The sequence below is a fragment of the Heteronotia binoei genome, chromosome 8 (genome assembly GCF_032191835.1).
Source record: "Heteronotia binoei isolate CCM8104 ecotype False Entrance Well chromosome 8, APGP_CSIRO_Hbin_v1, whole genome shotgun sequence".
Taxonomy (NCBI): Eukaryota; Metazoa; Chordata; class Lepidosauria; order Squamata; family Gekkonidae; genus Heteronotia; species Heteronotia binoei.
Genome location: NC_083230.1, coordinates 72,862,843 through 72,934,931, shown reverse-complemented (window position 1 = coordinate 72,934,931; position 72,089 = coordinate 72,862,843).

The following is a 72,089-nucleotide window of genomic DNA, read 5'->3' as shown; positions in this document are numbered from 1 at the left end:
CAGGGTACAAAAGGAAAAGAAGTGGAATGTTTGTCGGGAGGAAAATTTTGGAGTTAACATAATAATAGGATCTCATCCATGGGGATGAGTGAGGCTTGATGTTTATGGGAAATGTAATGCACTGCTATATGGAACCACCAATTCAAGTCTACTAGTAGCTGAAAGTGAAAAAGAAACAACTGAGCAGTGTAAAGGTGTCCTAATGTGGAAGCAAGCTAAGGGGGGGGGGGATAAATCAGGAACTTAGTATTTAGGATTCATACAGATCCATAGATAGCATGTCCTCATGTGTACAATAGGATCTTCCGAGGTATGTCACATTTCAGTTGTTGAATATAGTATTTTTAAAAATGAGAACCAATTAAATGGCAACATGAGCAAGAGGGGACCAAAACTTCAATTAGGTAGGAATACAGGGACATTTATCTATAGTTAAGGAGACATAAATATAAGTCTGCTTATATTGCTTGACAGTTGATAGGAACATAAATGAGACAATGTCAAAAATTAGCCTTATGTCCAATTAATTAAAGAGTGGGTGGAAGTGCAAAATATGACATGCATGTGGGCAGTGAAGAAGAAATGCCATTAACAAGCTTGAAATTTAGAGTTTCCTGTTCTGCTGAAGCTATTTTTGAAAATAAAATGTTGCAGGATGTGACAATGAAGGCCAGCCTTCATGTGATCATTGTACCTGATGGTAATGTGGGGTATTATTTCTCTACTCTTCAGGCTGGCCTTATTCCAGTGCTTCCAGGCATATATCCTCACAACAACTCTTGGAAGTTGTTAAGAGATAAATGATCCCAACAATGCTGTGGATTAGCTCTGCCAGGAAAATAAAAGTCTTTTGTGTATGGCCAGGAAGTCCATATCCAGAAGCCTGAGTGAAAGTACAGTTCTCCAGTAATGATTATCCATGTCTCACTGTGAGAATTCAGATTTAGTTTGAAGATGTAAACATGATACAAAATATGTCTAGCGAGAATTTTCTTCATAAAAAGAGGCTAGTAGTCAGGGCTCACTTTGTAGCAGGAGCTCCTTTGCATGTTAGGCCACACCCTTCTGATGTAGCCAATCCTCCAAGAGCTTCCAGGGCTTTTCTTACAGGGTCTACTGTAAGCTCTTGGAGGACTGGCTACATCAGGGGTATGTGGCCTAATATATATATATATATATATATATATATATATATATATATATATATATATATATATATATCAGATTTATATCCCACCCTCCCCCAACAGGCTCAGGGCGGCTAACAACAGTTTAAAAACAGTGATTTACAAACATATTAAAATTAAATACATAAAACTTTGCATAATATGCAAAGGAACTCCTACTACAAAGTGAGCCCTGCTAGTATTTGTACATCTTTCAATTGCAGCAAGGCTACATTCCCATCTATTACCTGCAGATGGAATTTTGCAATATTTTCAGTGCAATATTCCTTGAGATAATGTTATGTACTGACTAAAATGTGCCCGTGGAATGCTTTTCAGACATCATTCACAAGGCTCCTATATTTAGGTGTGTTCCACGTACTGCATCACCCTCACCATGACCCTCACCTTTTGTGGGGATCTAGATATTGTGACTAGTCTTCTGAATGCACTGTCTTTTGCTCTGTAAGTTTTGGAACTGGAGTTAATTCAGGAGTCAGCTCCACGATTTCTATATAGTGATCACCATGGCAAGCTCAGATTGCCTACATACCCTAAAACATATTTTAACGATGTTAATCTCTGGTGGGAAAATTCATATTTACATTTAAAAGGAAGGGTTGGGTTGAGAAAGTTACTTCTTTTATTTTTTTTTAAACCAAAGAATGTATGGATGGTGTTGAACTCCCCCCCTCAGCCAATTTAACATCTAATGTTTGATTGGAAGTTTGGGAGACCAGTTTTTCTTGACCACATATCTATACCTCAGAATATGTATATGGACAGGATACGAACATAAGAACATAAGAGAAGCCATGTTGGATCAGGCCAATGACCCATCCAGTCCAACACTCTGTGTCACACAGTGGCCAAAAAGTTGTTATATATATATACACACACACACACTGTGGCTAATAGCCACTGATGGACCTGTGGCAGTGAATTCCACATGTTAATCACCCTTTGGGTGAAGAAGTACTTCCTTCTATCTGTTTTAACCTGACTGCTCAGCAATTTCATTGAATGCCCACGAGTTCTTGTATTGTGAGAAAGGGAGAAAACTACTTCTTTCTCTACTTTCTCCATCCCATGGAGTTGGCAAACTTTGGTCTCTGGTGGTTCAAAAATAAGAGCAAGTTTTGAAAAACAAGGTACAGTGAAAAATGTTAGGATAGGCAGATGGGGAAAAAAGGATGACAGACCGAAGGTTCAAGATGTCCCCTTCCACTGATAAAAAGATTAAATAAACTTAGATTTCTCTATTCATTTGCAAAACCAAGCTATTCAATTCTAAATGTAACTGCAAAAGTGTGAAAAGTTATTTACAGGTCTGCAACCATCTCTGATTCCATCAATTTGTTTCTTGGTCTTTGTTGTCATTGCTCGTTTCTCATGGATCTCCTGGGACAGTTTCCTGCTTCAGGAGAGAGAGAATGTCAATAGCTTGTTCATCCTCCAGGATGCTTCCTGGTGACAACAGTAATGCTTCCACATTCTGATCGTCTTCTGTTTACTTTATCTTCCTGGCTTACAATAACGGACACTTTTTTAATTTTAAAAAACACACCCCATAAAGGCATGAAAATCATCTGAAGAAAGTTGAAATGTAACAATGATCTAGTAAGGCTTCTATATAACAAGCTGCATTGGGGTATGATTGAAAAAATAAACAAATTCATTAGCCTTTCTCTTGGAATTCAAAAATCTGTCATTACTATGCAGGAATATTTTAGATGCTGAACAATTTCTAGATACTGGCACTGAGATGGAAGGCAAGTTTATTCAATGAATAATTTTGAGACACCCATCTAAAATTGCATTTATTATATCTGAGTCTAAATAGGTTTCCATTTTAGGAAGGGGTTTGTATTTTTACAACATTTTGGCTGTCATTGTTTGCATCAAGGCATGCTGTGAATTCGTAATATTATTTACCAAGTCAGAGACAAAAGTTATATAAACCTAGGATAATTCTAGGTTGTCCAGAATGGATCCTAAAATAATATGAAGTGGCTAGCTATCTATGGAGATATGCTAATTACTTTGCTTAGTTTACAGATGGTTGTCATTCCACCAATGTTATTATACAGTTACATTAGTTTTGAGACTGAAGGTAGATATGCTACCTCCAGAGACATCTTAATTTGACCCCCCAGCTGGAATACTCCTGCATGAAGTACACTGGTTGCAATGCTAAGAACACTTTCCTGGGATTAAGTCCCATTGAATAAAACTGAATAGGTTGCATTGAACACTTACTTATGAGTAAACCCTCATAGTATCTTGCTTCTTGTGAGTTGGGTTATGTGGACTGATTTGCAGAGTCTTCCACATGACAATGATTCCTTGTGGTTTTCCCACTGCTGCTACGATTGCCTATTCAGCACAGTGTCAACAGGGCTTCCAGATACCAGGTTTTCCTGCACTTCCCCTGGCCCATACCTCTGCAGTTGCAACCCTCCCATACAACTGAGGGCTGTTAACAAATGTCAGCAATGACATAGCATTGTAACATAATTATGTGTCTCTGAATTCCCTGCTTGCTTTTTATAAAAAGTGTTTAGCCTCTTTTTTTGTGGGGATAGAAGGGAAAAGACATGGCTTGGCAACAAAAAGACCTCAAGACATAGTCTTAAAAAAAATGAAAGCTGAGAATTCAGAAGACATAATAGATACAGATCAGAAGTGGTTGGAGAAAACATGAAAGCATGGGGAAACCACAGAAAGACAAGGAAGGGGAAATGATGCTGCGTGAAGCTCACAAGTAATCTGCAGCAGAGACCCCAAGTCAGAACAAAAAGTCTGTATAGAAGTCATCTTGAGGAAAACAGATACATGTGGCAATTGCTGCCTTGAAGGCAGGGATAAAGTCCCTTCTTGGTCTATGAATCTATATGACAAATAGCATTTAGAACTGATTTACCTGTTGAGAAAAAGGCTATAGTATAAACCTTATGGCACTCTACTATTTCAGCAGGTCTGTGAAATATTGCAATCTGAATGCTTTTTGTTATCAGGGACAAAGATTTTCTGCATTACAGCAACTTTATTGGATATTGGGTTCTCAAAATATCAAGAGGAAAACACAGTATGAATAAAAACAAACCCTTAACTATTTTTATTTTTTAATTACCCATCTCAAATAAAACAAAACTCAGTGCCATGCTAGATAGATAGTGAACACACCAGATAGACAGACAGATCGATAGATACCATGAATCCTTTTCTGTTTGTCACCAGAGAGATGAAAGGAATAAAATGCTTTAACTGAAACTTCAGCAGATAACGTTTAGATTTACACTTACAAGAAAGCAATAAACAATGCTTCTGTCTGTGAGCAAATGATTAAAAAAGCTTCCTCTCCCTAATAGGATGAGACTTGGGCTTTATTTGCACTGTAACATCTGCTAATAGAACCACAAGCATTATTTTGTCTGTAATAGATGTTTTGCTTTTTACAAAGTGGCTGTAGAATGGCCTGATTAGATGAATGATGGCAAGCTAGCTGCCAAAAGACTGGCCTCCATAGTAACCTCTGGATTCATCTGCTTTAGCAGACAGGAGTTCTAGTGATGAATCCTACCTTAATTTATTTATTGAGAATGTGACTGTTCCAAGGTCATCCACTCTACCTGTTGGTACACCCAGGCCTACTCCCCTACTATCCCTTGCTGTTGCAAAGTATTGTGGGGATAAGCCTTAAAAGACATGTATGTTCAATATATTATATTTTAGGCTAGAAAGGATCATCTAAAGGAGTATCTGAGCTGACTCAGCCTATAGAAACTTTTAGGGTTTTGAAAACAGGGAGTGGGTGCCACCACAAAATGGCAGTCATGGGGTGTTGGGGCCAATCAAAAAATGCTGGGAGGTAACAAGCTGAGGAACCCCTTATGATGAAGGCAGCTGCTTCTAAAGTGGTGCTTCCTGTAGACACAAAAGTGATGCCTCTGGGGCTTGTTGGAGTCACTTCCTGCTCCAGTGAAGTGCGGGAAAGTCAAGACTGGTTCTTTGGTTTACAGGAAAGATGTTTTGATGAAGAAGCCAATGGATGCCCAGAAATCCATTAGTAGATGCCATGGTGCTAGGTGGGGGATCATTGTGCTAAAACTTTAAGGAACATTGAGTGCTGAGAACTGGAGCAGCTGGACATCTCAATACGTTTATCTACTTAATACACTTATACCCCACCTACCTTTCTCCCCAAACCAGACCCAAAGGGGTTCATATCATTCTCCTCTCTATTTTATCCTCACAACAAACCTGTGCCATAGGTTAGGCTGAGCATGTAACTTGGCTCAAGGTCATCCATTGAGCTTCCATGGCATCAGTGTGGATTCAACCCTTGATCTTCCCTCCTTGAGAACTCCTTTAGCTGCTTGGTTTGCCAAGGACTTGGGGTCTATTAAGAGGCTGGGGAGATGGCTAGAGTACCGTTGGTGGAAAACTCATGCTGGATCATATAAAAAGACTATAGAGCCCATTGTAAGGACTATGAGGTGATTGTAATGGTAGGAAATAAGCCCATTCCTGCTTCTATTGCACCAGCAAAATCTCACCAATGAAATTATTTAGGGAGGTTTAGGGTCTAACTGTGAATGCTACTTGCTTGTCCTGGTTATTTAAACCATACTGGTAGAAAGTGATACCTCCTTTGGGGAACGTTATCAATATGTCCCTCCTTCAAGTGGAGTTTCCTTCAAAGAAACTGAATTTACACCTCTTCTTAAGATACTATATTTAGATAAGAAGGTAGTGGACAATTATTGACCTGTGTCCAATCTCCCCTTTTGAGACTTTCACCAAGGATGGTCCTTTTGGCAACAGTCTGGCCAAGGTTTTTTTTTTTTTGTAGAAAAAAGGAACTCCTTTGCATATTAGGCCACATCCTCTGATGTCACCATTGTTTCACACAGGGTTTTTTTTGTAGAAAAAGTCCAGTAGGAACTCATGTGCTGATTAGGTCACACCCCCTGACAACAGCTAGCTGGAATTGCATTCCTTTGTGTTCCTGCTCCAAAAAAGCCCTGAGTCTGGCTCTGGGTATTCTCTGTAGTTGGTCTGCTCCTCTGCAAAGGCCTACCAGAGTTTGTGCAGTGGGTACATTCACTTGTTGCATTCAGGAAGGCATGTAAGTTTTCTGTTCCAGAGAACATCTGGTGAAAGAGAAAATGTTTTAGCTGTGTTAACTCTGTGTACTAGCTTTTAGCTATGTGTTTTATTTCTGTTTTGGTTTTACATGTTGGACACTTGCGATGTCTGCGTCTGGCAGCTTCTTCTGTTTTGTTAGCCACCTTGAGTGTGCAGAGATAAGGTGGAGTATTAACATTTTGAATAACTGAAAAATAAATATTTTAAATAATGGTATTTCCTATTTAAAATACCTTTTTGTGATTAGAATGTTGGTTCTGATGGTGTTTAATAACACCATTGAAGAGTTAGCAAAATCACATACAAATGCTTTTAGTGAACACAGGGGATTGTGGCAGGAGATTCAGGTGTACTACTTGCATCATGCATAATTCACAATGTTAGTGACTCACCCCACCCAATTCTTCCAACAACCAGTGCCATCTACACGTCCATCCTGTGCAGTGTGACACCCTTCTTCAGTGGGCTCTGAAGACTGTAACTCTGCTTATAATGACACTGTTAGTGATATTTTTTTATCTGCTTCACAATACTTATAGTCTCAGAATACTTTCAGAACACCCTCAGAATGTGGGAAGCTGAAAATCTAAATAAGGGGAATGAGTAGGAAGTCTGTAAACATGATGCCCTGGAAAACTGTTTATAGTTTTTGATTTTGAATGTTGAACATTGGCTTCTTTCTCTGTGTACAGAAACCTAATTTGTAGTCAAGAATAGCAATGCTTCCTTCAAGAAGGCTTATCACTGAAAGTCAAGGAAAATCTGTCAGCTGTTTGTTTGAGGTTTCAACACAAAAAAAGGAGAGAGGCCATTATTATTGTGAACATCCACTGACAATATGAAATGGTTTCTTTTAACGCTTTTGTTTTAAAAAGAAAGAAAAAGTTTACCCAATCTGTGAAAAGTTGTATCATGGGGAAAGAAATTTCTGGTTCTTCTGAATTTTACTGATATCCATAGCACCAGCCTATCTTTCTGCAAGTTCTTTCTTTCCCTCTCTTGCAAGTATATTGAAGAAAAGGTCATGCCCCCCTTTGTGTTTGTTCTGGGGCTGGCACATTATAAGCTGTACTGTTTAATAATAGATAATAAAAAATGAATGAAGCTTCAAAGTGTGTATTACAACCACAGGAAAATGCAAGATATTAGATACATTTCATATATCTACTTTATCTGAATTTCTGTTATGATCATGTACATTATACCTCAAGTATTCTTTGAACATGAGCATAAGTAGCTTGATTCTAGCTGCAGCCACACAAATATCAAATTGAATAGCTGTTGTCAGTTGTCATCCTAAAACTGAAATTCTGTGCACATTTACTAGGACATGAGGGAACATTAAATGCAGAGAACTGGAGCAGCTGAACATCTCAATGCATGATAGAACATATGCTTGGCATACAAAAGGTCCTAGCATGGTAAAATTCCATTGATAATTGATTGTTTTAGGGTCCTCCGTAACACTGGTCTCCATAACACTGGAGGACCAAGGTTTGTTAGCTCTGTTATTCTTTCCCTTCCCCCTTCCTGCTTTATTGCTTGCAAAATAGAAGTAGAGAGAAACGAAACTAACTTGAGAAGAAGTAATCAGCACCTTCCCATACATTCCTAATAGGGAGCGCGATAGCAAGGACAGCAAGGACAGAGTCCTGATAACGCTATGAGAATGTAGACATTTATGATAGTTTATGTGTGAGAGCGATCCCTCGCCCCACCCTTTGGAATCCTTTTGAAGTAAGCCTTAAAAGTATTGTATCAATGTATTTGCAGCATCACTCTCAAGAATCTGTTACACTGAAAGTATCGGTTTATCAATAAACGTAGTTTTGTAACAACTTCGACTTGTCATTGAAACCACATGCTTGACAATATCCTCTAATACTATTTATTGTTCTACTGATATTTGGGATTATTTTGGAGGTTGGGTGGAATAAACATCACATGACTTGGCAGGTGAGAATTAGTGGTGGGGGAAAGTCTCATCTCATAGGGGAGGAAATCTGCAAACTGCAAAAAGAGGAAAACCTGAATATAGTATTAAAAATAGATCCAGGTGAGAAGCTGTGTTGGTCTGAAGCAATAGAACAAAGTTAGAATCCAGAGGCAGTATTAAGACCAACTCTAACTTTATCCTATAGTATTAAAAAGCACAAGTATTTATTAAAAAAGAGGCATTTATTAGCTAAAACATCCAAAGAAGCTGTGCTTGATGCATTTTGGAGTACAGGCACTCTTTTCTTCAGAGACAAAATATTGGTTTGGATCCAGAAACTGCATGAACAAAAGGGAAATGTATTCAGCACAATTCTACTTGTGCAAGCAGTAGCATAAGGACTGCACTTCAACACAATCATTAGTGCAAAACAATGGAATAATCAACAGATAGCTTGGGTGATTTTTTTTTTTTGAAATTGTAGCAGAAGAAATATCTTGTGCATGATGAAAACTGAGCATTAAGCAGATAGTGAAAAATAATTTTATTTATGCATGCACAATGATGTGCACACAGAAAGCCTTCTGTGGGATTCAATCCAATATGAAGAGCAAGATGTAACCATCCCTCTTTTTTGTTGGTAGCCTCTTATATTTGTTAAGAAAAGCTTTATTCGGGTTTGATAGACAACAGGGAATCTTGCATTTTCAATTTTAATGGTGGTAACCTTGAGGATAGATTACTATAATGTTTTCAATGACAGGCTGCCCTTGAAGACTATTCAAAACTTTAGGTAACACATGATACTGCAACTTGAATGCTTCAACTGTTGGACCATTGACAGTGCAATCTTAAACAGATTTATACCCTGCTAAAGCCATTGAGGCCAATGAGTTTGAGACTATGGTTCATATTACACTCTATGAACAATAAGCAGGCACATGAGTTATTGTTTTGGCTTTATAACTTCATTGTTTCTTTGATTTTTAAAGTTTGATTCTGATTGAATATCTGTATTATATAACATCATATTTGATAGATTTTGTTAAATTCCTTGCATCTCTCCTCCTCTCCCCTATTTAAAAGTAGAATAAACTGGGACCTTCTACAAGCCAAATTCCCTTTTTTAGCCACTAGGGATTCCTTGTAGTGTAGCTCTCCATCCCTCCATTTGTGCGTTCTCTATTTCCTATAGCTCCTCAGATAATTGTACTCTGTTGGTTATCATTCCTCTAAGCATGGTATGTCTGTAATTCTACCCACACTTATGTGGAAGCAAGTCCAGTGGATCTCAGTGGGAAAGCATTGAGTTGTAGTGATAAGTACAGGGCTTTATTTGAGCAGAATGCATAAAAACACAGTTCTGGCTGGCTTGGTGTCAGGGGGTGTAGCCTAAAAGGCAGTGAGTTCCTTCCAGGCCCGTAGCCAGGATTCTAAAGTAGGGGAGCATGTCAAAAAGGAGGCACTTAGCGGCTTCCCTTCCCTGACTGACACCGCTGTGACTCAGGGCACCCAACTCAGGGAGCGTGACTTTCCCTCCTGCCATTGCCACTACTTGAGGGGCCACAGGAAAAAGCTGAGAGGCTGGGGGATGCCCCCTTCCTCCCCCTCCATGATCTAAATTGCACTAGAGGGGTACCCAGGAGCAGCTACTGCCCTCCCACACCATTTAAAGGGCCCGCCGAACAGCGAGCCCTTGAAGTGGCATGTAAGGGTCAGCAGCTGCTCCTGGTTACCACTCTCTTGCAATTTAAGTCATGAGGGAGGGAGGGGGTAGCTCCCAACCTTTCAGCTTTCACTCCCATGGTGGTGGCAAAGGGAGGGAGGGAAGGTCAGGGGCACTTGACTTGGAGCACCCTACAGGAAGTCAGGGGGCAGAGCCTGGTTTCTTCTGGGTTTTCTCTATGAAAAAAGCCCTGTGTGAAACAATGATGATGTCGGGGGTTTAGCCTAATATGCAAATGAGTTCCTGCTGGGCTTTTTCTACAAAAAAAGCCCTGGGTAAGTACATAATGGATGGGTTATGTGAACCAAAAATTCGGTGCAAACAGTACTGATATCACAATTCCTCATACACCAGCTAGAGCCCACCATAGCCTCAGCAAATCATTATACAATTGAGAATTATTATTATTACATGAATATATGGCCCAAAACACTTTTAGAGTGAAAATTTACATAAAGTATCTTCAGCTCTCCAAGTCAGATATGACAATGCAGAAATGATTGTGCCCAATGTTTTTGCTAATGCACAGATCCTATGATTTATTTTTCTAAAGCAATTTTCAAAGCAAAAAGAAAAGCAACCAACTGTTAAATCCTACCTATTTTAAAGTGTCCTTCTACCTTTCAGAGCTCAATTGTTGTTCTCTGTTGAAGGGCTTGGTGGCTGTGATTATGGAAATAAATCTGTAGTACATTTTAACCCAGTGGCCCATTGCAGGCTGCTCTAGGTTCTTAGCTCTGAAGAATAACGACAGTCATTTTATGAGAATGAGAGATTATAAATCATTCGCTATGCCAGTTCAATGTTTTCCCGCAGCAGTCTTCTCTCATACAGTTTCCAGAACATCTGGTCCAGTAGGATCCATAAGTTTTGTGATGCCTTCTATATGAATTCTTTTTGGCTTTTGCTTGGGGGCTCTGAATCTTTATGTTTATCAAGAAAAATAAACATGCTGGAAATCTGCTTGCAGCTCTTCCAGAACATCATCTAGCTGAACCCTATATTTGGAAAATTAACTGCAGCCCTTCACTTCAGGCTTCCACAGTGGCCTGCAATACTAAATGAGTTTTTCTTGCCAGATTTGGAGTTACTTTCAGGATAACTATGATACATGAGGGCTTCTCTGAACTCAGATGTGACAATTTATCTGACACTTCATCTTAACACCTTCCTAGTTTGATCGGTATTAATCAGAGGCTATTCTTATCTTCATTAAAAACAAACTTAGTTCAACTTGCCTTAATTCAAAGAAGAAGAGAGTCAAACATGCTGGAAACACATTAGACAAGAAAAGTCCAACCCAAGTTACAATAGCAAAGCTCAGACGGCTTTCTTTTCATCCAGACCTTAAAATGGTATTGGAGAATATGACTGACAGGGCAAGCCTAAGAATTCTTTCCTGAGAATAAACCCATTGAATAAACCTGAATAGGACTCTGAGGAGTTTAGGATTGCTCACATCAGGTGAGACTCTGAGATAGATGGTCCCTTGTAGAACAAAAGAACAACACTTTCTTTAAGCGCACGGGGTGCAGCATTACCAAAGCTTGTGCATCCATCTCGAGCCCCAGTTCTGTATAGCCCTATGCTGAGAGAAGCTGTTGCTCCCTGGCAGGGCAGATGCTCTCTATGTAGAAAGTGTTCTCCAAACTGGACCCAGAGAAGGGGAAATTAGCTTTAAAATTATTCCAGAAAGGGATAACATGAGACCTTTGCAGCCTCTGTACACCAGATGGATCTTGGTAGTGGTACCCCAGAATAAGTTACAAAGAAAGAGAGTGAGAGTGATGTAAGCCAAAATGCCCTCAAAAATGAGGTTGGGAAATTGACAGGTGGGCACTTGACTTTAAAAGGGATAAGAGTCTATGTATACAGGCTCCATGTCCAGAAACTATTGCTCAAATATGCCAGGGACACTAATTAAGTAAAAGCAATTTGAATTTATTCTAGAAAATATAGATCACACACACAAGATAAAAGACTCATAAAATCATGCATACAGTCCTAAGAAAATCAGAGAGACATAGAGAAACACATGGGTAGACGAACAGGGTGATAATTACCCATCGTAGTCTTCAAGGAAGGCTCCAATGGCGACGAGCGAGGATGAGGGAGAGGGGACCCGAAACTTGGCCTTATAATCGGGGATGGATCTAGACAGCAGAATTGGGATACTGCTAGAAGCACACCTGTGGGTAGCTAAGCCACAGGTTATAAGGACTACCTTGAGCCCTCAGGGGGTGGGAGGTACGAGGGAGGAGGGAAGTGGTCAGCTGGTGCATGACCTCAGAAAAAGGGGAGGCTCCGCAGTGACCATAAGGGCTGGACTTGTGCGGTAGCCAATGGTTGGCCTGGAGGGGACACCCAATTGGCTGCCTGCTCCTGGCCAATGAGGTCTTGGCACTAGTTACCTGATTGGACCTCTAGATAACAATAGGCCAAGTTGGGGTGCTCCAGGGTAGCTGTCAAGGGAAAGAAAAGGTGAAACTACTGGGGTGGAGGTACATGGGAGTGGTTGAATTTAGATGCAATGGTGACAATAGATGGCCAAATTGCTGCCTAATGTAACACCCGGTCTACACAAAGACACTTGGCTCAGGGTGGAGATGGTCTTTCTTCTCCTCAATCTTCCATTGGCACCAGTCTTTGTCTAGAGTTCCGTTGAACAAAGACTGTGGCGGTTGGACAGTTGTCCACGCCCGGGATAAGCTTGATTGCTGTAAAGGTGATATCTGGTGAGTACGTGAGCCATTCGCTTCGCTGGAATGGAGTCTGGCATGGTCGGAAGATAGCTGCGTGTAGTGTTAGCCTCCCACGGTGGGTTCCATGGTCAGTGCTGAAAACCACTTGCCTGGATAGCTCCTGGCAGCGTAACTTCTCCCGTTTCACGGCCAAGATGGACGTCACACAGAGCGATGCAGAAACCATCTGTTCTCCTGGTTAGCACTCTTTCACCAATGTTCGAGTGCTAAGTAGCAGTGTGGCTGCTAGTAGTGTACAAGTCCCTTCCATGCCTAGATAGGCAAACCCACACTCTCTGGCCAGACGTGTGTGAGTTACTTCTCCAGGCGCTCTGGCAACCAGGCTGATGACTACGATGTTCTATAAGGGGTTTTTCCTCACAGTGATTGGAAACACAAACAAATAGCTTTATTGCATGCAGAATTAAATAAAAAGAATAAAAATGTAAAGTATGTACTCTAAACACCTGAGAACTAGTTCTCCAAGTAGCTATAAACATGCATATACACACCAACAAGAGGGTATTCTTATAAAAGGTAGGACGGAGGAAATTGAGAAATTTTAGGGAAAAGACATGTGGTCTGAAATCCTGGGCTTGAAGTCTGGAGAGGTCCAGGGGCAAACACAACTTAAGTCTAAGGAGGAAAAAATGAGCCTGCAACACAGTTGCAGAGATGTAGGAAAACCTGGCACTTAGACTCTAAAAGGGGGTCTCTTAAAACGAAATAAAAGGGGGATCCCACTAACCATGGAGGTTTCAGCTGAAGGAGGGGGCAGGATCTTTACAAAGTTTCCAAAACAACATGTTGATTTTTGTAAAATGACAGTAAGGCAAAACTATACATTTAATATATAAAAAGAAATAACAAATATAAATAAAAGAAAAGTGAGGGGAGGTAAAAGCATGGAATGTAATAACATTGTATAATAATAATGCAAATGTAACAATAAATGACCTAGGTTTAGTCCATGCCATGTCCAGTTAAAAAATTTCTGATAGCAGGGCTGAGAAAGGCTCTGTCAAAGTTTGATGAGCCATTGGTAACCTGATCTGTGTAAGCTAGTGATCTGAATGCAAGAGAGATTAGTAGAACAACCTGAAGCACAGTTATGCCTTTCTAAGCCTTTTGACTTCAGTGGATTTAGAAAGGTATACCTTAATTTCCAATTGTATTGACAATGCCATAGAGGTCTGCAACTGCACTTTTATTTCTACAGGATTTGAGGTAACACAACCTGCTCTTGACTCTATTAAAGTCCTGGGGAGGGCTTTGATTCACTGTTAGGCACTGATAAAGTGGGGCAGTTTCTACACTTTGCAGAATAATACCACTGATTATGCATCGAATGAAAATGACAGTGTCCCTGTTCAGAGGCGCATTTCTGTTTCCTTTAGCAGCATGACAGCCACCGAAAAATGGCATTGTAGAGGTAGGCTTCATTCTGGGAAGCTGGTTGTATACATTGGCATGCACTTGGCAATGGGGACAGTCCTTCCATTTTTATCACATCAGTGAATCTCCTCATTTAAACAGTAATTTACAGGTATATTACACACATCTTATGATCAACTTTAGTAGGTATGGAAGTAGGTATGGTGAAGCAAAACTGACTCTAAAACAGGGTTGTTGAACATATGGCCTAGGGGCCAGAACTGGTCTGTCCAGGGCTCTTACTTGGCCGATGAACAACTGGTGTGAGGGAAGGAAGGCAGGAGATTGCTTGGGGGGGGGGCGCGGAATGGGCAAGCGGGTACATTCAGTGAGGAGTGCATGGATGAAGCGTTTAAGAAATAGAAAGGTAATTGCTAGGGGGCAGGACTAAGAGGCTGAAGTAGAATAGTGTGGAGGGAATGGCAGCAAAGGTGGAGATGGAGTAAGATGAGATGTGGTGGTTTTTCCCCTCCTGTCTCCACCAATTGCAGCTCAGCGAGGATCGGCAAAGTCAATACATGGAGGGGTGGAGCTGAGTGACTGGCTGGCTCTGCCACTGTCGCACTAAATGACAACTGCGAGGGAGGTTGGAGAGAGAGAACACACAGAGTGGTGGTTTGCTAATGAAGGGATGAAGCCAGCAGAGGAGAGAGGAGGAGGACCTCACATTGGTTGGGATGCAACTGGTCTGTATTGTGCATGTTGCTCTGAGGGTAAAGACATCCTGACCTTGGAAGCAAATGGAGAAGCAAAAGCAAAAAAGGGCACCACTGTAGCCGCTGCATGTCTGAACAGCTGTGGAACTAGGAGGCAGAATGAGTGTCAGGGAGGGAGGAGAAAGGTGACCTTCCTTCTCTCTCACACTTGTGTGATGCAAAGCACTTCCCCTCCAACCTCCTCTCAAAGGTTAATGTAGACAGTAATGGGCCTGAACTGTCTTGCAAGTGTTGTTAATTGGTTTTTTTGTCTGCAGGTTTCTAATCATCTTTAAGGCCAAAGATGGAAGCCTGGTAATTAGTTTTCCAGGGGAACATGTGATCTGTGATGGGAAGGGGGGGGGGGGAGTTGGGACTGGTGAGGTAATCTTGAGTAGAGGTATCAAATGGGTGGCCCACTGGCCTGATCTGGCCCTCAAAGGGCTCCTATCAGGCAAACAAGCAACTGGCTGTCATCTGCTTCCTTATTCCTGCTGCTTCTTTTGGTGGCCATTTTTGTATTTCTCCCATGTGATGCAGACAAGCAAAGCAGCTTCTTGTTCTCTGTCATGCCCTGGGGTGCAGGCAGGAAGTGAGACTCTGTCCTGGGCAGTGTATGAGCTGAAGAGCAGAGTAGGAACCGATAGCAAACAATGTCCAGACACACCAACTGTAAGCCAAGTTGTTCGTAGCCAGGAGTTCAGGAGCTGAGAGATCAGGTTTCAAAGCCAGCCAGGGGTGGATGCACATCATACAATTCGACGCGTGATTAAATGGCTTGCCACTGCTGTTTCCAATTAGCAAGCGGCCCGCTTCTGTCAAAACTCGAGGCTGAGCAAGCGTCTCGTTTTCATACGTGCTTCCTGATGTCACGGGGTCAAATTCTGCCAAAGCCTCTCGCGCAGATGGGTCATCCGTGGAGGTGAGTCGGGGGGGGGGGCTTTGTACTTGTAGCCGTTCTACTGCAGGGAATGAGGAAACAGCTGCCACATGCCAGTTTCCTCCGAGGACTCTGCCGCTGTGCTGTCAGCTGCTGGTTCTGCTGCAATCGGCAGTTTCTCTTCATCATTGCGCATGACACTCTTTTCCCCTCCCATGGGAGGGGAAGGGAGGAGGAGCCTCAGCCAATTATGGAGGAGCTTGGCTCTGTAGCTCTGCTGTGTTATTGATAGAGCCTGGCACAGCTAGAGCTCTCTCAATCAATCAAAGCTCAGGTTGTGCCAGGCTGTCTCAATCATAGCAGAGCTACAGAGTCAAGTGCCTCCATAGCCTGAGGTGCCTCCTCCCTCCCCATCCCTTGAGGAAGAGAAAGGAAAAGAGGAAATTAGCAGGAGGCTCCTTTGCTTGGCTGCATGGCTTGGGAGAAATCCAAAAAGCACCTTTAAATAAAGTTTTATTCGAGGTAAGAGATTTGTGTGTGTATGTTGTTAAGTTTGTTTTGCCAAGGTGTAACTGGGTTCTCACCTCCTTTTGCACTGTATTCATGTCCTCCTGATCCAGTCTTTCTATTCTGCAGTTATTTTTCTGGGGAAGCTTATAGTTTTCTAGATAAAGACCTCCTTGGAATACCAGAGCCAAGAGGCAGGGGCAAGATTTATCCACCAACCTCTCTGAATATCCTCCATGTCCCTGATAGCGGTCAGTCACCAGAGGGTGACTTCCAGGTACACAGTGTTAAATAGTGGCCCCTAGGGCGAGCCTCTAACTCCCCCTCCAGTTTCTGTATTCATGTGCGCGCAAAGTGTGTGCGCCCAGATGACATCACAATGAGGTCACAGCCATGCCCCTGGACTCTTCCAAAGCCTCTTGAGCCCCGGGAGGCTTCAGAAAGGGGGGTGGTGGCTTGCTCCGAGCCAGTCAGCTCGGCTCGGACTCTTCTGAAGCCTCCCGAGCCTCGGGGGGGGGGGGGGGTTGGAAGAGTCAGGGGAAGGGCTGGTAAACAACAACAAGAATAGAAATTAAGGATTGTTCCACCAAGTGCAAGTGTTAGGTAGTTGTGAGTGTTAGGTAGTTGGAGTGAGGTTTGTTGTTTTCCTTTCTATATGGTTTCAGAGTAATGTATTGATAATAATTTCTCTTTATTAATATTTCCTAAATAAACCTTGTAATCTTTTTTAAACACAGCAGTCTGGTTCATGTGTGCACTTGCCCTTGCAACTCATGTGGTTTAGTCCTGGGATTTCCTGACAGCTTGTTTTAAGCCCATGAAGAAAAAGGCATTGTGGGAGGACAAAAGAATCCCTTGGAGGTTTCAGAAACAGCCTCTCCATCTAGCCTTCTCCTCAGTCCTGCTGCTACTATGGGAAATGCAAGAGGGATAAGAACTGGGGGTGGGGGTGGATGGAGATCCCCACTTCTTCTGAACCAGGAACCTGTCATCTGAGTCACTTGGGGCTGGTCACTCAGCTTGGTCCACCTCACAGGGCTGATGGTGGTGGGGATGGGGCACTGGAGGGGGAAGTCCAGTGTGCCTCCCCCAAATCTTCAGAGGTAGGATGGAGAAAGAGAGGAAGCAAAAGAACAAGAGAGGGATTGTAGCCATGCTCAGCTGCTGAGGCTGAGCATTTTTTTTGGGGGGGGGGGATGTTGTGGGAAAACTATCCTGTTTACTTGCTATACATACAAAAAGTAATTAATTTGTATGGAAATGTAAGATACCCCCCTTTTGTGGTATCCCTTGGAAAGAACTTAGTCTTGCATTTAGTATCCCTTGGAAAGAACTTAGTCTCAGCCGCCCTGAGCCTGCCTCTGGCAGGGGAGGGCGGGATACAAAAATAAAATTTACTTTACTTTACTTTACTTGCATTTGATTAAACATATTTGTTGGGGCTTTTGTGGGTTCCCCAGTAAATCAGTTGCTTTCACTACTAGAAATAGATTACTTTTGTTTGTATTTTGAATAAAAAATATGTGTTTAAATTGTGTTTGCCTGCATTATTTATAAAGTTTATATCTCTGGTACCTGACATTACATTTTATAGCACATATGGCCTGGATGACGAAGTGACATTTATGTCAGATTCAGCCCTGGTTACAAAAGATGTTACTAAACAAGCAGGGTATTAAAACAAGTGAGAGAACCAGCTTGCAAAAGGGAAGGACCTTTTGGGGGTAAAGTATAATATAAAGCACAGGAACATGAGAAAGAGACAAAAAGTGTATTCAGGAGTAATGCATCATTTCTGACCATTTTGATGGGTACCTTTTTGATCATTTTTCTCCTAAGAAACTGAGCCAATAACTGCTGGCAACACAAATGCAGAGGCATAGCGTCCATTAGATTTGGTTGTTACACTCTGTGAAACTCAATTCTCCAAGAATCTATATTTTCAAAAATAAGATAAACTGTCTTAGTCTTCACCAGGACAAGTCTATAGTGACTCCCATTGTGAAATTGTCTTTAAAATAACACACACATACGCATCTTAATTCTTAATGATGAAGCAAGGTGTTATTTCCTTTAATTAACTTGAGGCAAAGTGGTAAATTATACTTCAGGTCTGATGCTTGAAATACAAATGTTTACCTGCTCAAAACTCTGTTTTCTATGCTGCCTCCTAGGCATTGAAGCCATTAATTAATCAGTCAACCTTTGTATGTAATGATTAACGGGCTTTAGAAACAATATCCATTATTCCATCTCTAGAAACACAAACTTGACTGAGTATTTTGCCATGATCCCATTTAAAGAAATCGTTGAGCAATTTGTAACACTCTGCTAGTGGGCTTTTGGACACAGATTGTAGGTGCTAAAAAGTTTTAGCTATTGAATTATTTTTGGATTGATGACATGTTTCTTTAGCTCAGAAAGCATGTTGCTTCTTTTAACATTCTAGTTCAAAGTAGCAAAGAAAGATGTATGAAATAGAATGTATAGCAGTCAGGGCATCCCATGAGTACTAAATTGTCATGTTAAAATATATCTGTGAGAGAAAATGGCTACTGTTATCTATTTAGTAACAGTTAAAAATAAATGAGTGCTTTGTGAAAGGCCAGTTAGGCTACAGTTTGCACTTGCTTTGAAGCGATTCAGGAACTGCAAGTCTTCTTCACCATAAGACAATCATGAGAGGTTAAAGTTCATCATAACTGGTTCCACTGTACAATGAACTGAGCCAGAGGGGATGGCTTAGTGAGTCAAGCTCCAGCTTTGTAATAACTTGGCTCCTTGGAAACAAAGGTTGAAATCCCAGCAGGAACAGATCAGTGTTGGGAGGTAGATGAACGGAGGGGGTTTTTTTTGTGCACATTACTGTGTGTGGGTCATTTTGACAGCATGAGATCTTAAAAGAGAGAGATGTATTTGACTCTGTCTGAACATTAGAAGACTCCAGAACAACTTTCTGAAGAGCGGGAGATTGGGCTTTGAAACCTAGACCAAAGTTTTCCATTCTGCTGATGTTGTGAGGCTGGCTGTGAATAGCTCGTCTGACTGGCAGCTCCCTTTCAACTTGAAGGTGTTGATGCACTTCAGTATATCTGCTCATACTTTAAACCTGAATTTCTTTGGACAGCTTCAGGGAAAAAAAAACTTTTTAATAACAGTGCAGATTATCATTACTATTAAATACTTGGGGCTGCCAACTCTGGCCTGGAAGATTCCTGGAGATGTGTAGGCTGAGCCTGGGGAGGGCAGAGTTTGGAGGGGGGGGAAAGAGATGTGATTCCATAGATTCCACCTTCCAAAGCTGCCATTACCTCCAGGAAGAACCAATCTCTGTCATCTGAAGGTAAATTGTAATTCTGGGAAAACTCCAGGTCCTATATTTTTCATGTTATTTTTCATGTTTAGTTCCAGAAAAATTAAATTTTTGTCAGACGAAGAATCACCATTGAAACACGCTGACTTTACCAGAAGTGTGCCACAAATTTTATTTTCTGGAAAAGAAACTCTGGTACCTTGTGTATATTTTGTGTATAAATCGTTGTTCCTGTATGAGTGGACTTTGGATTGAGTTTATTGTACTTAATGTTGTCTAAATGAATTTTTGTATGTTTATTTAGTCATTTCATGCATGTTCATAAAGAAATATCAGTAAAGTGTTTAATTCTGTGATATAAAGAGTTACATAATATGATATTGGATATTTAGTGATACTTTTGAGCAATGGTAATTAGTGATACAACTTTAACGCTACAAACACAATTTTCTTTTAGTCTTCTACCTCAGGGTTGACAGCCCTAAATACTATGGTGTCCAATATATAAACCCATATGTCTTTTAATGCAGTCTGGTGCACAAAGGCAGAAATTCTGAAGTGTACACAAGTTGTCATATTTATCTATTTATAAATTTGATTTTTAGACTGCCCTCCCCTGTGTGCAGGGCTCAAGGCAGTGGACAACAATTCTAATAAATACATTTGTAAATAAATTAAAACAGGTAAAACAATACACAAAGCAAACAGTTTCAGATGGAACTTCATAATAAACTAATTTATATCCCTCCCCATGGGGGCGGGAAGCAAAGGAAGAGCCAGGCTAAATAAAACACCATTGCTGTCCTCAGCTATAGGTCTGGTGGAACATCTCTGATCACCAAAGATTTGTCTGGTTGAATTAATTTCAACTGACAAGCTTTTAGAAAATATATACACAAAACTTTGGATAGGCAGGCAGTGCCTACTTAGCACTAGGAACACTAGGCAGAGATAGAATAGCCCTAAACTCAGGCTTCTTTAAATAATAAAAATAACAAATTGACACTCACTCTTTGTCACTCACATTGAGAACTCCTGACTTGTGACAGATCCATATTCCCTCACACTCACACACTAGCATGCAGGATTCACACCTTTTGAGTGCTCTTCTAGCCCCTCAATCCTGAGGATGAGCTAAATTTGTAGTCTGATTCTTGAGATTCCTTTCTAGCCACCAGAATTCAGTCCTTCCTTCAGAGTGTTTGAGTGTTCTCAGTTTAGCTAGGAGTCTGCATCATGTTCTGACAGATCTCCAGAGAGTTTCTCCTCACACAGGGTGCCTGGTTTTGACCCCCTTCTGACTAATAACTCTCTCTCTGACAGAAGCTTCTTATTCAGTTCTGTCCACTCAAGGAACTCAGCTCCTTCCAGTTGCTTCACAACAACTGATCAACTGATCAATTTCAGTACTCAGTCTTCACCTCACTGTTCAGTACTCAAGCGCCAACTGAACTCAATCTAAAACCCGAGGTGTTTTACTTCCCTCCAAGCGTCTCTCAATTTGCTACATTTCCGTTACCATGGCTATGTCCCAGCCAATCATTGCAAGACTGTTCCCAGCTTCCAGGCTAACTTGCCTGAGTCTGTCACAGCCAGAACTCCCTTAGGAGTTCAATTGTGCTTGTCACATCCTTTCTCCTGGCTCCACCCCCAAAGTCCCCTGGCTCCAGCCCAAAGTCCCCAGATATTTCTTGAGTCAGACCTGGGAACCCTATTTCATGTGCTGAAACCTGAGCAGGACTGGGTCCTTGTGACATTTTTAAATTGCTTATTTTAGGCTTTACAAGGGCAGCAGCCCCATAGTAGGCATGAGGATGCTGTCACATTTAGTTTGCATTTTAGGAGCACCAGAAAGACAAGCATCTGGGCTGTGCTTCCACATTATACCACATGGGTCAAATAGCAAATGGTTTCGCTGTTTAAAACACATCTTCGAGAACCCAGGGCCAATATGAGATCTAATTTGCTTACACGCACATTTCTGTAAGCCCTTACAAAAGGCAATGAGATATGCTGGTAAGCATTGCCTTCTATACCCTTGAAGAGTACCCATTGGTCTTTTAATGCAAATCCCTTCAATGTATGATCAGTTTTAAGGATCACAGCTCTTAGGCAAGGCCGTGACTCAGTAAAAGTGCCACTTGGTGTGCAGAAGGTCTCAGGTTCAGCTTCTGGTATCTCTGGTTAAAGGATTTCAAGTAACAGGGCAATGGAAAGACTTCTTCTGTTTCAGAAATCTTAAAGAGCTGCTGCTAGTGAGATTGCAGAATACTGAGCAAGATAGAAGAAGAAGAAGAAGAAGAAGAAGAAGAAGAAGAAGAAGAAGAAGAAGAAGAAGAAGATGATATTGGATTTCTATCCCGCCCTCCACTCCGAAGAGTCTCAGAGCAGCTCACAATCTCCTTTACCTTCCTCCACCACAACAGACACCCTGGGAGGTGGGTGGGGCTGGAGAGGGCTCTCACAGCAGCTGCCCTTTCAAGGATAACCTCTGCCAGAGCTTTGGCGGACCCAAGGCCATGCTAGCAGGTGCAAGTGGAGGAGTGGGGAATCAAACCCGGTTCTCCCAGATAAGAGTCCGCACACTTAACCATTACACCAAACTGGCTCTCCGGGCCAGTGATATGAGGCAACTTTATGTGGTTCATATCCCATAGCAGCCATCACTTATGGTATCAAGTAGGACTTTTGAGCAGGAATGCACAGGAATGCAGTTCCAGCTGGCTTGGCATCAGGGGGTGTAGCTTAATATGCAAATGAGTTCTTGCTGGGCTTCGTCTACCAAAAAAGAGCCCTAATTGGATCTATACAAAATGGCTTCTCCTTAAATGCAGGTTTAAGTGACATCTTAAGCTTTCAGAAAGAAACTTGCACATTTCGTATCAGTATATGAAACTATACAGCCAGAATCCAGGCCCAGGAAAGCACAGTGGGCAGCAGGGCTTTAGATGTGCTACATTTGACACTGAAGTTTAGTTTAGTAATATTCAGGGGTCATTTGTAGAAAAATAGGTGGTGGAGCTCATCCAGGGATTGTTATTCAGCTGCTCATACTATTCAATGGACAAGGAGGCAAAACTCTCAGAAAGGTTCAGGAGCGGTGCTCCTGTGAGCTCCCACTGAATCCGAAGCCTGGTAATATTTAAAATTATAAAGCACTGCAAAAGCTAAACTCATAGCACATAATAACATAGCTGTGAAGCTCAAGCAATAATGTTACATAAACAAGCAAAATGCTGATTTTAGTCACAGAACTCAGATAAATCTAACTCCCCCACCCCAAGCTGTAAAGAAGGTAAGAACAAGTATTGCTTTTTGCATTGCAGGTCTCAGTGGCAATTGATTGTATGTACTTGTTTCCAATTATTTCAACAGCTACAGTGAAGAGTGCTGTCACATTGTTTACATATTTGTCCAGACCAGACAGCAAATAATAGATCTTATCAAAATCAATTAACTTAGTGAACCTTGGAGACAAACCAAGAAGAAATACCTTTCTAGGGGCCTTATATACAGACCAATGTAAGATCTAATGAATTATATACTTAACTGTCTATGAGCTGCATACACACAGGTATGAGTCTACTGAAATTCTGTGGGGCAGAAAAAGGTGTAGTGTAGCATGGAAAAATGGCTGGTAAAAGCTTTTCTGAAAGAGTGAAACATATCTCTTTGAACAAACCTTTAAAAGCAATTGTTTGACTTTATAAAGCAATCCAATTGTACAGCACAATTATTTCCATATCCTGCTTAAAATCTCTGCCATAGATTCTGTCTTCAGACAATACTGAACTTGAGGGACCAGTTTGATGATAATTTGGGGAGTTACCACATTAACTCAAAGAAGGTTCAAGATGGCAAATATTCACTTGGAAGCAGCAAGTGGAAATATATGCTCATCGAAAGAAGCATTATTTGTTTGACATTAAAGTTATGAGGATCCATTTATGTGCTTTTTCTGTTTTTGCTCAATGCCACCATGGTTGTGTTGTAAGTTAACAATTAGGTGTTCTTGTAGGTTTTCAAAAGTTATCTTGTTAATATAGAAATTATGAAGAAAGAATGCCAGAATAATTCCTGCTTGACAGAGTGATCCTGGGGTGGGGGAGCACTTTGGGAGCAAAGTTACCCCCACATTTGCATAGGTTAATCGGCATAAGTATATAACTCTGCTGACCCATTTATCTTATACCAGCTGGGGGGATGTATGGAAGGAGTGCAGGCAACTGAAACCACCAACTGCAGAATTGGAATTTGTTTTTAGACTGTTATATTGTTTTTAGATTGTATATTGTTTTATTATATGTATCTGATTTTAACCTTGTATCATTGACTGTTGTTACCTATCCAGAGCACATTTGGGAAAGGGAGGGCTATAAATTGAAAGTAATAAATAATTTTTCATTTCATTTCATTTCATTTTATTCGATTTATATCCCGCCCTACCCCACCGAAGCGGGCTCAGGGCGGCTCACAACACAGAGGGTTCTAACAATAAAATTCTAATTTTAAATACAATAACAGTTTACATCATTAAAACATTAAAAAACATTAAAATCAGTACTAATCAAAATAATAAGTCTCAGTTAATGTCAGTGTAACCAGCACTTACGTCAGTGTTGGCTTGTTGAGGTGTCCCATCACTCGTGGGCACTGGTGCTGGGGCATAGCTGTCTATCAGTACAGCTGAGGTGTAGGCTCCTGTGCCAGTGTGGTTATAAGCGGTGCTGGGGGTGCAGCCTGAGTTAATTGGCTCCCTGAGCCCTTTCAGCCTAGGAATGTCCCCAATGAGAGGCAGAAAGTTATGCCAACAAAAAACATGGCGTAGTCCTTAGATGCCCATGGATTGCAAAAATAAAGTCTTTTCCCACTGCTGAATTTCTGCCCGTTAGCCTTGGAGGAGCTCAGGATGCTGACTACAGCCTTGACCAATTCCTTCCCTCCCTGGGGTGGCCAAGCTCCCTCCCAACACCCAAACATGCCCCTCCTACAAAAAGAATTCTGCCAGGACATCACAGAACTCAGTACTCAGCACGCGGCATGGGGTTTTGTCTCAGAGCTCCCTGTCATGCAGACTTAGAGTGAAGGGCAAGGTGCTTTGGTAGTGGGAGATGCACAGCAAGGGCAGTTGCACTACAGAATGAGCACTTTGCACTCACACCAAGGGGTCCTTTTGTAGTAAAATAGGTGGTGGAGCTCATTAGCATAACTCATTAGTATATGCTGCCCCCACTAGCCAAAAACAACCTGACACAAGAAAGGAGAGCCCCAGGCGAGTGAAGCCTGCTTGGCCTGACTAGAGATTCAGTCAGTCCAAGCAGGTCTCGCTTGCCTGGGGCTTTCCTGGACTGCCCCTCCCCCAATCAAAAGGCCAGCAAGCCACTCAAAATCACATAAGAAGTGGAGAAAGGATGGCATGGGCTTTTCCAGGGGTTAATGATGGCTGCTGGGGGTGTGGCAAAGCTCTCGGTGGCTGGCTGGCTGGCTGCCCACTCTCCTGATTCAGGGATTGTTATGCAGCTGCACCTACTATTCAATGGACAAGGTAGGTGGGGAAGAGGAGGGGGAACCCTCAGAAAGGTTAGGGGGAGCCACTGCAGTGGGTGGGCTTGAAGTTTCCAGGAGGGCTTGCTCATGGAACATGCTGGCATGCAGGGAAACAATGATGGTGACCACATGCCTGTCATCGGTAGGGGTGTCTGTCAGGGGGGAGGGTGGGAGAGGAGAATGGTGCACTCCTGAGCTGCATGGGTCTCTGTCAGGGGGTGGGGTGGGAGAGGAGAATGGGGCTCTCCCAAGCTGCCCTCCCTTGCCTGTCATGTGCAATGGCATCTGCCCCAGGACTGGCTGCTCCTGTCAACACAAAGTGCCACTCCCCTCATGCTGCTGCCACCTCAACAGTATGCCACAAAGCCATGCTGCAATGGAATTGCCACAGAAATGGCCTCACAAGCAGCCAGCTACACTTCTCCGCCCTCTGCTGCAGTGTAGGTTGGCCCTTAGGGTGCCAACTAACCGTACAGGTGCAGCTCAGGATTGCTCTGCAACTTTTCTTGTTTGGGGAATTTTTTTTGTCATCTGGCCATCAAAGCCTGTTCTGTCTCAGTGTATCATCATAGGTATTTATCATAAAATCAGTCCCTATTCATTAGATCAATGCCATATAGTCCCAGTTTTTTGTATAGATGCAAAATGATGAGACAAGATAATTATCCTGACCCATCAATACAAAAATTAGTGGCTTCTAATAGTTAAATAAAAACAACCACCAATGAAACTAAAATTAGCAAAACAATATAAGCATGATATAATGATAATTTGATATCAAACTAAAATCAAGGTATGGATCACCTCAGACACTTGCAGGAGGAATTAGCCTTTCCTGCTCATCTTTTGCATTTTTTGGTCCCTCTTTGGGCAACACCATACCTGTCTCTGCTTCCCAGGTTGGTTTTCTCTCGGCAGTAGTCAAATGGGAACAATATATTAATTCTGGGTTAAAATTACTACCAATGGACACTAGGATTATTGCAATGAAGGTCTGCCACAAGTAAACAGCTAATATATATATTTATTGTTGAATAGTTCTATTTTGCTTTGTTTTTCTATTTTCCTTTTCTTCACTATAATGTATTTTGGTTAGGAGAATAATGTTTTCCCATGTTTAAGCATCTGTCTCCTTCCTCTTTCCTTTCCCTCTGGAGGTTTATCAATCCAGAGCTCAGAGTTTTTTCTTGTTATCTAAGGGAGATGACTCCACCACTCCAACATTCCTATGTGTGTCAACATTTCATCTTCCTTGAATATGTTTAAAAGCTGGGTCTTTAAAATGGTTTTGCTTTTTTTTTTTTTTACTAAGGCGCAGAGGGAATTGTTACAGAATTGGCTATTACACTTTAGCTGTATGGTATTCTGAGTTTTGATTGTACTGTACCAACAATGCTGATGAAATTCCGGTTTCTGTCAACAGATAGTAGTTAATATTGGGGTAATTTTTTTCCAAAAGTCACTGAATCTGTTTGAGTCCTACAAAAAGTGTCTTCACTGGCTTACTACTTAATAAACTTTTGTTTACCCAATAATTGCAGTTCCTGGTTTCCTACAACTTTTTATGACATATAGGCAGAGAGTTTATATCATCCATGGAAGGTTCTAAATGAAAATCACCCCTTATAGAAAAAGAAAGGTTCTGGGCTACACTCCGTCCACAATATCTTGACAATTTATTGACCTTATAAAATTTTTCATTTTCAGAGAATCCCCAACTTGAACAAAATCCAGTAATTTAGGGCTTTTTTTTTAAAAAAAGGTGGGTAATCCCATTTCAAAGGAATTCACATTTATAAAGGTTTTCTGTTTATTTGTTAAAGCCACAGACTATAGCAGATTGTTTTACTTCTAAGCTAAAATTCTCTCTAACAGTGTCAACATTCTATGATCCTAGTGTAGAAATTCAGTTTGGGGATAGGGCTTAACCAGGATTAAAGGTCTAGTGCAGACTTGGTGTCAGTCAGACAAGATACTGCCTGGTGGGCTCCTATACTCAACAGAAACTGAGTGTTGCTTAGTAATTAGACAAGGATCTGGGAGACCCAGGTTCAAATCCTTACTTTGCCATGGAAGCTTGATGAGTGATTTAAGGCCAGTCATTCTCTCTCAATGTCATTGTGAGGAGGATATAATGGAATAGAACAAATCTGTAAGCCACATTGTGTCCCCATTGGGGAGAAAAGCAGAGTATACATATCTAGATCAATATAGAATAGCGTTACTGCTTCTTACATTGGTGGCTGTTCACCTACTGGTTGACCTGTCTGTCAAATAGGATTCAGGACTAGTTGGACCACTGATCCATCAGGGCTGTTCTTATGTTCTAATGCCCCCTCCACCTGCACTACCAAGCACTAAAGCAGATGGGGGGGGGGGGACTGCTGTTTGTAGTTTCTTCTTGACCTGCCAATCTGAATGACTGAGCAAAAACTTCTGCTCACTTGCCTGCTTTTCCATTTGAATAGCAGCAATAGTTGCTGCTTTAGCCACTCCATTGTTGCTTGCTTACATGCCTCTCCAGGGCCACAGTCAGATGTGCATTTAGATCTGACATAGCTGTTGATGCCTGTTGAATCTAAACTGCATGTTCAGACAGCAACACTTAGGAATGGTTCCACAGTTGTCAGCACCCTATTCTTCCCTAGTTCTGAACTGGAGTTAGTCCGGTCTGGGAAAAGTCCTGTCCTAATGCTTGCCAATGGCCCACCAATGGATTTTCCTTAGTCTGATCCCTCCAGGCACTCTCAAGCCATCAGGATGGGTTGCTCCTTCCATCCTGACTCAGTGCCATTTTTTCCCATTTGCTTGGCAATACATGCATAACTGCATAATCGTCCAATGGCCACAGAGCCCTGAATGTGTATTTCCAACCATAAAAATGTATTTTGATCAAGTGCTAAGAGTTATTTTTTCATCTAGGATTATTTGCAATTCAAAATTTTGTCTTGTACAAACCTCACAGAAGCCCCCCCCCTGCAAAATAGTTCCTAGTCCAGCCACTGTATGGTCAGCTATGACTGGCCCCAGAACTTGTTTTTTCTCACTTTGCATAATGGTCATCCTTCAGTGAGAAAAGAGAAACAATGAGGTAGGGGCTTTCGGTTTGGTTTTCATGGAGAATTGACGTGCTTCCCAGTGGGGAGCAGACCAGACCCTCTATTCTGGGCAGAGAAGGTGTTTTAATACCTGCTGTCTTCATCTTCTAGGCAAGTGGATGGCCAAGATATGCGTTTAAAATTCTGAGGAGATTTACTTTGGCTAACGAGGAATCCCGGGCGGGGGGGGGGGTTCTTTTTGGCTTTGAAGAGTCTCTGGAGAAGAATCGCATTCCAGCGTCTATAGAGGATATCTGGGGTCATTAAATGGACTTAAATTCAACATGTGCCAAGCTTCTTAGGGACTAATTAATCTTGGATGAGAAACAAACTGGTGTGTTAAAAGGTCAGGACTTCAAAGGTAAAAAGATCTTTATCTGTTGCTCTGGGACTAATTTGGGAAATATTTGGAAGGTAAGCAAAGGTCTGGACACTTAAACAACTTATAATAATAAAGAAGAAGGAGGAGGGGGAATTTTGGACTGAGTTAAATAGGCATAAGGCTTTAAAAAAGGCAAAAGCTGAAATTGTTTTGAACACTTGCGGTCACCCCCTCCGAGAATTGAAGAACTGCAGATCAACAAGACGTAACAGGAAGTGACATCTGGGAACACTGTGAGACTTCATAACCATAGAAATGAGACTTTGAGGCAAGAGTAGACGGAAGAGGCCATTAAGGGAAGGGAAAATTTCAGGCATCCTAAGCCTCTCTAGGACTAAACCATAAAGAAACATCATTCACCATTTTGGAAAACTACAATTTTTAAAAATTAATATCTGGACTCTGGGGCATAGGAGGGAGGCGATTTTGGACTTATCTGAAAGGGCATGCCCTAATCTATAAGATTAGACCATTTAAAAAGATTTGGTGACATCAGTTGTAAAGCCTATATTTACAATGGGAAGGCAGTGATGTCAGCCCCAAAACCACTACAGACAAGAGCTAAGACACTAGAAGAGGGCAAAAAGGCTGATAAAAAAGAACAGATGGATGCCATGGAAGCAAGATTGTCCAACATGATTAAAGACTCTATAAGTGAATGTAAGAAGGAATTAAAAAAAGAAATAGTTCTCAGTAAAGAATTTAAAGCAGTATCAAAAAAAATCCAAGAGGTTGAAGAGAAAGTGAAAGACCATGATGTAAGAATTAATACAATGGATTTCACTTTTAAAAAAATGCAGGATAAAGCAGTACTGCAGGACTGTAAATTAATGGAAAATCAGGTACGTTTGAGAGGTGTGCCTGAAAAGGATGGTGATTTAAGGAAATACATAATAAGGATTATTGCTGAATTTGTTGGAGATGATCCTGATGATCCTGGTGATTTAAGGAAATACATAATAAGGATTATTGCTGAATTTGTTGGAGATGATCCTAATTACTTCTATGACTATATCTACAGGATCAATTCAGAATATGCAAGGAAAAATAAACTACCAAGAGATGTGGTGGTGAGATGTGTAACAAGAGACTTGGTGGGAAGGATTCTAAGTACACAATATGAAGGCAAGATGGTTGTGGAAGGCAGTGATGTCAGAATTATGAAAGAATTACCAAGGAAAGTCTTAAGTGACAGAAGATTATATAAAAAACTGACTGATCAACTGAGAGAGTCAAATGAGATATAGATGGATTCTTCCAGAAGGCTTGGGTTTTGCATACAAGGGGAAGAGGATTACCATTATAAGCATTCAGGAGATGGAGAAGTTTTTGGTGGAGAATAAAGAATTTGGAGGTTCAGATTAAAACAGAAAACCATGATGGATTACAAAATATTATCTTGGAATGTAAATGGACTTAATTCACCACAAAAAAAGAAAGGCAACTTTTTATTGGATTGGGAAGCAAAAACATAACATAATTTGTCTACAAGAAGTACATATCAAATGATTGGATTATAAATATTTGTGAAATAAGCAACTGGGTGTAGAATTTTATTATTGTCTAAGGAGAAAAAAAGAGGTGTGGTTTTTTATGTAAAACAGGATTTGGAACCAAAAATGATGTTTAAGGATGATGATGGTAGATATATTGCAGTGGAAGTGATGATGAACCACAAGAAGACTTTGCTACTGGGAGACTTTGCTCCTAATGGAGCAAAAGATTCTTTTTTAAAGGATATTATGCAGCAACTTGATCAAGTGACATATGAGCAAATCATGTTAATGGGAGACTTTAATGGTACAGTTAAAAATATTTTGGAAAGATCCGGGAAGAAGGGTAATGAAGGTAAACTACCAAAATCTTTTTTTGAATTAGTCAAGCAAGAAAATCTTGTAGACATTTGGAGGGAGAAAATCCTACAGTCAGAGACTATACCTTCTTCTCAGCTTGACATAACTCTTTCTCAAGGATTGATATATTATGGAGTACAAAAAACTTGGGATTTACAACAACAACAAAAAATAGAGAACCTTCCGAAAATAGGAGCAGATCATAATCCAATAATGTGGTCTGTGAACCTATCAAAAAGGCTTTAAGATGGCGAATAAATGAAGATTTACTGCAGAAAGATGGGGTAGTAAAATCTCTGCAAAAAGAGACTAAAGCCTTTTTTCAAGTAAATGAAAATGAGGATGTTCAGTACCAAACAGTGTGGGATGCTTATAAAGTGGTGATGAGAGGTATTTTAATCACATTGAATAATAAAGACGAAAAGCTAAAGAGAAACAAATGACAGACATACAGAAGGAGATTTGGAAGAAAGAGAGAGAGCTTATAAAAAAAGAAAAAGAAGATTTTAAAAGAAATTAGAATTCTTGGGACCAATTAAGACATTTGTTAAATAAAGAAGTAGAATGGAACTTAAAAAGGTTTCAACAAAAATCTTTTGAGAGTGCAAATAAAGCTGGAAATACTTGGCCTGGCAAATGAAAAGAAAAAGGGAAAATAAAATTGTTAATAAAATTATTTTGGGCAACAAAGAAATTGTTGATCAGGAAGGAATTAAAAGAGAGTTATGCAAAAAAGAGAAATATTATGTAAATTTGTATAAAAGTCATGTGGGGGATAAAGGGAAAATAGATCCCTATTTACAGGAAATTAATGTCAAACCCCTAACGGACAATATGAAAAAGATCTTGAATGACCCAATTGGTAAAGAAGAAATTGAAGCGGCAATTAATTCAATGAAGCCAGGGAAGGCTCCGGGTCCTGATGGTTTTACAGCAAGATATTATAAAGTTCTTAAAGAGACTCTACTTCCAAAACTTCAGAAACTGATGAACATTATAAGAATAGATGGGAAGATACCTAATACTTGGAAAGAAGCAGTAATCTTGTTGATACCAAAAGAAGACAGAGATGTGACTAATGTAAAAAATATAGACCAATCTCATTGTTAAATAACAACTACAAAATATATGCTAGAATTTTAGCGGAATGTCTGAAGCAGCATTTGAACAGTTTTATTAAAGAAGAACAAGCAGGATTTCTCCCCAGAAGGCAGGTAAGAGAAAATATTAGAACTGTAATAGATATTATAGAATATGATGAAAAACACCCTGAAAAAGAGGTAGCTTTGCTTTTTGCTGATGCGGAGAAAGCTTTTGATAATGTCCATTGGGACTTTATGTTTGCAGTAATGGAGAAATTGGGATTGGGTGAAGATTTTGTAAGAATGGTAAAGGCAATATATACTGACCAACAAGCAAGACTTTGTATAAATGTAGATTTGACAGAGAAAATAGCAATCTGTAAAGGAACAAGACAAGGGTGCCCTCTATCCCCTTTGATATTCATAATGACATTGGAAATACTGCTTATGATTAGATTAGATAATTTTATTTATATCCCGCCCTCCCCGCCGGGGCAGGCTCAGGGCGGCTAACAGTAACAGTAACATTCCATTGTATAATGGAACTTGTATAATTGAACTTATGCAAGTTCAAGAAGATAAGGAGATAGAGGGTTTGAAACTGAAAGGCTTTTCTTACAAATACAGAGCGTTTGCAGATGATGTAATGTTTATAAATGAAAACCCAACTCAAGTTACATCGTTGCTGCTCCAAAAAATAAAAGAATATGGTTATAGACCAATCTCATTATTAAATAATGATTATAAGATATACACAAGAATCTTAACAGAACGGCTTAAACAATATCTAATAAACTTTATAAAGGAAGACCAAGCAGGTTTTCTCCCTAAAAGGCAAATAAGAGACAATATTAGAACTGTTGTAAATATTGTAGAATACTATGAAAGACATCCAGAGAAGGAAGTTGCATTATTCTTTGCAGACGCAGAGAAAGTTTTTGATAATTTGAATTGGGACTTTATGTTTGCAGTAATGGAGAAAATAAAGTTGGGGGAAAACTTTATAAGAATGATAAAAGCAATTTATACTGAACAACGTGCAAGGTTATGTATAAATGCAGATCTTACAGAAGAAATGATAATCAGCAAAGGTACAAAGCAAGGTTGTCCGCTTTCACCATTGTTGTTTATAATGACTCTTGAAATTTTATTGATGCAAATACAAGATGATAAAGAAATTGAAGGAATGAGAATTAAAGGATTTTCCTATAAATATAGAGCATTTGCAGATGATATAATGTTTATAAATGAAAATCCTATGCAAGTAACACCTTTGTTGTTAGCCAAAATACAAGATTTTGGAGAATTGGCGGGACTTTATGTTAATAAAGAAAAGTCAAAAATTTTGTGTAAAAATATGCAAGTAAGTAAACAAAAGGAATTGCAGAGATTAACGGGATGTGAAGTTACCCTTAAAGTAAAATATTTGGGCGTGGAAATAACAATGAAGAATATTGATCTGTTTAAAAACAATTATGAAAAGTTAGGGCATAAAATGGATGAAGATATGATAAAATGGAACAAGCTTAATTTGTCATAGCTTGGTAGAATAGCTGCAATTAAGATGAACATTTTGCCGAGAATAATGTATTTGTTTCAAACTATTCCGATTGTGAAAGACAGTAAACAATTTAATAAATGGCAAAGAAAGATTTCAGAATTTGTATGGGCCAGGAAAAAACCAAGGATTAAAATGAAAGTTTTAACAGATGCTAAAGAAAGAGGAGGATTTCAACTACCAGATTTAAGATTATATCATGAAGCAGTTTGTCTAGTGTGGATAAAAGATTGGGTGATGCTGTTGAATAAAAAACTTTTGACGTTGGAAGGTCATGGAAATAAATTTGGCTGGTACGCTTATATGTACTATGGAAAGAAAAAGTTGGATGTTTTTTTTTTTTCACCATTATATAAGAAATAATTTACTAAATATTTGGATGAAGTACAAGAAATATGGCGATGAGAGAAAACCACTATGGATAGTGCCAGCAGAAGTAATAAGAATAACAGCTGAGACAGGAGAGGAAAAAGGGATGTTATATAATCAATTACTAAAAATACAAAGCAGTAAAATAGAATTGAAAACTGCTGAAGAAACCAATCATAATATATATGATTGGTTTCAAATGCTACAAATAAAAAGTTTGGTGGAAAGCGATGTTAAAACTGAAGGAATAAGACGAGAACAAACAGAAATGGAAAAAGTTCTGCTTGGAGATAATGAAAAATTAATTTCGAAAATCTATAAGTTACTTTTAAAATGGTCTACGGAAGATGAAGTAGTGAAATCTCAAATGATTAAGTGGGCAATTAATGTAAATAAAGAAATACAGATGGACACATGGGAATATTTGTGGAAGAACTCTATGAAACTCTCAACATGTCAGAGTATTAAAGAAAATTGTTTTAAGATGATGTACAGATAGTATATGACGCCTAAAAAGTTGGCAAAGATGAACAATAAGATGCCAGATAGATGTTGGAAATGTAAAAAACATGAAGGTTCTTTCTACCATATGTGGTGGACTTGTGAAAAAGCGAAAAAGTATTGGCAGATGATTCAACAAGAGATTTCTAAGATCTTGGGATACACATTTAACAAAGTTGCAGAGACTTTTCCGTTGGGATTACAAATGGAAAAATTTCCAAAAGAAGATAGAACTTTAATATGGTACTTGCTCTCAGCTGCTAGGACATTGTATGCGCAGTTGTGAAAGCAAGAAAAAATACCAGAGAAATGGGATTGGATTGTAAAAGTTATGATATGGAGTGAAATGGACAAGTTAACAAGAACCTTAAGAGACTATGATTTAGAAGTATTTAAGATGGAGTGGAAAAAGTTCAGAAGATATGTAGAAAAAGAGTGGAAAATAAAAGGACATTGGACAATTTTTGATAATGACTAAGTACAAGAGGGAGGAGGATATTAATTTTGGTTCTTATTAATTAAGGGTACCTTTATGAACATATGAAGCTGCCTTATACTGAATCAGACCTTTGGTCCATCAAAGTCAGTATTGTCTTCTCAGACTGGCAGCAGCTCTCCAGGGTCTCAAGCTGAGGTTTTTCACACCTATTTGCCTGGACCCTTTTTTGGAGATGCCAGGGATTAAACCTGGTACCTTCTGCTTCCCAAGCAGATGCTCTACCACTGAGCTACCGTCCCTCCTTTAATATTAAGATTTTAAGTATATAACACCGGTGGGGGGTCAAGTAACGGGGGGAGGGGAGGGTAGAAAGTAATATATGGGATAGATAAAAAAAGTAATGATGTAAGAAATTGAAATTTATTACCATATGTTACTAATAAAATTGTTTGAAACAAAAAATAAAAAAAATATGGTGAACTGGCAGACTTTTATGCAAATAAAGAGAAAACAAACATTTTGTGTAAAAATATGTCAAAGTCTAAACAGATGGAACTACAAAATTTGACAAATTGTGAGGTGGCCTCTATAGTAAAAGTATTTAGGAGTAGAAATTACAACAAAAACATTGACGTGTTTAAAAACAATTATGAAAAGCTTTGGCGGAAAATTGAAGTGGACTTACAAAAATGGAATAGGTTGAATTTGTCTATCCTGGGCAGAATATCAGCAATAAAAATGAATGTATCACCAAATATAATCTTGTTTCAAACAATACCAATAGTGAAAGAAGAGAAATAATTTTATAAATGGCAGAGGAAACTTTCAGAATTTATATGGGCTGGTAAGAAACCAAGAATTAAGATGAAGATCCTGACAGATGCAAAAGAAAGGGGAGGCTTCCAAGTACCGGATTTAAGACTATATCATGATGCAGTTTGTTTGGTGTGGATTAAGGATTTGATAGTGTTATTAAACAGAACATTATTAACACTAAAAGGCCATGAGAAGGTTTTTGGTTGGCATGCATATTTGTGCTATGGGAAAAGTAAAATGGATGTTTTTTTCTCATACCATTATGTAAGACATAATTTGCTTAAAACTTGGTTGAAGTACCAAAAATATGGAGATGAGAGGAAACTGTTTTGGATTGTGCCAGTGGAAGTAATAAAATTATATTCCGATATTGAGGAAGAGAAATGGTTGCCATATAAACAATTGTTAAAAATTCAAGGAGGCAAAGTAGAATTAAAATCAGTGGAAGAACTGGATTATAAATTTAATTGGTTTCAATGGTTACAAATTAAAAGTTTGCTGAAGCAGGATATTAGGAATGAAGGAATAAGACAAGAACAAACGGAAATGGAGAAAATGCTGGCGAGGATGTAAAATTGATTTCAAGAGTGTATAAACTATTACTGAAATGGTCTACAGAGGAAGAAGTGGTAAAGTCTCAAATGATAAAGTGGGCAATTAATATAAACAAGGAAATTCAGATGGAACAATGGGAATATTTATGGAAGAGCTATTTATGGAAGAAATTACATGAAAATATTTATGGAAGACATTACATGAAAATATCGACATGTAATAACATAAAAGAAAATTGCTACAAAATGTTGTATAGATGGTATATGACACCAAAAAAAACCTGTTGAAAATAAACAATCAGATGTCTGATCGATGTTGGAAATGTAAAAAACATGAAGGGTCCTTCTACCATATGTGGTGGACTTGTGAAATGGCTGTACAATATTGGCAAATGATCCAGCAAGAAATGTCAAAGATTTTGGGATATAAAGTGAAGAAGGCACCAGAAACTTTTTTGCTGGGATTACAAATGGAAAATTTTCCGAAACAAGACAGAACATTACTTTGGTACATGCTTTCAGCTGCACGGACATTGTATGCGCAGTTGTGGAAGCAAAATAAAATTCCAGAAAAATGGGACTGGGCTATGAAAACTATGCACTGGAGTGAAATGGACAAATTAACAAGAACATTAAAGGAACTTGATATGGAAAAATTTAATAATGAATGGCGAAAGTTTCAGAACTATGTGGAAGAACATTGGAGAGTGAAAGGACACTTGGTGATATTTGATAATGGATAACTTGTTTAAAGTAAAGTAATATTAGCTATTGTTAATTTACTGAGATAAGAATTATAGTTAAAATGAGAGTATGAGAGTATATCTTGTTATTTCTTAAAGGATTACGATAAAATAGATAATACAACTTAACTTAGTATTTTATTGCATTTTTAATCAAATGAGGTAGTAACCATAAAGAAGTATAAGTTCCTTTTTTTTCTTTTTAAACAGTTTCTTAAAATGCTAAATTACCTTTATTGTTTGTTATATTGTAACTAACACCGGGGAAGTCTTGAAAATGGGGATAGGGAGGTGGAAAAGGTGATGCAACATATTGATTTTTATTTGAGGAAAGTAATTGAAATAGTGATATAATATGTTGTAGAATAATAAAAATTGTTTTTACAGAAAAGAGAAACAATGAGGTCAAAGTGCTCCATGGAAGGATTGGTGAGCTTTCAAAGTGGAGACGTCACTCTAGAATGTGTAAAAGCACATACACAAAAAAATGGCATGAAGACATCTTCATGCGACCATTCAAACCCCTCATGTGCATGCACAAAAGACATTTAAAAAACCTTTGCCAAATGCTCTGTCTGATCATTCAATAATGGACTGAGCTTGTAGTGAGGCAAATTATACTGGAATGATGGATGCTTCTGAGACAAATAAAACTGGACGATTTAAGTAGCACGATACCAATGCATTAAATGTCATGTCTGTCCATGGCCCAGGTGAACAGTTGGTTTTGGTCAGTAGCAGTAAGCAAACTGCACCTCTGCCTGTGTCACGTGTCTTCCATCTCTGTCTGGAGAAACAGACTACACAACAAGGGAGGAACTATGAGAAGAAGCCCAGTCCCAACACTTCTGGTGGCTTCTGCTGTGCAGTGGAGATTAAGATGTCAGTGGTAGGGCAGCTGCCTTGTGATGCTGACCCCTTGTGCCAGTGCAGTCTACTGTACTACTACAAGTACAACTGAAGGCTACTATGTAAAATTAAGATATGAAAGGCTACTGAAGGCTACTATGCATCAATCATGCTTCTAAAAAGTTCAGGACAGCTCCTAGTCCTAGTTCTCATACCTCCACAATTGCAACCAATACTCTCTCTAAGCTATGGAGTCTTGTGAGCAAAAATTCTACTTTGTGAGCTACTGGCATTAAAGTTGTGAGCTACTGGCATTAAAGTTGTGAGCTACTGGCATTAAAGTTGTGAGCTACTGCATATATAGGTTTGCTTTGGGACCATTTTTCCTGTGCGAAGACAAAAATATGTGAGATGGAGGCTAAAAAACTGTGAGCTAGCTCACACTAACTCAGCTTAGAGGGAACGCTGATAGCAGCACTTGCACAAGAAAAGTACAAGAGACATAGAGGGCGTTTTCGCACTGACCTTAATCGGCAGCAACGTCCCTCTTCACCGCGCAGGATCTGCGCGGATTTCGCACCAATTGCTGCGGAGCACCCGGAAGAGCCGCAAAGTCCCGTGGCTTTTGCGGCGCAAATGGAAACCGCCAAAAACCAGTTTCCATTTGCGCCGCAAAAGCCGTGGGACTTTGCGGCTCTTCCGGGTGCTCCGCAGCAATTGGTGCGAAATCCACGCAGATCCTGCGCGGTGAAGAGGGACGTCGCTGCCGATAAAGGTCAGTGCGAAAACGCCCAGAGTCTGTCCATACTCAGCTTCTTTTTAAAGTTCAATGTGGGACTGGTAATGAAAATGAAAGAATGGAACTGTCGTCAGGGAGACAGAACATCCTACCTTGGCCAACATTAGGAATTTAGTAATCTTCTGGAGGCTGGGCAGACAATCCCCTGATGAATTCCTCAACTTTACTTCTATCTTTGACAAGATCACATATGTTATGTAGCTGGTAGGTTAAGTGAAAAAAATATACGTTTGCAGGATATCACTTTCTAGCTATATCGTTTTTTATCCCAAGTATGTTTTTAAAGATTCTAAATCACCAATCTTCCTTGACCTGGATAGCCCAGATCTTGGAAGCTAAGCAGGGTGGGCCCTAATATTTGGTTGGGAGATCTTCAAGGAATACCCAGGTCACGATGTAGAGGCTGGCAATGGAAAACCACTTCTGAATATCTCTTGTCAGCTGTGATTTGATGGCACTTTCTAACACCACCAATCTTACTCTTCTTAGCTCAAAAGAAGGGTTCTATATGAGTGCTTTCACATACACAAAATAATGCATTTTAATGTAATTTGCTATTAGATTTTACTGCATGAGAGGGAAAAATCTACTTGCAAACAGTCGCCATGTAAAAGCACCCTCTGTCAATGACACCTAAATTTTACCTACTGAGTTTATTTTGTTGGATATCAAAATAAAACATTGCACAACAAAAAGTATGTAAGGTTGAAAGATATACCTCTAGAGACTGGGCAATCAAGCAAAACTAGCTTCTGCAACTATATTATGGACAACTCAATCATGATGTCATTTAAATGGCAAAGCTGGGTCAAGAGATCAAAGGTGACACCCCCTCAGTTTAACAAATGATCATAGGCTCTCCCATGTGTCTGCTCATGGGTTTGAGGATTTTTTTTAAAAAAAAAAACCCTCAGAGGGTTTAAATTATGCATTGCAAATGTGTACCTGGGATGTGAAGATATCCCAAGCTCCTTTTTCCTGCTGTATTTTAACATTCCTCTCACTATGCTTTGCCTATACAATTTAAGAAAGATGAAAGTTTTATGCGTAAAAAAATCTTAGGCCATAGTCGTTACCTTAGCAACCTTGTCATAGTTTTCAATGGCCCAGACTCAGCTTCAAAGCCCTTCATGCTCTAAGGAGCCATTCATAATGACAACGGTTTGAAATTTGGAAGTTGCTAATGAACTGCCAATTTATTGGATCAAAGTTCTTGAAAGAATAGTCTTATTTATTTATTTCCTTCCAAAATTGTCAATTGTCACAGAATTAAAGAAGCTAATCTTTATTGAGGCAGAGTTTTCCCCTCTGCACTGAACAACAGAATGAAAATAATCACAACATAATGATACAGTCCCACCCCGTCCCTCTTTCTTTGTGCCTCTTTATAAAATGCAGCTGTTAGCATAACCTCACTGACCTGTATCTGTGGCTGCAATACTTTTTGTAAATCCTTCCAGTGGCTCTAACAGTCTCCTTGCTTTCCAAGATATGACTATTACAGTACCACCATTCGCAGATGCTGACGTTTGGACAACCGCTTAAAATCCAACATGTTTCCGGACTCCATTCATGCCCGTAGCGGGATTTTATGAACGTCTGACGTCACCCCTGGAGTTCCAAGAGGTATGCTGATGTCAAAGCAGTACTCAACAAAAAAATCCATGGAATACCACAAGAGATCTTATGACGTTAGTAGCCTGAGATGAACAGACATTATGTAGATACTATATTTTATATATCTGCTTGTTTTAAAAGATCTTGTTCATTGAATGTATAAATCCTGTTGAATGCATGCTTATTTTTATAGTATATACTGGCAATTTAACTATTACTGCAACACAAAGACAGATACTTGTCCACTTATTCCCAGGTAGAAGAGTTTAATATCTTTCTGCAGTGTCCCACTAATTCAAATGTGAAGAAAGGTTTCCAAAGGTTACTAAACTAAAACGATTTAAAAAACAGATCTAATATTCTAGTTGTGTGCAGTTTTGTTTATTGAAAATAACTCAGTTTGTTTTATTGTATCATTTTTTTTACTGGGATACAGGACTCCAATAAACACTTTAATAAACATTGGATCTCAACAATTCATCATCTCTGGTTACATCTTTATAAAATTTTACCCCAGTGTCATTCACCCCTGTATCCTGACTTGCAGTACAAACCTAAGCAGAGTTACTTTCTTTTAAACTCATTGACTTCAATGGGCTTAGAAAGATGTAACTCTGCTGTGGATTGCACTGTAAATATGTAATGCTTTAGATGGTAATTTATAAGCATCTTGTGGGAGGGACACAGCTTCAGGAAGGAAGAGGCAGAGCAGTGCAAAGCTAGCTAATCCAATATACTTGCCAAGTGAGCAGCTACAGATATTTGTTCTATCATTTTGTTGGTTCCCAGTTGACAGATTAACTCCTTGCTGAGTAAGAGGTTGACCAGAGGGCTCCCAGAATGCATACTTCTTTCTTACTGCATGTAGTGTTCCTTTTTACACAATTCAAGCTACATATAATCCAAGCACTAGACATCATCCCACATGAGTGGAATAGCTTTCCCCACTCTCCACAGTCTCCTTTTCATTATTGTCTCCAGCACATATTTTCAGGCTTGCAACTTCTGGCAGCTTAGATCCAAGCGCAATTTCTTCTTCTGATACCCCTGTATGAACTCATTACGCTCCTGTTCTTCCAAGAGATAATTGGATTAGAAGGCATTGCTCAGAAACAAAACAACTGCTTCACATGCAGAAAACCCTGCGTTCAATTCCTGGCATCTTTATTTCAATGAATCAGATAAGATGTGATATGGAAGGCCCAAGACCTTGGAGTGCTGCTATCAGTCAGAACAGACAGTACTGACAGACCAATCATTCTAACTCAGTATAAGGTGACTTTGGCTGATATGTCAGCTGTGTCCATTCCTGGTTTAGTCAGATCTAGCCACAGTGATCCATGGGACTGGACTGTTGCAATGGACTCTACTTGGGGCTACAGCAACTACAGTAGCTACAATCTGCTCCCAAGCCCAATTCAAGGTGTTGTTTTTGACCTTTAAAACTATACATGACTTTAAAGAGGAGTATCTGAAGGACCATCTTTAAAGCCTTATATTACTTGGGACTGGGGTACCTGAAGGACCATATTATCCCATATGTTCCTGCCTGAGAATTAAGACCACAGGGACCATATTATCCCATATGTTCCTGCCTGAGAATTAAGACCACAGGAAAAGACCCTCTGACTGTTCCATTAATCCAAGAAGCTAATTTGGTGGGTCCATGAGAGAGGGCTTTTTCAGTGGCAGCCCCATGATTACAGAATGCCCTAAGGCGATGTACTTCGCCCCCTCACTTTCAGCCTTTAGCAGGCAGTCAAAGACAGTTTAATTTCGGATCACATTTGATTAATTTACTAGTGGCCCTAAATTGTGATTTTTATATTTTCATGTATTTTATTTCATGTATTTTATCTATATTATAAGCCAATTTGAGCTCCATCAGGCAAAAGAACAAAAGAAGAAGACTGCAGATTTATACCCCACCCTTCTCTCTGAATCAGAGACTCAGAGTGGCTTACAATATCCTATATCTTCTCACTCCACAACAGACACCCTGTGAGGTGGGTGGGGCTGAGAGGGCTCTCACAGCAGCTGCCCTTTCAAGGACAACTCTACGAGAGCTATGGCTAACCCAAGGCCATTCCAGCAGGTGCAAGTGGAGGAGTGGGGAATCAAACCCGGTTCTCCCAGACAAGAGTCTGCACACTTAACAACTACACCAAACTGGCTAATTAATGTTTTAAACAAACAAAAGTATTCATATGAAAACAGGCATTCTACACATTTGTCCACAGCAGAAGGGGGTTCCAACAGATGCTGCATACATAATTCTCCAGCCTGACCCTACTTTGGCCCTCTCTTCTATAATCATAAAAGAGTAACAATAGGAGGAAAGAAGGGGGGAAATGCAAGACCAAATACATGCAATTTTAATTCCAGATAGGGCTTGGGGCTGCAGTTTTCAAAGGTCTAAGAGAGTGAAAAATACCAAAGACAAGAAGGTTGTTTCCAATAACATTTTCCAAAGATTTCCTTTCATTGAGTAAATAGTTTCATAGGCATCTACTTGGGAAGATATTATGATTCCCTTAAAGGTTTTAACAGCATACCAATTCCTTTCAAGCACATTAAAAAAAACCCTTCAGTAGGAGAACTTCAAAGGAAAGAGCTGAGCAGAAAGGAGAAAAGAACAGCTGGGATGAGGACTGGTTACAAAGAGAATAAGAATAGGTGTAAATGGCTTCTTAGATGAATCAGAAATGATACCACATGCAGCCTGGATATAAAAGAGATTTCAGAACAGCTATCAGTGACTAAAACAGCTGAGACAATCAGCTTAAAAACTGAAAATATTTTAGTGCTCTGGCAGCAGTGAGGCAAGGGCCAGGTTCTTCTGCATCTGCAGGTGCTTTGGGGCTGATAAAGTAATAAAGAGGGCTGGAAAACAGCAGGATTTGTGCACTTGAGAACTTCAGTCATGGATCTTACAGCCAGTACATCAAAGGAATATCTAGCTCTTAGGGCAATCCCTGTCCAGTTTAGCAGAGAGCCTGTATCAACAACAAACAGGGTATGTGATGTTAGTGGTATGATTTTCAAATGGTGGCATAAGACTGTATATCTGTAGTACTTAAGAAGGAGGGTGCAGCATTCTGTTGGATAGAATGATCCAATGAGCTATTCAAAGTCCTAAAAAGCAATGCTGTTAAAGTGATGCACACATTCTGCCAGCAAATTTGGAAAATGTAACAGTGGCCATAGGATTGGAAAAGGTCAGTTTATATTCCAATCCCAAAAAAGGGTAATGCCAAGGAATGTTCAAACTATCGCACCATTGCACTCATTTCACATGCCAACAAGGTCATGTTAAAGATCCTACAAGCTAAGCTTCAGCAGTATGTAGATCAGGAACTACCAGAAGTTCAAACTGAGTTTCAGAGAGGTAGAGGAACTAGAGATCAAATTGCCAACATTTGCTGGATTATGGAGAAAGCACGGGAGTATCAGGAAAACATCTATTTCTGCTTTATTGACTATGCTAAAGCCTTTGATTGTGTGGGTCACAACACATTGTGGCAAGTCCTTAAAGAGATGGGAGTACCAGCCCACCTCACATGTCTCCTGAGAAAGTTGTATAAGCATTAAGAAGCAACTGTCAGGTTATGGGACAAATTGGTTCAGAATAGGAAAAGGAGTTTGACAAGGATGTATATTGTCACTCTGCTTATTTAATTTATATGCAGAGTACATCATGTGGAATGCTGGCCTGGATGAAGCACAAACCGGAACTAAGATTGCCAAGAAAAACATCAACAACCTCAGATATGCAGATGACACCACACTAATGGCAGAAAGTGAGGAGGACCTAAAGAACCTCTTGTTGAGGGTGAAAGAGGAGAGCACAAAAGTAGGCTTGAAACTCAACATCAAAAAAACTAAGATCATGGCATCCAGCCCCATCACACCTTGGCAAATAGAAGGGGAAGACATGGAAGTAGTGATAGACTTCACATTTCTGGGATCCAAGATCATTACAGATGGTGACTGTAGCCATGAAATTAAAAGACGTTTGCTCCTTGGGAGGACATCTATGGCGAACCTGAGCAGTATAATAAAAAGTCGAGACATCACCCTGCCAACAAAAGTCCGTACAGTCAAAGCGATGGTATTCCCAGTGGTAATGTATGGCTGTGAGAGTTGGACCATTAGGAAGGTCGAGTGCAGAAGAATAGATGCTTTTGAGCTGTGGTGCTGGAGAAGAATCTTGGGAGTCCCTTGGACTGCAAAAAGATCAAATCAGTCAGTCCTAAGGGAAATCAACCCTGACTGTTCCCTGGAAGGTCAGATGCTGAAGCTCAAATACTTTGGCCACCAAATGAGAAGGGAGCACTCACTGAAGAAGGCCCTGATGCTGGGAAAGACAGAAGGCAAAAGAAGAAGGGGATGGCAAAAGATGAGATGGCTGGACAGCGTTACTGATGTAACTAACACGAATTTGAGCAGACTTCAGAGGATGTTGGAAGACAGGAGGGCCTAGTGTGATTTTGTCCATGGAATCACAAAGAGTCAGACTTGACTGTGCAACTGAACAACGAACTTTTAATAGATATGTAGCAAGATGAAATCAACAGGCCGTATCTGAACACATGAAGCAACCATCTAGCTCAGCAGCTCTGTCTGCTCCGACTGACGGTAGCTCTCCAGGGACTCAGACAGAAAAGTCTGAACATTAACTAGCTGAGATAACTTAATCTGGGATTTTCTGCATGCAAAGCATGCCATAGGTCATAATTCTAAAAGTACTTTTCTGAGTATAAATTCCATTGGGACTTCTGAGTAGACTGTTTTACGAATCCTTACACAGAATAGGGGTGTGCATTCAGTTTGGCCGAACCGAATCAACCGCCGAATCACCACTGATTCAGCTGTATATGGAATCGCATACAGCCGATTCCAATTGGGGTCCATTATGCGGGAGCCGAGTATGGCTCCCCGTATACTTCCATATATATATTCGGAAGTATACGGAATTCAATGCAAAAGGTGGGAAAGGGGCTTCTGCAGCCTCAGGGGAGCTGCTTGCCTCCTTTCACGCCTTTTCCCACCTCTCCCATAGCCTCCCTGGGATCAGGGAGGGGGGAAGGGGGAAGAGGAGCCCCAGCAGCCATTCCAAAGTATGCATTTGCAAAATGCATTGCAAATGTATGCTTTGCAGGGCTGTTGTGTAGTTGATCCCCCAGCCATCAGCAACATTGTTGTTCTTTTGATCTTTTGCTTACTTGGGTATCCAAGTAAGCACTGTTGTCTGGCCAATCACAGAGCAGTGCTATTTTTTGAAACTGCTCTCTGTAGGGCCAGAGAACCTTTTTAAGGAGTCTGCCTGGCTGGACTCCTCCATTGCTGCTGTGTTGGTGTGTGTTGGTGTGAGAGAGAGAGATTGTGCTGTGCTGGCCCTTGGCCTCAGCTGCTGCTGCTCTCTCTCAGCCTTACCAGACTTGCCTGCAGTAGAGAAGACGTCAAAGGTAAGACAGTCTTGGGGTTCTTGTTCTTATCTTAGATGGTAAAAGGACTTTTTAAGACTCAGAGTCCCTTTACTTATCTAGATTTGGGTGGTGGGTAGTAGCTTATTTGGGGTAAGGGAGTTCTGCTGGGGGTGGGGGTTGCCAATTTGCCTATATCTTACTTTAGCGAGAGGACTTTTAAAAGTGCAGTGTCCTTTTACTTTTCCTGATTTGGGTGGCTTGGATTTCTTGGGGTTAGGGTGAAGGGGGTTTTTGGGGGGGAGGGGTTGGTAAAGTTCCTGTATTGTTAAAAGTTAAGTTTTTTACTGTTTTAAAAGGATTCTGTGTTTGATTTGTTGCTGATGTGTTGTGCTGCTGTTCTTTTCTCTTCTGGTTCTGGTTCTTTGGGGGGGGGGTGCTGTTTGCCCTAATTTTAATTAAAAAGTCACCTTTTTAACAGTTGAGTTTGTGTTGGCCTTCTGTTTGGATCTATTTTCTATTGCTGCAGGTTTTGCATCCTCCTGTCCTGTTGTCCCCCTTTTCCTGGTTCTGGTTTTGGTGGTGGGGGGGCGTTGTTGACTGATTTGGCCTGAGGTTTCTTATTGGTGAAAAGGCCACTTTTTTAACAGTTGAGTTGTTTGGCCTTTTCTGATTGTGCTGGGTTTTTCTGGGGTGGGTGGGTTAAAAGTTGTTTCTTTCTGTCACGTTTTGGTTTTTTTAAATTACCTCTGGTTGGTGAGGGTGTGTGTGGGCTGAGTCACTTTCATGTTTTTATAGTTATTTTTGGAGTCTGAGTGTGCTTTTGGTTTCACTAGGGCCACTAAATAGGCTGCCCCACTAATAAGGGTGTTTTTAGGGATTGTGTTTTTTGAAATTTAAAAAAATAATAATCCAGTTTAGGGCTTTATCTCCTTTCAAAATTCAAGTAGGCCAGATAGGGGTGATTTAAAAATATTTTAGGTTTCTCATAAAAGGCAGCGTGACTACTAGGCCACATCAGGCTCTCTTTTAAAGAGACTAGGGTTGCAGTGCATCTGCTTTCAGCCACTGAAAGCTGGTGCATCCTTAGATTTCCATAGGGCAAAACACAGCTTCTCTCAACTTATAGGAGACACCTGCTTTCTAGTTTGCAAGGAAATCAGGTTTGTCCCAGGATCTAGTTAGGAGAAGTTTAACTAGGAGGATATAACAAGGATTGCCTTCATCTCAAGGTACCCTTTTAAAAACTGTAGCCAGGTAGAGGCAGGATCACCTAGTCTCCTAAACTTTACCAGACTACTACTACCCCAACCCAAAGAGGGACAGGTTAGGGACCAAAAAAACAAACAAACAAGTTTTGGTGAGAGGGTTCTTAAAAAGAAGTCAGGGCACTTGTTGGTTCAGGGTACAGTGCAGTGAGTTAGGTTTGTAAAAAACCCCACTCTCAGTTCAGGTTGTGTGAGACTGGCCAAGGGTGACATGAGTGACAGGCAGCAGAAGAGGGGCCCTGGGGGCAAGGCCAAGGAGAAGACTAGAGGGGTGGAGGGGAGGGGGAGGACCCAGGTCTTCCCCCCACCTGTGCATGGGGCCACTCCACAGCCGCTTTCCAGCACTCCAACCTCTGGCCAGAGTGTGATGAAGAAGAAGGCCTGCCTTGGGCCCTTCATCGAGGCTGCTGCTGGGGTGCCCTCAGCAGAGGTGCCAGTAGGTGCTGGCACTGAGCAGGGGTCTGCTGCTCGGACAGTTTCTCCTCCAGCTGATGTCACAGCTGGAGGAGGGGCAGCAAGAGCAACCTTCCTTGGAGATGAGCTTTGGGGGCAGTTTTCTTTCCAAAACGATCACCCCAAGGAGGGTGCAGAGTGTCGTGCAGGAGCTGGAGGAGAAGCTGGTTGAGGAGGACCAGCCCCCTTCTTTGGTTCCTTCGGGCACAAGCAGTCATTCAGGGGATGGCCAGGAGGGGAGGCTGCATGGGGTGGAGAGGGAAGAGATGGAGACACATGAGATGCCTCCATCTCTGCCCACTTCCCCCCGGTGACCAGCCCCTCCTGCCACCCCGAGACATGATGTGTCTGCCCCGAGCACCTCAAAGGAGGTGGCTCCAGACACCCAAGCTGCCAGTCAGTTTGGGCATCCGTTCACCTCCGAAGTATGGAAGCATTTCCAACTTATGGAGGATCCATGCTATGAGCAGTGCCAGCTGTGCAGGGCCCGGATCAGTCATGGGCGGGACCCTGCCCACTTGACTCCGGGGGGGATGCAGAATCACCTGCGGAAGCACCACCCGGGGGTGCTTCTTAAGGGGGAGAAGCAGGCTGGTGCTGTGGTGCCCAAGTGGCAACACCACCCAGCCAGGAGGTCCGTCCCATCGCGACTACCTCCGCTCTCCAGGAGAGTTCCATGATAGGGCAGGGATGCCAGCCATCTCTGCCTGAGATGTTTGGTAGGGGTGGCACCTGTGTGCCAAGAGGAGGAATCAGGTATGGCAGGAGGGTGATCGCCTGGAACCTTGCCAGGTTGGTTGCCCATGGGCTTCCATTTTCAGTGGTCAAGAATCCTGGGGTGCTAGGGTTGCTCGAGTACCTGGTGCCCTGGTACAAACCACCCTTAGCAGGACCATTGTGCTAGCTGTTTTCAGGGAGATCAGATTTGTGGTGAAAAGCATTTGTCCTCTGCTGCCGGGGGGACTGTGCATTTCACCTCAGATATCTGGAGCTCCCAACATGCATTCAAGGGGTATCTCTCCCTGACTGCGCATTGGTGGGAACCCAGTGAGGTGCAGGGCGGGGGTGGCAGTAGCGGCAGGCAGGGTCAGCGCCGCCAGGCCGGCTATCGCTGGGCCTTGCTGCCCGCCGAAGCAGTCGATGCGCCGCACACGGCGGAAACTCTCAGAGCCATCCTCTCATGGTAGTTAGAGGGCTGGGTAGGCATTGGGGACGTCGCCACGAGCTTCATGGTGACTGATGGTGGCTCCAACATCAAGGCAGCTGTCCAGCGTCAGGGCCTAAAACGCCTTCCTTGCGTAGCCCACCTTCTCCACCTCGTGGTTAAGGATGCATTGGGCCAGATGAAAAGCCAGGATCATCAGTATCTAGCCGCGACCCATGAGTACCGACTTCTGCTCCAGAAGTGTCGGCACATTTATTTATTTATTTTATAATTTCTATCCCGCCCTTCCCAACAAGTGGCTCAGGGCGGCTCACAGCACAAATACCACATAAATACAATTCAAGCATAAAAAGTTAAAATAATTAATACATTTAAGATTTTTAAAACGTTTAAAGCATTTAAACCATTAAATATTTAAGACATTAGGGACAGTAACCTCTATTATAACTACACCTGATTTCTTGTTTCTTGTACCAGCTAGTCATAGGCCAGCTGGAAGAGGGTTGTCTTACAGGCCCTGCGGAACTGGGCAAGGTCCCGCAGGGCCCTCACCTCTTCCGGCAGCTGGTTCCACCAGGAGGGGGCCATGACAGAAAAGGCCCGGTCCCTGGTGGATTTTAAGCGGGCTTCTTTTGGCCCGGGGATAGCTAGGAGATTTCGAGTTCCCGATCTCAGTACTCTCTGGGGAACGTGTGGGGAGAGACGGTCCTTCAGGTAGGCAGGTCCTAGGCCATATAGGGCTTTAAAGGTAATAACCAGCACCTTGTACCGGACTCGGTAAGCTATTGGCAGCCAGTGCAGATCCCAGAGCCCTGGCTGGATATGCTCCCGTCTTGGGAGTCCTAACAGCAGCCAGTCCGCGGCATTCTGCACTAGCTGTAGCTTTCGGGTTCGGCACAAAGGCAGCCCCATGTAGAGAGCATGGCAGTAGTCCAACCTCGAGGTGACCGTGGCGTGGATCACTGTTGCTAGATCGTCGCGCTCCAGGAAGGGGGCCAACTGCCTTGCCCGCCTAAGGTGAAAAAAGGACTCGTATTGGCTGCGTGAGAAACAGACACTGACAGGCGTGCCAGGGCACCACCTGATCGGTGACGTCAGCATACGCTGGAACTCCACCTGTGCCATGCTGGAGCGCATGGTGGAGCAGAGAGCATCCCTGGATGCCTTTGTCTCTGAGACGAGGGTCTTTTGGGATGAGAACTGTCTCACCCAAGAGGATTGGGTGGTCATTTCTCAGACTGTGGAGGTTCTTGGGCCCTTCAAAACCTACACAGAAATGCTCTCGTCTGACACGGCGAGCATCGCACTGGTCGTCCCCATGGTTCAGATGGCCCATGAGGACCTGACCTCATTTCTAGTGCCAGCTCAAGGCTGTGCAGACGTTCTTCCAGTGGTGCATGCCCTGGTTGTTATGCTGCATGAAGGGCTTGAGGCCCACTTTCAGACTTTCACCCATGATAAGGTCTACATGATGGTGACCATGCTAGACCCGTGCCTTAAGGGCACGGTCACTGAGCGGGCCAACGAGCTCGATCACTGGTGAGACGAGCTCTCCCAAAAGGTTGAGCGTTCCAGAGTCAGGGCGGGCCCAGTGCGGGTAGTTGAGGAGGGGGTGGTGGTGGAAGCAGCTCATCTGCCACTTCCACTGCTATTGTTCATCCCCAACCTCCCCAGCTAGGCAGTGTTTCCCACCAGACTCATGCCACAAAGAGTGCTGAGTTAACATTCATCAGGCGGGTCGTTGGCCCCTCTAGGAGCGGTAGGGCACCGAGAGTGAAGACGGGTGCTGCGATGGTGAGGGACTATCTTTTGGAGCCCCTCGAGCCACAGGAAGCATCTCCTTTGGACTACTGGGTCACGAAGGAGGAGATCTGGCTGGCTCTCTCCTCCATGGCCAAGGCGTTCCTCTCATGCCCATCGACGAGCGTGCAAAGCGAGCGCGTCTTTTCGCCTATGGGCGACATTGTCTGCCCACATCGCAATCACCTGCAACCCTGGACAGTTGAGCAGTTGGTCTTCCTGAAGGTCAACTTGCCTCTGTTTGGCTCCCTGAACGTAGACTGAGAGTGAATGAAGTGAGGACCTACTTGTGCCTGCATCCTCTCTTGGCCCGCGCTTGGAAGGTGGTTGTAAAACGCTCCTCCACTAAAAATAGACTAGAGTCCAAAGACAGCCCAAAAACTCACTCACAAATTGATTGGCAGTGCATCCCCCCCACCCCTCATCCCTCCCCAAACCAAAAGTGAATGCTGGTTTAAAAACTGCAAAGCGATCCAAATTTCCCCAGTCCCCCATCCACACATGCCTAATAATACTGAAAGGGTCATTGCAGCCCCCAACTGTAACTGACTGCACCCACAGGCCCAGCCCGGATAACCCAGGTTTTTTTTCAGGGGAAGGAGGAAGAAAGAGGGAGGTGCCAGTGATGATGACAGGCAGCCAGCAGCCATACCAATGCTGAGGTCCCTCTAATGGCACAGTGATGCTGGTGTGTTGCTGAGCTGAGAGAGAAGGAATGGTTGCCTTCCTCTCACACAATCTGAGGCCCTCCCCATGATCTTCCTCATTTGGGGTGCAATTCTGGCTCACCTCCTCGTGGTGCACCCTGGGTAACGCAAAAGAGCCTGGACCAGCCAACCATCCATCATTCAAGGTAAGTCAAAATGCTTCTTGCTTTGTGTCAGATACGGAATGATGTGGAGCTAGGTGTAGTGGTCCACCACTTCTCTTGTTTGAGAGTTGTGTTGTTTGGGGCAGGGCTGGAGAGCTGGCATCTGTAGATTGTGTGTTTTGTGGCAGGGAAGCTGGCACCTGGGTGAGAGACCCAGAGCCAGCATGCTTGTTGTGCTTGGCCAGCTCTCCCTGTGTTGTTTGGGGCAGGGCTGGAGAGCTGGCATCTGCAGGTTGTGTGTTCTGTGGCAGGGAAGCTGGCACCTGGGTGAGAGACCCAGAGCCAGAATGCTTGTTGTGCTTGGCCAGCTCTCCCCGTGTTGTTTGGGGCAGAGCTGGAGAGCTGGCATCTGGGTTTGCTTGAGCAGATTGTGTTTTGTGTGGCAGTGACGTTGGCAACTGGGTTTATATTGGTTCCAGGCCTGCAGGGTTCATAGAGTAGATAGAGGGATGTAGTGCATTTGGGTCCTATAGATATTATCTGGTGTGAAGTTAGGTTTGGCTTTGGGTGCCCCAGGAATTGGACCCCCTGGTCCAATTTTTTTTTTGCCTTGTGGGTTTTGTGTGGGACAGTGCCCTGCAGCTGCACAGCAGTTTGGGGGGCTCTCCTCAAAACCTCCTGCTCCCCAGAGCCACTTTTCCCACGACAATTACAGTGAGGAAGTGGCTCTAATTGGTTTTTTCTCACCATTGGGAGTAGTGTTCCTTTTGGGGTGCCCACAGATGGGTGCAGTCTTTTTGGGACAGGGGGTTTCATGCTGGGGAGTCCCCTGAAGCTGCCCTGCAGTTTTGGGGCCTCTCCCTCAAACTCCCCTCTGGCCAGAGCCACTTTCCCACAGCAATTATAGTGGAGGAAGAGGCTAATTGGGCTTTCCCCATCATTGTTGGCAATGGGCGTTTTGTGGAGTCCAAAGACAGGGACCCCCTGGCCCAATCTTTTTGGGACTTGGGGCTTTTGTAGGGGAGAGTGCCCTGCGGGTTCCCTGCAGTTTTGGGGGCTCTCCCTCAACCCCCCTGCCCCCAGTAGCCTCTAATTGTGCCTTATGTTGCCATTAATTTCAATGGCCCATAGGGTATAATGGTGGAATAGGGGCATCCTTTTTGGGTGCCCCTGGAATGGGACCCCCTGGCCCAATCTTTTTGGGACTTGGGGGGTTTGTAGGGGAGAGTCCCTTGCAGGTCCCCTGCAAATTTGGAAGCTCTCCCTCAAACCCCCTCCCCTCCAGGTGGCTTCAAATATACCCTATTTGCCATTGATTTCAATGGCCCATAGGGTATAATGGGGCCGTATATTCGGAAATAGCCGCGCATCTACCATATATGCGGCTATTCCGACTACGGAATTCAGAAATATACAGGATTCCATATTTTTTTCTCCCGTATACTTCTGAATCTGCGTACTTCCGAATTTTTTTTGCACATCCCTAACACAGAATCCTAGAGTCAGAAAAAATTGGGTGCCCCCCCTCCACTGGCGCCCGGGGCAAGCACCCCCCTCTGCCCCCGTCCCCTAGATCTGGCCCTGCTTATAGACCAGCTAGTCCATCCACCTGAAGACTTCCCTTATCTATCTTAAGTAACTAAGGCTTTATAGCACTAGTCTCTTCCATTTTTTCCACACAACAATCCTATGGAGCAGGTTAGCATGAAAGTGACTAAGAGGTATCAAACTCATTTTTATGAGGGCCAGATCTGACATAAATGTTACTTCATCAGGCCAGGTCTTATGTGCAGTGGTGGGATTCAAATAAATTAACAACAGGTTCTATGTCCTAATGACCATTTTAACTATATCAAAAGATATACCGAAAGGTAGTTTAATAATTCACGCATTAAATACTGCAATAAGAACAGTAAAAGAGGTAAAGACAACTAGATTATGTTTAAAGAAAGATTTATTGAAGATATTTCCATATTGGGAGTTCTGGCCCTCACATTTAAAGGGATGACACACCTTTTCAATGCCTTCCTTTCATAGGAAATAATGAAGGATAAGGGCACCTTCTTTTGGGGCTCATAGAATTGGACCCCCTGGTCCAATCTTTTTGAAACTGGGAGGGTATTTTGGGGAGAGGCACTACCGTCCTCCACTGCGAAGACTGCCCATTTATACTCACTCTCTATTTCCTATTACTCAGCCAGTTTTTGATCCACAAGAGGACCTGTCCTTTTACTCCATGACTCTCAAGCTTTCTAAGGAGCCTTTGATGAGGAACTTTATCAAAAGCTTTCCGGAAGTCAAGGTAAACAACATCTATTGGGTCCCCTTTGTCCACCCCCTCAAAGAACTGTAACAGGTTAGTGAGGCAAGATCTTCCCTTACAGAACCCACCCTGAGTCTTCCTCAATAACCCGTGTTCATCAATGTGCCTGCTCATTCTGTCCTTGATAATGGTTTCTAACAACTTTCCCGGTATTGAAGTCAGACTGACTGGCCTGTAATTTCCCGGAAATCCTCTGGAACCCTTTTTAAAGATGGGGGTGACATTTGCTACCTTCCAGTTTTCAGGAACGGAGGCAGATTTCAATGAAAGATTACATATTTTTGTCAGAAGATCAACAAGTTCAACTTTGAGTTCAGCCTCCAGGTCAGATGGTTGACACCCCGGCTTTGCAGAACGAAGTGTCACTCTGGCAATGTGAGCTTAAAAGGCTGGCCTCCCTAAAAAAGCAGTGTGCCAACCAAAGCTGGTTATACAAGCTTGAGCAAACACGGGTGGAGGACTCACATGTCCAGGCAGAGGGGTTTTTTACCATCACCTGAAAGCTACTACAGTTGGGGCTCCCAAACGCATGCCACAGAACCCATCTGAACAGATCAACCATTGGCTGGGGAAAAGCCCAGCTATCAAGCCTTGTTTTGCATACATGGCAACACGCTCCAATATTTATCTCTCTGCAAAAAGAAAAATCTGTCACCTAATTTGACTGCCATTTGCAAAAAAACCAAACAAGCCCGACGCCCCCACAAGCGTTTGCAGCCCACAGACCTTCGCCTACTCATCCTTCCAGGAATGAAAGTGGGCGGGGCTTCCTGACTCCGCGAGCGCGCACGAGCAAGCGGAGCCCTTCTTTGCCGAGGGGCATGCCGGGTCTGGTAGTCTTTTGAGCCTCCTGCCTGCTGCGCTACCGAGCGCAAGGACTACGAGTCCCAGAAGGCGCCACAGTGGTTAGCTTGAGCTGCTTTTTCCTCGGCGCCTGGGTTTTAATCACACATGGGAGTGGTGAAGCTGGAAGGGGCTGGAGGGAGTGAGACGCAATTCCTGGCAGGGCGCGCGTCTAACTTGTTCGCTTGGGCTTTTTTGCAGTCTGGTGGGGGAAAGAAACTGGTGAGTTTTAGGCACTTAGAGGGGAAAGTCCCCGTTGATCCGAGGGTGCCCGACCAACAAACGGTTCTATAGAACCGATAGCGCATTAGGTAACGGTTCCATAGAAGTGGTGCGAACCTGCTGAATCCCACCACTGCTTATGTGCCATAAAATGTAATGCCAGGTACCAGAGATATAAATATAAATATCATAAGCAAACCCAATTAGAAACATTCTTTTTTACTCAAAATACAAACAAAAGCAGTTGCTTTCTAGGAATGAAAGCAATTGATTTACTGGGGAACCCACAAAAGTCCCAACAAAAGTATTTAATCAAGGGATACCACAAAAGGGGAATATCTTACATTTCCGCACAAATGAGTTACTTTTTGAATAGATAACACTTTTAAGAGACAAGTTGTAGTGTACTGAGAGTGTCAAACGAAGACTCTTTGTTGGATAGGCTCCTTACAGCTGCATTCAGATTGGCCACCCTTTCTGAGCCAGCCATTTAGGTAATATCCATTTGAATGAAGGTCATTCAAATGAGGGTTCTGAGTGCCTGTTTTTCTGTTGGGTTGTTTACTGCTGAAGGTGTGCCTTGGGTAGAGTTTCTGTGTTTATAGTTGTGGCTAGCCATGTGTGTTTTCAGTTGGGTTTTTGCTAATAAAAGGGCTATGCTGGAATCACTATAGCATTTGACCCACTACTTTTCACAAATCATCATTCTTGAAAGTAAATAGGTAGTTTTCCATGATCCCCCCCATACAAACCAGACTCAGCAGCTGAGTATGGTTATGACCCATCTCTTGCTCATTGTTTCCTCTCTTCCCCTATCCTACCTCTGAGGATCTTGAAGAGGCAGTCCCGACTTCCTCCTCCAGTACCTCCACAGCAACAAGAATCCTATGAGGTGGGCCATATTGAATGACCAGCCCCAGGTGACCCAGATGACATGTTCATGGCTCAGGAGTGGAGGTCTGAACCTGGCTCTCCAAGATTCCCCCAGTTTTCATCCCTCCTGTATTTTCCATAGAAGCAGTGGGGCTGAGGGGAAGGCCTGATGACGAGGCTTTTTCTGAAACAGTGTTCAGACAAGCAGTGGTGACAGTGGTGCCATTGCTTCCTTTCATTCTTCCACTCACTTCTGAGGCAAGGATGTCTTTCCCCTCAGAGTGACATGCACAAGACAGCCCAGTTGCTTCTCAATCCTTATGCTGACCCTCCTCCTCCTCTCTTCCCTGCTGGCCCTGTCCCTTTGTCAGTAAACCACCTCCCTGCATGCTCACTCTCACCAAACCCCCCTCATGGTCCCTGTTTGGTGCAACTGAGGCAGTGCCAGCCACTCAGTTCTGTCCCTCCATGTAGTGGCTTTGCCAATCTTATCTGAGCTGTTGCTGGAGGAGGCAGGAAGGAAAAAAAAAACACAACACCTCTTATTTCACCTTTGCTGCCCTTCACCCCCACACTATTTTACCTCAGCCTCATAGTCCTGCCTCCTAGCAACTTCCTTGACAGCTTGGACTACACATATCTCATCACATGTACCCGCTTGCCACTCTCCCCACCCCCCCCAAGCAGCCTCCTGCCCAAGTCTTGGGCCAGCTCTGCTCCTGCCTTCCTTCTCTCATACCAGTTGCTTGCAGGCCAGATAAGAGCCCTGGATAGGTTGGTTCCAGCCCCCAGGCCATATATTTGACACCCCTGAAATACAGGTTTCACAGAGAGCTTCATGACTAAATGAAAATTTGAACTGGGCTTCCCTGTACCTAATCCAATATTGTTACTACTACACCACACTGGCTTCACATTTACCCTTCTTTTTTCATGGGAAATTCATAATGGTGAAAACTCCTACCCATTGATAACTGCCTAGTATGCAGATTCTTAATTTACCATCTGGTCAATGCAAGATTTGTTGATGGGTCATTTAAAAGGGCCAGTCAACACAACCATTACCTTAGCTTTCTGGAACATCCTTCCTCTCTTTCTTTAAAGTCTGAAGAGACATAGATTTTCTTCTATTTTACTTCCAGCATATACTTACAAAGGTGCTAAACTGGCAGTTTATTGATAGGTTTCTTTCCTCATAGGGTTGTCTTAGTGGCTCCCAGCTCCCAGTTTTTAACTTAAAGTAAACATAAATGAATGAACTTTTTTTTTAAAAAAAGTATCTGATAGATATTAAGCCTTTTCTGGGCAACTAGTTTGTATAGGGGGATCTGCCCTCCTGGTGTGTCTCCTGGCACTCAGGATCCATTAACAATGAGGCCATAGAACACTTTGCAGGATTGATCCTGAAGAAAATAAATTGCTCACACCTGGGAAAGATCAATTTCATAGTTTAGGGCCTCTAATTCGAATCCTTAGCTGTGAAAAGGGGAAGGAAAGTAAAAGAGAGAGTATGAGATGGCATGTCTATAGATATGCTTGGTTAATGATGACAGGAAACACTATCCATCAAATTCTTTGTATTGATTGGCTACATCTGTCTTCTCAGTTGGAAACAGTCTTTCTCAGGTAATGCTGATTTATAAAGGAGATAGTGGCTTTTAGGCATCTTTACACAAAAGAGTCAATTTGTCCATAAATCAGCATTAACAAATTTAGACAATAATACTTCATGTTATATAACAGTGAGTCAGCTCTGGGAAGATAAATTGAATTAGGCATTGAGGCTCTGCATTGTTCCATGGGAGTCTAGAAGCAGATGGGATTGCCCTCCCCCTCCATGTCATAAAAATAAATCTTCACATAGTACATAAGGGAATTTAGCATGCAGTCTCACTGTAAGAAGCAGCCCATTTTCAGGATTTTTTTTTTAAAAAAAACTATTCTGGAAACATATATTTTAATGTGACTTTAAAATAAAAACACTCTCCCCCATGTTACGGTTTCTTTTTTTCCAAGCTGCAAACATCACAGAAAAACAGGCCAGAGCATGACACCTTTCTCTGTTTACAGAAATTCGGATTTGCACTGCTGCGGCTCATACAGTTCTTTTTTTTTTTTTAAATTCCCTTAATGTTAATTCCAACTGTATGTTAAAAGCCCCAAAATAAAGGATAACATGACAATAAAGGCTCTGAGAAAGGGGCGGGGAGACAAAGGAGAGGGAACATGAAAAGGACTTAAAAGAAAAGGTTACAAAAGGACCTCATACAAAGGCTGGAATTGAAAAGATGATAGAGTTAAAAAAAGTGTTAATGTAATCTTTTAAAAAAGAAATAATTCAACAAGAAACCCATCAAAAGGAGGATAAAATGAAGGAATATTAACAAAAAGTTCAGGATATATATTTTTATGCAGACTGCTTAACCTGAGGGGACAGCCTTTGATGAAGCCAGATGTAGTTTACTGAAATTATGATGGCAATAAAATGTGTAGCAGAACACGCAGCACCATAACAACGCTATGTTTAGCACGTAGCGCTTTCATTTCTAGTGCTTCATTTTTAACACATCATGAATGCATACACATTCTGCAAATGGGCACAGGGATGGGCCTAGTTCATTAAGACTTCAAAGAGAACTTTATTGGCACAAACTTCCTTTAATGCATGTTTGCCTTTCACTATAAACTACAGCAAACTACAGATTATGTTCTATTTACTAAATTGTAACAAGATTTCTTCTTCTTCTTTGATCTGTTAAGAAAAGCGGTTTCAGGAATAGGCTTGCCAGTCCCCAGGTCTGGGTGGGGGATCCCCCAGTTTTGCAAGCTCCTCCCTGCCACCAGCCAGCTGACCAGTGAGGGGAAGCCCCACTCCAACAGCCAGGATGTGCCTTTAGATCTATGGCAGGTTCAGAACCTTGCAACTGCTTCTGCTTTGGAAGGTGTGTGTTTGCCTTCTCTCTGTGTGTGCTTCTGTTTTGGATGGTGAGTCTTGGCGATACTGAAGCTGCGGGGGGCGGGGGGAGGTGAGCAGGAAGAGCCACGTGTGTCAGAGAGAGATGAAGGGCGAGAGTCCAATCCCCCTGTTCATTTTGCATTCTTTTCAGAAGCTGTGTAGTAAAAGGGCTAGTAAAGAGTTAACTAGAACCTGAATATGGGATTAAGGAAAACGCCATCTCCTAGACTTCTCTCTCTGTAAATTAGTTGAAATATAGCAGATAGTTACATCCAGCAACTCTGGTGAGTAAAGCTATCTATACCATTGCCCCAGGGAGATCACAAAAGGGTGGGCATGCATACTATTTATTTTGGCTGCTTTGCGTGTGTGTGAGTTCACATTCATTTTAGTGGAAGTGCAGCTATTGTGGAACCATTTGAATGCAAAAAAAGGAGGAGGAAACGAAAACTGTATTCAGGGGAATTGCACTGCTATATTTTATTTATTTATTTATTGGGAATGGGAAAGTCTCCCGGCTCCACCCCCAGTCCCCAGATATTTCCTGAGTTGGACTTGGCAATCCTATTCAGGAGGCTGCAGTTTTGAGTGGATGGGGGCAGTGGAGTATCAAAGGGGTGCCAGCCATTTCCGCATTCAAAATTTTTCCCAGGCTGGTGATCAGAGAAGAAAAAGAGGAAGCACCCTTCCACATATTGCTTTTCCAGTCTAAATTGTAGATTCCCCAAATGGCAAGAGAACAGTTAGCCATGGTACTGAAATTCTCTTTAAGGCTCAGGGTTGCCATCTATGGGTTGGAAAATTCCTGGAGATTTTTTTTTAATGGTTTTATTTATATTCCAATCCTTAACATATGTATATATACAGAAAAAAAAATTTCGATACACAAAGTAAAACAAAGGATTAACATCATCCTATACCATTCAATTGCTTACATGAAGAGGTGAATTGTGGTTTAATACCCGCAACCAAAATATTAAAATTCATCATTTGCCTAAATCAATGTAATCAAAACTATAAATCATAATAAATAGAGTTCATTTTTTATCCAACCAATTATATACTTTCTCCCATTTCTGCTTTGCTTCACTTTTCGATGTTCCTTTGGCCATATTGGCTAAGATGTCCATTTCCGCTACCTGAAGGATTTTCTGAATTACCTCTTCCTTTTGCGGGACTACTTTTAATCTCCAAACCTTAGCATATAAAATTCTTGCCGCGGTCAGAATGTATACAGTGATATTTTCATCTTCACGGGGAACAATCCCTCTAACAAACGAAAGTAACATGGTTTCTGGTTTGAAAACAAAATTTATCATAAGTATTTCTTTTAACATTGTGTGAATTATTATCCAGTATCTCTTTGCTATATGGCACGTCCACCATAAATGGTAGAAGGATCCTATCATCCTTTCGCATTTCCAACATTTGGGGGATATGGACTGCCTGATCTTATTTAGCTGCACCGGGGTAATGTACCATCTGTGGAATAACTTAAAAAAATTCTCTCTGAAATTAACAGGCTTTATAATCTTATAATTATTCTTCCACAGTAATTCCCAATGTTCCAGTGTTATATTTCTTTTCAGATTTTTGGACCATTTTAACATCGTTTCTTTCACCACTTCCTCCTCGAGCTCAATTTGCATTATATAATTATAAACCTTCTTAATAACTTTTTCCTGTCTTGTGGCTATAATTAAGTCAAAATCAAAGTTTTCTTTAGTAAAGCCAGATACTCTATCTTTATTGTATTTTGATACCACTTGTGTCATTACCCACCAGTCCATTGTTATTCCCCTCACTTCCAAGTCCTCTTTCTTTCTAATTTTGTTATTTTCATCCAATAACTCTGCATACCTAATCACTCTTCTAAAAGACCATAATTGAGGTAAAGTTGATGCTTCCACCGGGGAAAGCCATCTAGGTGTTTTATCATATATTTTACTCTTAATTTTAATCCAAACTTGTTGGAGAGATTTACGTATTAGATGATTTTTAAAATAGTTCTGTGGTTTTTCAGTATACCATAAGTTTGCATGCCACCCGGCCTGCAAATCGTATCCTTCTAAGGCCAATAAACAGTTGTCTTCCAGGATAATCCATTCTTTTAACCATGCAATTGAGCATGCTAGGTAGTAACTCTCATAATTAGGAAGGCCCAGACCTCCATTTTCTTTTTTGTCTGTTAGGATCTTCCATCTTACCCTGGGCTTCTTTCCCTGCCATATAAAAGTTCTTGTCAGCTGGTTTAGTTTAATAAAAAAACGGCTTCACGACTGCGAAATTCACCATTTGAAATAAGAATAAAACTTTAGGCAATATATTCATTTTAAGTAATGCGGCTCTGCCCATAAGTGAGAGCTTCATATTACTCCATTTTTTGAATAATAGTTCTATTTGTTTTAATAAGGGTATGTAATTGTCCTGATATATTGTACTACATTTATCAGAGACTACTATACCTAAATATCTCACTTTTTTATCCCTTTTAAATCCTGTTTTCCTCTCAAGAACATCCTCTACTTGTGAAGTCATGTTTTTAGTCAGAATTTTAGATTTATTTTTATTTATTTTTAACCCCACGATTTCACCATAGTCGCTTAGATGTTTTAGAACCACCTCTACCGAGTCCAAAGGATTTTGGAGGATAAGAACCATATCATAAGCATAAGCCAGCAATTTATACTCTTCTCCTTTAACCTTTAAACCCTTCACTTTGCAGTCTTTCCTTATTACCTCGTTTAAAACTTCCAAAGATAAAATAAATAATAACGGAGATAAAGGACAGCCTTGCCTTGTACCCTTAGTGAGAATTATCTCTTCAGTAAGATCTCCGTTCACTATTATCTTAGCAAATTGTTTATCATAGATTGCTCGAATGTTGTTTATGAATATATCTCCAAAATTCATTTTCTTTAAAAGTTCAAACATAAAATTCCAGTCCAAATTATCAAACGCTTTTTCTGCATCGAGAAATAAAAGCGCTAATTGTTTGTCCCTATTAAACTCAAAATACTCCAAAACATTTAGAAGCATTCGGATATTTGTTGTCATATATCTTTTTGGTATAAACCCGGTTTGGTCAGGATGAATGACTACCCTCAGGATCTTTTTTAATCTATTAGCTAATATCGCTGTGAATAATTTATAATCCACATTGAATAAAGATATTGGGCGATAGTTCTTAATATCATCCGTTTCTTTTTCGGGTTTGGGGATCAGAGCAACATTGCTATACCTCCAGGATTCTGGTATTTTAGCCGAAAACCACACCTCCTCCGTTAAGTTTTTAAAAACGTTTATGAGGTTTTCTTTAAAAGTTATATAATATTCTGGAGGAATACCATCTGGGCCTGCAGCCTTATTTCTTTTTAATTTACTCCATACTTCTTCTATTTCGCAGGTCGTTATCGGGCCACTTAAAGAACTCCTCTGATCTTCCGTTAATTTTATCTCTACTTTATCTGCTAAATATTCTTGTTGTTTTGCCTTATTTTTCTGAGTCTCGCTATACAAATTCTGATAATAGTCTCGAACTATTTTTTTCATTTTCTCCAAAACCAATCTGTGTTTTCCATTTTCATCTTTCAATACTTTTATCACTTTTCTTTCTCTTTCCTTCCTGACTCTATAAGCAAGCCATTTACCTGGTTTATTTGCGTTCTCAAAAAATTGTGATCTAGAATAGGCTATCTTTCTTTCCATCTCTTCTAGTAAAATTAAATGAATCTTATGTTGAAGAGTTCCAATTTCAGTCTTAAGTTGTTGCAGTGACGGATTTATCTTTAATTGTTTTTCTTTTATTTTAACTAAATCCATCCAGTTCGTAAGTGTTTTACTGTCCTCACGTCTTTTATGTGCACTATAGCTAATAACTAATCCCCTGAAGAAGGCTTTACTCGCTTCCCAGATCGTTGAGAAGGAAGTGTCCTTATGAGCATTTGTTTTAAAAAAAAATTTCAACTCTTCTCCTATATGGCGGACAAATTTTTTATCTTTCATCAAACTTGGGTTCATTCTCCAGCCTGTTTTCCTCCTGGCTGTCCTCATCAATAACATAATAGGAGAGTGATCAGCTATTGTAGAGGGCAAAATCTCAACTTCGTCAACTATTTTAATTAAACCTGTTGAGATCCAGACCATGTCTATCCTTGACCAAGAACAGTGTCTATTTGAAAAAAAGTATAATCTCTTCTATTCAGATTAAATGTGCGCCAAACATCAACTAGAGTGAATTCTTCCACCATTCTGCAAAAACTTTCTGGAAGAGTTACTACTCAGCCCCCTGCGTTTCTTGTTATCAGTTCTAGGGCTCCTATCTAAATCTGGATCGTAAACCGCATTAAAATCACTAATAATACAAAAATTATCATACTCAGATTCAGCCACTTTACGATATAAATTTCTGTTAAAAAGACCCTGTTTATCATTAGGAGCATAAACATTCACAAGAAGAAATTTTTTAGATTCTTTTATTATTTCAATTCCTTGGAATCTAGCTTCCTTACTCTCAAAAATTAACTCTGCTTGCAGGTCTTCTCTGATATATGTCACCAATCCTCTTTTTCTTGTCGGCCTCAGAAGTTATGACTGCCTTCCCCAGCCTCTTATTATATAAAAAAGTTCATCTTTTTTCCTAACATGCGTCTCTTGTAGGCAGATGATATCTGCATTTAATTTTTTGAGTTGTAGAAAAACTTGCTTTCTTTTTTGCGGAGAATTTAAACCATTAACATTTAAAGATATAATTTTTAAATTACTTGCCATATTTCAATCTAGAGCTTTCTATTGGATTCTCTTCTTTTTCTGCAACCTCGTCTCCCTTTGTAGTAATTCTTCTGCTTGGGGAACCTCTCCCTCTTCTCGTTCATCTAAAAGCAGTAAATCCACCAATTGTGTTGTGTCCTTTTGTTCTAACTGATCGTCTAGATCCCTTAAGTTTTTCCCTTTTGACTTTTTTTGCCAGTTACTAGTATAATTTTTGATAAATTCGTCTAGTTTACGCATTGAATCAATCTTAAATCTGTTATTTGCAAAAGTAAACAGCATACCTTCCGGAACTAACCACCTATACATGATTCCTTTCTCTTGTAGCATTAAAGCCAGTTTCATGTATTCTTTCCTTCTAGTTCTTACTGACCACGGAATCTCTTTCATGATTTTTATCTTTGTCCCTCTAATCGTTAACTGCTGCTCTCTAACTTCTCTCCATACCCTTTCTTTAATAATTTTATGGAGAAATTTCACATGGACCTCCCTATTTAGACCATTCTTTTTAGCATACATAGTATTTACTCTATATACCGCGTCAATTTCTCTCTCCACCTCACCTCTTCCCATTTCCAAGATGTCCGCCAGAGCTTCCCCCAATAATTTAATTAGATTTTCGTTCTTTTCCTCCGGTATGTTTAAAAATCTCAACACATAATCTGCCTGAACCATCTCTAATTGAACCATTTTAGAATCATATTTCAGCTGTTTTGATTCTAATTCCTCTAACTTGTTTTCGGTTATTTTGAGCTTGTCTTCTATAGATTTAATTATTTTAACCACTTCAGATATATCTTTCTTTGTCTCTCCAATTTTCTCATCAAGGTTTCCTATTTTATTCGATACTCCTTCCATCTGTTTGACCAGTGAATCTTTCATTTGATTTAAGGCATCTAAGAAGTTCTGTTGGATATCTTTGAAGGAGTCTTGTGAGACCAATGCTCCTACAGCTTTAGGTTGCCCAGGGGAGAATTTGGATTTACCAGATTGTGACATTATTTTGAAACTTTTAAAAGGTCTTAATTTCCACTAAATTTAAACCAAGCAGTTTCTTACGTTCTTCAGTTCTTAAATTCTCATTCGTAAGCTACCATCAACCCTTGGATAGTAGTTAATTTTGTATGACAATCAAAAACAATAATAACAGAAATTAATAGCAAGAGCAGCAGAGCATACAAAAAAAGAAAGGAAAGAGCTTATCCCAATGAGCTCCCACCATCCAGAGATTGGCTGCAGCCAACAACAGCCAGTAGTCAGCAACCCACAGTTCCTTAATGCCAGTCCAATATCATTTAAGTTAAGTTCTCACTCAGCCTTCCAATTTGTCCAGCCAGCCAAGTTAAAACCTCACTTAGTTCTGAATATTATTGTCCCGTGCACCACTCAGGCTGGTCAGAGTCAGCCTTACCCAAACTTGGAATAAGCTTCTTTTCTTCCAATCTTCTTCTCTTCTTCTTATCTTCCGTCTTCTGTCTTCCGACCCTGTTCTTCACCGCCTCTTCGTCCTCCTTACGTCAGAGCATAGCAACTGTTTCAATCCTGCACCTTAACTCCTTACACGCCAGCACCCGACCAGCCTTCAATTCTCCTTCCCTCCAATCAGATTACTTCACCAGCTCTCCTTCGCTCAGCCTCCAAGAGAGTAGTCTCCTCCTCCGTAGACCACATACGAAAAAAATAAAATAAAAGCCAAGCCTCCAGTATAGGTGCAGGCACAGAAAAGTAAACAAACAAAGAGAAGCTGCCAGCTCTCTCCGTGACGAGCCGACCAGGAATCCGCCCTCAGGGAAGGAAAAAAAAAAGACTCTAGTACTCTCTGCAGCCACAACACTTAGGTATTCTCCGTAGCCAGTGGAAGAAAGGCGCCGCTCAGGCAATCCTCGCCTGAACAAAAGAAAACTTGCGCAATCACTCCAAACACTCAGGAACAAGGAAGAAAAAAAAAAAAAAAACAGAGGAGAAAGAAGGCACGAAAGAGGGAAACAACACCGCTCAGTTCTCTCCTCCAACCCCCACCGCCAATCACCTCAGTGATCCGGTGGCAGGGGCTGATTCGCCTGACGACGTCCTCAATCCCGGGGTAAAGGTAAGAGGGTAAACCCTCTCAGAGAGGACCCGTTGGTCTTCCCTTTGCTTCCCTCGCCCCTTCTACATACTATGCCTCCTCAACCAGAGGCTGTGCGGCCCTTAGACCCCCCAAAAAGATTGAGAAATTCGGGTCATCTCGAAGAGCAAACTCCGAGCAACACCGCACCGCCCCGGAACCAGCTCCCTGAAAAACAAATGTCGAGGCAGCGGAGCACCACACGGCAAGGCCTGTGTTTTAGCACCGGAAATTCCTGGAGATTTGAGGAACCTGGGGAAGGCAGGATTTGTGGAGTGACCCCAATAGATTATAATGCCATAGATTCCATCCTATAAAGTAGCCATTTCCCCCAGAGAACTTATTTCTGTTATCTGGAGATCTGTCATAATTCCAGGTCTCCAGGCCCCATCTGGAGTTTGTGCAACCAAACAGAGAATCACGGAAAATAGAGACAGAGACAAAAGCTAAACAAGCCTCTGTAATGGCCCACCTCAAACCAAACAAAATTCAACAATTCAAACAAGGGATCAAGTACAACTTCAGAGTGTGTTATTAGTTTGCCTAGCTGCGTTTGAAAGAATTGCAGTTTGAAGCACTGGACTTCGAAGAAGATTGCTCACTTCTTGAACTGCCACCTGGATCTTCTTATTTGGAAGAAGTTATGCATTGACTGCACTTTAAAGGACTTTGGTTTAGGTGGAATTGACTTTCTATTGTTAAATGTGTTATTGCTATAATTATTTACAAAGAGAATTTATTCTTATTTTCTAAAGGTGGTTGAATTTTTGTTTGGTTTGAGGTGGGTCATTGTGGAGGCTTTTTTAGCTTTCATCTCTGTCTGCATCTGGAGTTTGGCAACCCTGCTCTAAGTCATGAATGAACTGGGCTGATCCTTGTACTATTTACCATTTGTCTGTGGGCAATCTCTAGCCACCACTTTTGGAACCCTGCCTTTGATAATTTGAGGAAAAGGAAAAAAAAATGGGTGTGGGTGATGTTTCCTTTAGCTTGCAAATCAGGAATAGGGTACTCACAGGTTCCTGCTCTTTAGTTCACACAGCAGAGACGGTGTGTTCAAAACAACAGCCATTTCTTAGCAAGAAGATTCAAGGATGCAAGTAACTGGTTTCAGGTCAAGGAAGTTCATGTAGTAGTAGTATACAGTTCTAACTAACAAACAGAACTAACCAGCAAGGACTCCACCCCCTGAGACTATACAAATATCAAAGGGGGTAACAGATTGTTCCATTGTAATGTAAACAATAAATACAACATGAGAAGCAGGGATAGAGTTAATAGTGACACTCTAGGAATATTCTCCAATCTTTATAAATGATGGGATCCTTAAGAACATCACCAGAAAGTAATGTCATGTCAATCAACTCTCCATCTGGAAGTGATATCACATTTTCCATTCTGCTCTAGCATTTTCTCCATCTTTGTGGTATAGATCAGAGAAAGACTATAGTAAATGGGGAAATTCCTAGGGCATCACCCAGAAGTGATACCACAGTCCACTGAAACCCCACCCTCTTGGGGCACTGCCCCTAAATCTCCTAGCTTTTGTCAGTGTAGGGCTGGCAGTCCTACCTTATACCTATCTATAGAAGGTGCTCTCATGATGAGTTAAATCTGAACAAATTAGAGCTCGAAGCACTGCATGCTAAATATTGTGCTGTGATGGTGCTGTGTGTTCTGTCACAATCACAATTTGCCGTAATCCTCCTCCCAGTTAACTAGCCTGCTGAAAAATATTTTCTGCTAAGCAGCAAGTTCCAGGAAAGGATTAAACAACTTCTTCCACTTTGGGTTTTAAAGACATGGCAAAGAGAATAATTGAACTTTGCATGACTTATTGTTTGAACCCAAGTTAACATCTTCAGTAATTTCACCACCATGACTGAATATCAGTTGCTGGGAAAACTATGAGAAAGGGCTGTTGCCTTCATGTCAGTTTCTTAGAAACATTAAGGCTGACCATAGTGGCATACAGGATTCTAAACTAGGTCAATACTTTGCCTGATCCAGTGGAGCTCTTTTTATGTTCTAGACTAGTTTTAAGAACTAAATCACAGAACTCCCTCTATAGTCAATTTCTCTGTGTAGCTTTAAGATTAAGTTTTCATGAGTTTCCATGCCTTTAAAGTCATTTTAGGTGGTTATTAATACTAAGGTTTGAAGGGACAGAATCCTATCACTGTGGACTAAATTTATAGTTAACCAAAAAGGAGCCTCAAATATAGAGGGATTAAAAGAACAGTGATATTTTCAAGCATAGTTTAAAGGTTTAGCCTTCTTTCCTAATGCATTACTCTTGATTTAGCTTTCCATGTAAGGAGATCGTCAATGGGTAAGTAAATCAGACTCCAAATATATCTACTGTATTTATCTTTTAAATCTTACTTAAAATTTTCTCTCCCTTTACTGAAATCTGAAATTACTCTTCTGCATCCCAGCTTTCTATAATTCTTGCCCAAGCTACTATGGATTTATCAGTGTGCATTTAGAAATACTCAAGAACCGATGCAACTTGCAACAGCTGGTAACAACAGCTGAATATTAAATCCAACAGGAATAATTCCATGCCAGCATTTCAGTGATGAAAACAGGGACATTTGTGAATACTTGTACGAACATTATTCTTTTTACTCCAAGGATCATTGCTTGAACATGCCAGTGTTGTTGAATATTCTTCTCCATCTGCTCTTTGCAGTATTCAGTTGCTGTGTTCATTAAGAACATAAGAATCAGCATTTAGTCCAGCATTCAGTTCATACAGTGGCTGACCAGTGGCTGGAGGGAGTACATCCAGCATGATTAGTAGCCATTAATAGCCCACTCCCTATCAAGGGATGTCCAGGTCTCCAGGTCCCATGACGATGATATTGGATTTATATTCCACCCTCCACTCCGAATCTCAGAGCGTCTCACAATCTCCTTTATCTTTATCCCCCACAACAGACACCCTGGGAGACAGCTCTTGGGAGAGCTATGGCTGACCCAAGGCCATTCCAGCAGGTGCAAGTGGAGGAGTGGGGAATCAAACCCGGTTCTCCCAGATAAGAATCTGCACACTTAAGCACTGCACCATCTGGCACCCATAGCCCATTCCTATCAAGTCTGATGGAAATAGCTCTTGGAAGATGCAGGTGGATCCTTAGCCAATGAGTAAAGAAGGAAACTGGAACTTGTGAATGTTCCTGCCTGCACCAACTTTAGCATCTGTGATACGAAGAAGCTTATGCTGGTTTATGTAAACAGAGATTGCAGTTTCTCTCCTCAAGTTTTAAAGCCTTTTTTGAATAACAGAAAGTTACTTGTATGTGATGAATTATCTGGTGTTTATTTTTATAAAAGGTTATCTCATTTCTTTTGCCTGTTCACATCATAAGTCCTAAGCCTGATTCCTACCTGACCATTTCCCTTCAAAGTGAAATAAAATTTTTGATTTACCATCAGCCTTGCGTGTGCCATTATAAAACAAGACAAAAGAAGGATTTTTGTCTCTCCCCTCAGTTTCCTGGGTTGAGTCAGCATTTACCAATAGACATTCAAACAGCTGGGTGGGATGGCTAGAGAAATAGAAAGAAGAAAAAAGGAGGGGGGGGGTTGCTGTTCAGCTAAGAAGAATATAGGGGGAAATCCTGAGATGGAGGGGGGAAACATCATAGCAGCCGTGATTACATCCAGCAGCAGCAAGTTCTACAAATCAACTATATGCTGTATGAAGAAATCCTTTTGTGTGTTGTGAATCTCCCACCCTTCAGCTTCAGTGGATGATCCTGAGTTTTAGAATTATGGAAAAAGGAGAAACTCCCATAATATTAGAACCTGGGGTCATCCATTGAATTTGAAAGGTGGAAGATTCAAGACAAATACCCTGTCCAGCCTCTCCATGCCATGCATTATTTTATAAACCACTATCATGTCTCCCATTGCTCACACTTTTCAAAAGACTAAGTTACCCTAAGATTTCTAACTAATCCTTGTAGGGCAGCTGCTCTAGCCTCCAGATCATTATGACACTCTTTTCTGTACCATTTCAAGCTTTACAGTATCCTTTTTCAGGATATAATTTGGTATCTGCAAACTTGGCCACCTCACTATTCATCCCTAACTCCAGGTCATTTATGAACAAGTTGGAAAGCACTGGTCACAATCCAAATTAGGGTGGACATGAACTAGGGGGAAATGGTGGCTTGTTTCATTTTGTAATTTGTTTGGTTTTTGACCCAGTTCATAGTTAATTGGTTCATCTAGTTTGGGAGGTGTAAAACTCATTGGAGTCTTCAGCAGACTCTCCTCCACCCACCCTCCGAGTTTGCTGAAGATTGGATTTGGAATGTCCAAGTTATAGCCCCCCAAAGCAGGTGCCCTCAGGAAAGCTCAGCTTCTTCTCTCTTCATGATTAGCTCCCAGAGCTGCCAATCAAGCTATGGACAACTGCTATAGGTGTTTCCAGAGCTCCCAGAAGCTCACCCCCAGCATTGCCTAGGAATTGATTGAATCAGATCAGGCATTCTGGGAAGACTAACCCCCCAAATGACCCAAACAAAGCACCCAAGTCAGAACCAGTTCATAATGAACCACGAATTGGCCCAATTCATATACGAATCACAATTTGTGGTTTGTGGTTTGCCCCGTGGCACAAAGTGGTAAAGCTGCAGTACTGCAGTCCTAAGCTCTGCTCACGACCTGAGTTCGATCCCCAGTGGAAGCTGGGTTTTCAGGTAGCTGGCTCAAGGTTGACTCAGCCTTCCATCCTTCCAAGGTCGGTAAAATGAGTACCCAGCGTGCTGTGCGGAAAGCGTAGATGACTGGGGAAGGCAATGGCAAACCACCCCATTAAAAAGTCTGCCGTGAAAACGTTGTGAAAGCAATGTCACCCCAGAGTTGGAAACGACTGGTGCTTGCACAGGGGACCTTTCCTTTTCCTTTTTCATGCCTATATCTAATACAGATCCATCTGAATATGTAGTCCATCCTGGCCTGTGTTCTAAAGTAGATCTGTTAGAAAACTGTCCATACGATTACCATTTAAAAAACGTGCTAATGTTTAATTTCACAATGGATCTGGCTATACTAACTAGAAAACATCTGTAATATTCAGCAACATTTAAGCCCTACATGTTATTGCTGTTATGAGAAGGAAAATAGTGAAGATATTGTGTCTATGTTCATGCATTAACTTGTATAGGAACTAAAGTAAGGATTTGTCTGCCCTTTACTGACTTCTCAAGATCCAGATACTGGATGAGTTCTTCTGCGTTTGTGTGTATACTTTTTTTTTTTTTTCAGAAACTCCCAACATCTCTAAGTCCTGAAAAGTTAACATTTGGAAAATGCTACATGAATATTATTTTAACAAGGACAGGTGTCATGGAATTGGAACTAACTCCATAAACAAGGAGAGCTTTTATAGCTCTCTTAAAACAACGTAGAGCAATGCAGCACAGACATATGGTGGGCCAGGATTTCTCTTTAAATTTTCCTTTCATATTGACTGTTTCTTAAACTTTGCAATTTCCTCTGTCAGGCAAGCATGAAAATAGTTTTAAGATTTAATAATGACAGATAATGGGCTAGCTATCATTGTCATCTCTTCCTAATATGTGCTGTTAACTCTACTCATCATGAAAAAAGTGTTTTTATCACAGTTCTGACCAGCTGATGCTGGTGGAAACCACGCATTTTCCCCAAACAAACTCATATTTTCTTGATGAATTTAGAGGTCAATTTGTTTGCAATTTCTATGCTTCATTAAAATTCTACTTCTGTCCTGGATAACAGGGGTGATGTTAATTCACTAAACATGGCTGTAGAGTAGATGCTAACTTATTTCCATAATCGTGTTTCCAGAGTAAGGCCATTACAGCTGAAAATGGTGTCTTTGAATTAAGAAAGTATAGCCATCTGTAAATCAGGCTTGTGGATACAAAACTCTTGCAATCACCACAGTTGTATTTCCCTTAGCTACGTGATGCCAATATTTTTGCTAAAAAGAAAAAAAAGGTACTGCAGAGGCAGCACTGACACCATTGTTCTCATTGGTTGCAGCCCGATAAAGAGAATGTTAAGCTTGAGTCCTGTTGAAATGAATGGGAGTTTAGTTAATCATCATTTGTCCCATTGAGTTCAACTTTTTCTGGAGCGATTGGAAATTATGGAAAGAAGAGTCACATGTAGTGCTGTCTTAAGCAGTGGTTCATTTTTAAAGCCCACTGGTGCCTTCTTTGAATGCAAGAAAAGCTCATGCAACAGGAATTCGGCCCCACCCCGGCTGCGCCGCAACATGGCTGCGCGCTGTGGGGCCGTCCTTTGCAGCCCTGACAGGAGAGAGAGCAGCTTCCCGGGCATCCGGGGATTTCCCTGGGGGCGGGGGCAAAGGCTTTAAGTAGCCTCTGCCCCGGGCGTCTCCACGCAGTTCCGTGGAGTCGCTGGGACGGGAGCAGCATTTGCGGCTGCTCTTTGGAACTGCGTCATCGGCTCGGCCTGCCTTGAGGCAGCGCGCGGAGCAAGGACGCCTGGAGCGACGCGAGGAGGACGCGCCTTGCGGAGCCTGCGGCCGGGCAGAGACAGCTGACGGCAACGAGGTCGCTGGAACCGGCTCAGCTGAGCACACATAGTTGCTGCAAGAGGCTTGTGGGGCATGGCACAGCTGTCGGGAGGGCTTGCGAGCGGGCGGTTTTCACCCCCCACCCTTCCCTTCTTCTCCCTGGCTTTTCCTATGCTTCCCGCTGGGCCGTAGGCGCGGGAAGCGGGTTAGTGGAGGCTGCTTTGCGGCGCCTATTAAGGAGCGCTCTTCATCAGTTTTGGGGATTTTGGGCTGGGAGGCAGGTCCCTTGTCTGTTATTGCATGAGTCGGACACTCTCCACCCCCCCCAAATTTCCTTGTTCTTTAGGGGAACATAGCGCCTGCTCCCCCCCTCCCCCAACCCTCTTCTGTCGCACATTCCTGTGGAGCTGTATTTACTATTGCAGAGTGGGGGATTAGAGCCTGGCTGCAGTTTATTGCCTTTGCCCATTGTATTAGCTTTGTTTTTGGCCACCCTAACATGGCACCCAAGAAAGGACAGGGCCCTTCTAAGGGAAAGCAGCCGGCTAGGACTGCGGCCAAAAGAAGGAGCTCTGACCCCCCTGGCGAAGATCTTGACACCACTGTTATACGCCAGGCTATATTAGATCGGGTCCGGGTGATGGAGGACGAACAAGGTGCGTCCGGTTCCCAGGCAGTATGGCCGGGGTGCCACAGTGCCACGGGAAGATCAGGGACCATCACTTTTGAGCATGAGTTGTTGGCCAGGCTTTCTTTCCTACAGGAGAACATGGTTGCC